At 43.9% G+C, this 69504-nt stretch overlaps 2 protein-coding genes across 3 annotated transcripts; both read left to right on the top strand.

Annotated features, from left to right (window-relative positions):
* The first annotated feature begins 23861 nt into the window (after nt 1-23861).
* Nucleotides 23862-29506, top strand: serpinh1a (serpin peptidase inhibitor, clade H (heat shock protein 47), member 1a). 2 transcript variants are annotated; one of them, XM_083660432.1, is made up of 6 exons: nt 23863-23976; nt 24367-24514; nt 25478-26102; nt 26181-26279; nt 27016-27248; nt 28358-29506. In XM_083660432.1, exons 3-6 carry the CDS (start codon nt 25505-25507, stop codon nt 28658-28660), a joined length of 1233 nt encoding a protein of 410 aa, XP_083516558.1. In that variant the 5' UTR covers nt 23863-23976; nt 24367-24514; nt 25478-25504; the 3' UTR covers nt 28661-29506. The 2 variants fall into 2 exon arrangements, with proteins under 2 accessions (XP_083516557.1, XP_083516558.1); XM_083660431.1 differs by lacking the exon at nt 24367-24514 and having other exon boundaries at nt 23862-23976.
* Nucleotides 29507-33901: 4395 nt separating this feature from the next.
* On the top strand, nt 33902-57529 carry acer3 (alkaline ceramidase 3; the record flags this gene model as incomplete). The annotated part of the gene is made up of 11 exons (XM_083648097.1): nt 33902-34004; nt 39753-39863; nt 40451-40503; nt 43934-43986; nt 44299-44380; nt 44535-44570; nt 51611-51669; nt 51761-51862; nt 52303-52407; nt 53616-53661; nt 53773-57529. 11 exons carry the CDS (start codon nt 33902-33904, stop codon nt 53824-53826), a joined length of 804 nt encoding a protein of 267 aa, XP_083504223.1. The 3' UTR covers nt 53827-57529.
* Nucleotides 57530-69504: the final 11975 nt, after the last annotated feature.

Raw genomic sequence — 69504 nt, 5'->3', positions numbered from 1 at the left:
CCCTGGCACAGCTGTTAAACCTTGGCCCGTCCTGCACATCATCAGCCCAGCGGCATCTGCCAGTTCAGAGCCAATACACCCTTTTCACGGGGGCCATTTTGTGTCAAAAAGGCAGGGTAAACAGAGGTGCATGCAAAAAACTAATGAGGGTTTCCAACTTCCATGATTGCAAGTTGGAAACCCTCATTACGGGTCTATCACTCATTTAAAGATGTTTTATTTTCAGATTTTCTGCCCAATTGTACTTGGCCAATTCCCACTGCTGTCCCAGTCGTTGCTCCTCCCCCTCTGATCTGGGGAGAGCCGTAGACTAGTGTAACGGCGTTGTGTAGGTGGTACTTGCAGCATCTGACTCTGCGTTGTGTTTAAATGAAATAATGGACACAGTTCCCCGGAGCTGTTTGAACAATATTTCTGTATTGAGAATGAGAAAGCACATTCAGAGGTTCTCAGTCAGTCACAATAATGGTGTGCTCTCACAGCATCTTTCCCAGGAAAAGTCCAGGAACAAAGAGATACAACAGCATTTAACATAAAATAAAATAATAAAAAGAAATACATAAAGTGCAACTGTAGAAATAATTTGTACACTGTATTTTCCATCAAAATAATAAACTACATAAACCCACATACCTGTATTGAGAATGAGAAAGCACATTCAGAAGTTCTCAGTCAGTCACAATAATGGTGTGCTCTCACAGCATCTGTGTAACATAACAGTGAAATCACTATCTGTCTCATACTAGCGGCTAGCGCCATTCTCTCGAAAGTAACGTGACGCTCTAACATGACGAGATTCAGGCGTCCATGTGACACACAACAGCCTCAACACACTTCTCCTCTACTGTCATTTTACCCAAAGCACGAGCCTCACCCCCACAGACCACGGAAACACTTGAGATAGGCGGGAGCTGCCTCCCCACCTCTGGCTGCTCACAGGAGAGACCAAACATATCCTGCACATGGGGCACAGAGACACCATCTGCCTCCTTCAACAACACCTCATAGGGAGTTCTTGTCAACCTATGCATCACCCTGCGCCTCACAAAAGGCTCTCTGCTCAGGGCATCAGCCACGGCGTTCTTAGGTCCGGGAATATACTGGACGTCGAAGTCAAAAGGAGCCAGCCTGTACACCCACCGATGCTCACACGCGTCCAATTTCGGCTTAGTCAGAATGTACTTGAGTGGATTATTATCGGTCCACACGGTAAATTTGTGCCCCTGCAACCAGTGACTAAACTTATCGTGGATGGCCCATTTCATGGCGAAGAACTCAAGCCTATGAGCCGGGTACTTTGACTGAGCATGGTTCAGTGACTTGCTAGCGAATACAATAGGCCTAGCTGTGTCATAGCCATCCTGAACCTGTGAAAGCACAGCCCCTAATCTGCTGGTGGATGCATCGACAGACAGAATAAAGGGCTTTGCAAAATCCGGATGGGCTAGCAACACCTGGTCAACTAGAGCATGCTTCAAGTTCTCAAATGCTTGTTTACACTCCGAGCTCCAATCAGCAGGAGTCAGTCTACGTGCAGCTTTCGGACGCTTCTTACCACGGACGATGAAATGTGGCCATAGACCCACTGTCTAACATCCCCTGTATCCCGACTTTGTCCCCCGCTAACACAGTAGTGAAAAACAGACTATCACTTTCTCCTGTCCTCATCGTGTTCTGAAAAATCACTGTTTTACCTGGCGAATTTGATTCGCAGGCAGCAGAAGAAACAGATTGAACATCATCGTCAATGAAGGGAAAACTAATCAACTCCACATTGCCCTCCACCAAAGAGGAGCTACCTAGTTTCCCGGAGTGTGAGAGACCTGAAGCTGGTTTGGAGATGGAGTAGGAACTGACTAGCTACAATTCTTTACAGCGGGGAGAAGGGTTGAGGAAGCTCACTTGTGCTTGCCATGATGATGTCTGTCTGTGTCTGGCTGCGCTGCAGTCGTTCTCATACACTAACGTTAAACGTTAAATGAAATGAAGGGGGGGGGGGGGGACCATGGATGTTCAGAACCGCGTTCAGAACCGTGCGGGCTGATCCGTCCGTGCCAGCCCTACAAGTGTGTCTGTAGGAACCTCTGACCAAGCAGGAAGTACCGCTACCGGGAATTGAACCCAGGTCTCCGCGGTGGTATGCTTTTACCTCTACACTACCCAGACAGCCCTGTAAAGATGTTTTCAATGTGATGCTACTGTAGGCTAGCCTGGTAAACCGCCCGTCACGTGAACTCACATTTCATTTGGTTCTCCGTGACGGTCTGGACCCGCACAGGCAGTTTAAGATGATTGGTCGAGCCATGCCGGCCATTGCCGGGCCGACGAATCAGCGGCGGCCGTAGGCGGGCAGGCTCGTCTGGGCAAGTAGTGGGTACATGGTCTTTGTAGTTCTTTTCACTCGTCAACATCGCGGAAGTGACAGGCAGTCTGAATGAAATTGAATGTAATGTTCCCAATTCTATGTATTAAATTCTAAAAAACGACCCTCAACATTTGGGAAGGCTAAGCCACACAACTAGTTCGTTATAATCTAACTAAATGCTTCGAAGGTGACTTTACGACCGCGAGGACTCAATCAATGAATACCACGGAGATCATCCACAGGCACCTTCCGCGATCTGATTGGTTGAAGTTAACACCCACCAGCGGTGATAGACAGATGGGTCATCCAATCACCTGCCAAGTAGCTTGGACAAAGTGCCCGCCTCCGTCAAACCCAGATCGACTGGTTTAGTGAAACCTATGTGGAGCTATACCGTCCATCTGGCAGCGTCAGGTTAACTGTAGGCAGGCCAGGATGTCTGACAGATAGTTCAGGTAATACTACTGTAGGCAGGCCAGGATGTCTGACAGATAGTTCAGGTGATACTACTGTAGGCAGGCCAGGATGTCTGACAGATAGGTCAGGTCAGGGGTGGGCAACTGGCGGCCCGTGGGCCGCATGCGGCCCCCGACTTCACTCAGTGTGGCCTCTGGGTCAATTTCCTTTTTTCTTTTTTTCTTTTTTACAAGGCGGACGTTTTCGGTTCGGTTAGGTTAGACCACCAAAATCTGTGTTTTTATTACTCTACAACCCAGAACATGGCGCTAATGGTGTTAACATTGTCCATCCACATACTGTTTAACGTTAGCATTTGAGCTAACGCTATTGTAACAAACTATATCCAGGATGCACATTGCACATGCAACATTACTAATCTGATAAATATCACATATTTGGGTGATGTACCCCATCAAATTGCTGTAGCGGGCTGTTTTAAAGCTAGAGCAAAGTTTCTGGTGTCATCTGAATGGAAGCAGTACTAAATTTGAATATGACAAATATAAATGTTGGTATAATAAACTTGTATTACCAGTCCTTTTCATCAAATTAGTAGCTATAATTGGGAGTGATGGTGTTACAGTAGGCTACTGGTGGAAGTGCAGGGTCACAATCTGGCCCTCTGGTAGCGAGGACATTTTGTATGTGGCCCTCTCTATCATCAAAGTTGCCCATCCCTGCTTCAGGTGATGCTACTGTAGGCAGGGCAGGATGTGGATAGAGCTGAAAATCAGTGGTCAGAAATGTCTTCTACTAATCAGATTTGGAAGGACAAAAAGGACAAACAAATGTAATTAACGCTTGATTCATTTTCTTTGCAGAGATGGTGACATTGCCACTTGGTTGTCAGTGACTCCTCCCATGTTTGCACAACTGACTTGAGGTGTCTATGCAGTTTCAAAAGTGTACCTACCACTGTCATGGAAGTTTTATTAGTCCATAAGCTAGGACTGGGCAACAGCACGTATTTTCCCCGGGCCAGGGACAAAATGATCCCATACAGCCCCAACCCTCCTCCATCCAATTAGACAATTACAGTGCCTTCCCACCCCCCTCCCTCGGTCCCGGCCAGGGCCAGAGATAACTGACCCTGTCCTCCCCCCTGTCTGCTGCCCTGCTGGGTAATATATCATCAATATTATACTGATACATTGTGATATGAGACTAGATATTGTATTCGACTTTTTACATCAGAATATCGTGATATATAGCAAATGTTGTCTTTTCCTCTTTTAAAGGCTACAATGCATTACATTAAAATGATAGTAATCTGAATCTTTAGTAGACTGTTGTAGCTGTTCTATTATTTGCGTTGACCTCTGAGTCATTATATCCACATTATTGATTATCATTGGTCAAAAATCTCAATGTAAATACTTTGTGAAAGCACCAATAGTCATCCTTAGAATATTGTCACAATATTAATATTGAGGTATTTGGTCAAAAATATTGTGTTATTTGATTTTGCCCATACTGACATAAGACTGATGGAGATGGAGTCAGATCAAGATCAGTCAGTGTACATACCATTTCTTATTTATTGTGTACTTCCAACCTGACACCACTTTTCTTTGACTCCTATCTTTGATTTACAGAGATGCAGAAGTAGGCTAAGTGCTGGGATGCGCAGACACAGTTAACCTTATGCCAGCTACCTCTCCCTTCCTCACAAATCACACAATTCCACAGCTGTTAATGGAGTTCCTCAAGTGCTGAAATGAAATTGCATCATTGATTCTATAACTGCCAAACAACTATATCATCCAGGAGTAAAGATCACATGGGAAATAGACTGCAAAATCAGTGTATGTCCTTGATCCTCATGTCAGTTGACGTCCTCCACTGTAGTCTGCTATTGTTATGATGTGTGAATCAACGTTTATGGGCAGAATAGGGTGATATGAGGTGGTGGTGGTGGTGATGATGATGATGATGATGATGATAAACAGTGTGGAAAGTGGCCATAAGATAATTTAGCCTAAATCTATGAAAGTAGGCTAGTGCCTGATCCAAACTAATGCATTACTCTATCCACAAGACCCACCTACTCAGTCCACTGCCACCATCAAATTGATCGCAAAACACAACGGTGCAGGGCCAAGTGACAGCTACTCAGATTATAATGAGGATAATCCGCTGAGGTGCGCACTAACCACTCACCTCTCCTCCACGACAGCGTTTCTTCTGCACGATGTTAAAGACGCAAAAACTCTCGGCTTAATCGATCATATTCCCATGGCTGTAGAAGGAAAGTCGCCTCTTCAGCGTGGGACTTTCTATGCATTCATGTGATAAGTCTTGAAAGTTAGCTGCAGGAGCCGTGTGGGACAAACCACATTGGCACACATCAGCCTGCAGCATAGGCTACCATGAAAAGGCCCGGAGACTCAAAAAGCAACGCAACATGTACAAATGTATGTTTCGGTAAATTATGGGATAGTTACTCCTCGGATAAAGACGCACCTAGGCTTCATAGAAGAGTTAAAAAGCTGTAAGCCGTCCGACACAGTGTGGGTGGAGCTGTTGAGCACACTGCAAAAAAAATGTGTCCTGTGTGTCGGGGTCTTGGGTCTTCTGGCAAGCGAGATAGGGTCTTATTAAAACGAGAGAAACATTTAAACATTTAACATTTTTCAGAGGAGGGGTAGGCTTTACATTAGGTTACATTAGTTTCACCATAGGCTACTTACGATTTGATTGAAAGAAATAGTAAATTATAATGCGGCAGAAAAACAACAAATTGATTTGGAGAGTAGTTAATTTGCATATAAACAGATTAGATTATCTGACAGATATCTGGCAGATTTTTCCACACGCGTAAGAAAAGTTTGATTTTTGAGACTAATGAGCTGAGAGATATGCTGCGGAGCTCTTTACAGTCTAGTAGCCTATGGTAGATGGATATTTTTTGCAGTGTAGGTGATGTCTCTATCCCAGGTAGATGTAGAGGGCGTCTTGAGACAGTTTTAAAGCAAAGTGTATGGCCAGGCTTATAGGACGAATCAGCGTGACGTCACTTGCCACCCAGAAATGCGGAACCCCGCAGCAGTTAATAGTATGAGTTGTGCCAAACAAACGTTAATATCTCAAAAGGTAGCCTATAGGCTACATCACATCGCATTTTGACACTGAGTGAGAGCAGAAGTAGCTCATGAGTTTGATGTATAATGCATGTCGTGTTAAAGTTGTGTGAACTGTCGCAGTTTTTAAAATGTAAACAGAGTTAGACGGCTAGAGTCAGACACAAGCCTCGCACCACCACATGGGCTCCATAGGGTTCCATTGCCATTGCCACCTAGCGACGCGGTTTGTTCACCAAAATGCTGCTCGGCTGATCCCTACTACTACTACTACTACTACTACTACTACTACTATATATATTGTAGCGTTCCTGGTACTTATGAGTCGGAGGCTTCTTGCTGGTACAGGGTTCTTTATTCACAGTTAGTCATACAATACAACTCTTGGCGGTTGTCACGCACATAGCTAGCTAGCTGCTTCTCTCTTTGGCGGTATCTGGAGACTGCCCCGCGCATGCTCTGTCTCTCCGGAAGTCTCCCACAAGCATAGTGTTCCCCCCAGTAACACTCCCCCACATCAGTTCCTATCTGCAAGCGAGACACTTCTATTGCTCACCACATTATGTGTAACACTGGTTCGCTACATACTCCCCGCCCAACAATAAGGCCAGCTCCCACGCTGGCACCACAACCCACACATCCCCCTGTACCAAAACACACCCAACATCTTCTTCTTTTTTTAGCAACTTTCTTTTTTAAACACATTTTATATTTCATTCTCCAGCTTCTCCCACATCTTTCATCCCCCACAATATCTCATGCCATGTACATTATTTTCTTTTTTTACATCCATTTCCAACCACCATCATCCTCCTTTTTTTTTTTTTTTTTTTTTTTTAATAATAGCTCTCAAAGTCCCGGTATCGTCCCGGAGCCCGTGGCTCTCTACGCGGCCGTGTTACTCCCTGTGATTCTGTCTCTGAGACTTCAAGTCCCTGGGTGGTGGCCGTCCGGTCATAACCGGACGCCCCTCTCTGTGGAAACAGATTCCTTCTCCCAGCACGTCTAGGTGAGACCGCTGGGCGGCCGAGATCTAGGGGGAAGGGTGCACCTAGCCTAGGTAAACCCAGCCACCACGTGACCTGCTCTCTCAGTTCCCAGTCACTATCGTCTAGCGAACGGGCCATTCAAATCGATTTCTGCGGCGATTGAAAGACTCGCGCAGACCCGCAGCCACCCCGCAGCCAATGAGTGACGGCGTGACTGCCAACATCAGTCCTGCCGTGATCGGCCAATCAGAGAGTGCGTCTTTGTCAATGACGTATAACAGCTGCAGCGGCTAGCCATTAGCTTTTGGTCTTTCCAAAGCATAGCTCCCGAGCTAGCTACTAGCTATGGCTATGAACAGCTACAGCTACTGTATTGTTGTGTCGCCGTTAAATGCGCTAATGGAGGACCAGATACGCGAGGCTTCTAATCTGGGAATCAAGGCGTTGCAGATCGGTGGGGTGAATGATAAAGACAAGGACATGGACGCTGCAAGCTTGTGTATGCAAGTCCAGAGGCCTTGATGAAGAAAAAGTGGCGAAATATGCTGGCACCGGCTACACGAAAATTAACGTTATTAAATGCTGTAACGTTAACGGTAATTCTCATGTGTATGGTTTATTTAGCCTACTCAATCTCTTCTGAGATTATAACGTTAACCTGTTAGGACGCTGTGAGCTTGTGTATATAAGTCCAGAGAACTTGATGAAAACAAAGTGACAAAATATCCTGGCATCGGGTACACGAAAATTAACGTTATTAAATGCTGTAACGTTAACTGTAATTCTCATGTGTATTGTTTATTTAGCCTACTCAATCTCTCAGCCCATGTTGATGCTGAACCAAATGACCAGTCCGGCTGCAATGGTTGATTTGTGAGGTTAATGGCAGCCAACAGAACTTCATATTCTTTCCATACTGTACTGCATGTTGTACTGCATGTTGTACTGTTCATACTCAAATTGTACTTTTTTGAATGGAACTGAATAAAAATGTTTTTGTTTGATACTCTTCTGTTGTATTGTCATGTGAGAATGAAAACAGCTATAGTAATAGTACTTCAAAACAGTGGTTCTCAAAATGTTTCCACATAAGGATCCTTAAACTGAATGTGATGCTAGGTCTGTTGATCAAAATAACACCTATATCGAAATCGGATTTTAGCGGACCATACAAGCCGGGGCTTCAGAGCTGATCACCTGGACACATTTTACGGCGAAATTATCTGATAAACTTGTCTGTGCAGCTCTGTGGTGATCAGCTAATGTCTTCATAGCATTGTGATTATGATTTAATGCATTATGGAAGATAAATGCTGGAAGGCTGGGTAGCATTATCTAACGTCATCCAGGCTACTGTAACATTAGGCTATTATAGCTATGAAACGCTGATTCAAACGTTACAATAATAAGACACAATAGGAGCCAGTTACCCTACTGTAGATAGAGTAATTTCAGACCATCAGATATCACCATATTTATGTTATTAAATGCTGTAACGTTAACGGTAATTCTCATGTGTATGGTTTATTTATAAGCATTCATTGATTGAAGCAGAGTGCTGGTCGGTTAAGTTTCTCTGTAGTCATGTCCTCTGCTCCAATCTTCGGTTTCGTAGTTTCTTCTGTCTCTCGTCCAGCAGCTGCAGATGTCATCATTATCCACGTTATTAAAGATTATTTATAAAAAAATCTCATTGTGTAAATATTTTGTGAACGCACCAATAGTTAGAGAAGGAAACCTCTCTTTGCATTTTATTTTGTTTTTTAATAAAAGTAGGCTACTTAATATCTCACGTGGCTTTGATTCATCATTGCAAATTTAGCCCAATTTGTATAAAATGCAGATGTGAACAGCTAGGTTTAATGACAAATATGGAATATCACCCAAGGAAATACCACGGTTTAATGCCAACAGATAAACCATACAGATTTGTTGTAATTGTGAACACAAAGGGAGCAAAGACATGGTTTTCAAGTATAACAATGTACAACTTTTATTCAAAGACAGGATTGAAAAATATAGGTCACTTGTATTCACTTCAGACAAGACACTACGTTAAAGTCTGAAATTTACCTAGATTTGCTATACGAATTGACATTTCAGCTTGTCACCTGATGTCATTATTAATGGACAGTACAGTAGTAAAGATTTTGAAAATTTTGATTAATCAATCCAAGTCAGAAACACGTGTACAAATATTGAATGCAACAGTCTCGTTCTGGAGCGAACCCCTCAGCTGAATTCACGTTGGAATATGATATCAAGGCTTGATAGATTTGATTGTACTCATACAGCAGTGTGGAGCTTAACATCTAGCTAGGTTGCATCTGGAATATGATCTGGATTATGTATAATATACAGTATAACACTACGCTCACTATCATGACATTCACGTTAACGCTATAGCCTCCAAAAATCTACTGTAGCTAGCTAGCGTCAGCTACATCTGTAACCACGCTGAAATGCGAGTGCATTAACGTTATTTCTAGCTAGGTCAAACACACCTTACCGTTATGAGTGTGGCCGTTTTTGATTAACATTAAGTCCACGATCATTTCCGGGCTGCAGCAGAGTCGAGCCCCGGAGGCAGCCTGGAGCTCTGTGAGCTCCAGAGGGGGTGCGCGATACACTGCTGCCTGCCCGACATCCCTGCACCCGACCTCGGGCTGCAGCAGAGTCGAGCCCCGGAGGCAGCCTGGAGCTCTGCAAGCTCCAGAGGGGTGCGCGATGCACTGCTGCTGCCCGACACCCTGCATGAGCTTGATTTGTTTTGAAGGTTTTGTCTGGTACTATTCAATATGATTTATGCAGATAAGACAGCGTGTCCCTGATAACTGTATAGATGATGACTGTTCTTCACAGCCACAAATATCTCTCCAGATCTGCGGCCATCTGCAGCAGGGATCGAGGTTTGGGTCCGTGTAGACAGTTGTCCTGTTCATTCCCTGACCACCGTCACAGGAGTCATTGGCAGAGGCGATGTTCTCTCTTCTTGGAAGCTCTAATAATATCAAACGTAGCAGTTACTGTATGTTACACGTGGCTAACGTTAGCTAGCTTCTGACATGTTTTTCTAGAATTCATTAGATCGTTAAATGCTCCCGTAATCTAGCTAACCCCCACACAGCCGATGAGGAAAAGTCAGTCATTTATCGAATGTCTTTCTTACCAAACACAATTACGCTAGTTTCTGAGATAATATATAGTGTGGCATATACCTGTGAATAACATATTCTTACCTGGAAATCACACATCGATCCGTAGGCCAGCTCTGAGTCTGTTTACATTTCGGGCGGAGGGGGGCTTGGTTGGTTGTAGCTGGTTGTAACCATTTGCGTGTTAGCAGTACTGAAATGAAAAGTGTTAGCTAATGCGCTAACAACAAAGGTCGCAGAGTGATGACGCCATCTGCTGCACTGCGCATGTGCTCTGTGCACTAAACTGGTTGGATGATGGTTGCGTAATGGAGCGGTCTATCGGGGGGGGGGCAACAACCGCAGGAAATCGTTTAACAATGGTGGGAATCCAGACCATAGTGACTGAGAACAGGTCTGAGAGCAGGTCACGTGGGGGATGGGTTTACCCAGGCTAGGGTGCACCCCCCCTGGTACGGGGCCAACCTGTCTCGGTGGAGTACCTTCCTGCCACCAAGTGGCATCTGCACTCGGTACACCACCTCCCCCATTCTCTCCAGGACCCTGCATGGGCCTGTCCAGTGACAGTCCAGTTTAGGGCTTCGCCCTTTCTTCCTCCGGGGTGCATACACCCAGACCAACTCCCCCCCCTGGAAATGGTTTCCCTTCGCCCTCACGTCATAGTTCCTTTTTTGTCTCATGCCCGCTTTCTCTAGCTGGCCTCGAGCGAAGTTGTGAGCGGACTCTAATCGATCTTGCAGCCTCCTGGCGTACTCTTGCCCCGGGGGCGCATCCAGTGCGTCCGGTGGTTTGCCGAACGCCATTACTGCCGGTGTCCGCAGTTCTCGGCCTAACATGAGCAGAGCGGGTGTGCAGGAGGTGGACTCTTGAGGCAGCAGATCTGTAGGCCATGAGGATGAGAGGCAGGTGTGTGTCCCAGTCTTTCTGGTGCTCCTCGGTGAGGATGGCCAACTGCTTTTTCAGTGTCCGATTGAATCTCTCCACCAGGCCATCGCTCTGGGGGTGCAGTGCTGTGGTCCGTGTTTTTTTAATGTTTAGCTTCTCGCACATGGTGGCGAACACTCGTGACTCAAAGTTCCTCCCTTGGTCACTGTGGAGGGTCTCCGGTGCTCCGAACCTACTGAACATGCCCGTCACCAGTGCGTTGACCACCGTTCCCGCCTCCTGGTCGGGCAGCGCGTATGCTTCTGGCCATTTTGTGAAATAGTCCATGGCGGCCAGGACGTATCGATTTCCACTGTCTGTGCGCGGAAACGGTCCCATCACGTCCACCGCCACCCTCTCCATGGGAGCTCCTGCTGCTAGCTGCTGGAGCGGGGCGCGAGACTGGTCTAACGGACCCTTGTACGCTGCGCAGAGGTCGCAACGTCGACAAAAGTCCTGCACGTCTCTCCTCATCCTCCCCCAATAAAAACCCTGCCTAATGCGACGGAGGGTTTTGTTTACCCCAAAGTGCCCGGCCCCTGCAGTTCCATGGCAGCTCCTGCACACCTCCTCTCTCAACGTCGTCGGCACTACTTTCCGCCACTTGCTCTCTCCCGTCGCTGGCTCCTTCCAGGACTTCATCAGCACCCCGCTGCTCAATCTCAGGGTTTCGAACTCTGACCACAGCCCCTTGGTTGCGTCGGTGACCCCTGCCACCTCTTCCCACGGTGGCTTCTGGCCCTCTTCTACCCATTGCAGTACTGGCAACAGCTCCATGTCGTTTTCTTGATGAGCCCTCCAATCTGCCGCTTCTGCCATCCGCAGCGCCTTGCACACTGGTCCGTCCCCCGTATGGTTAGGGCATATCCTCGCTTCCTCTTGGAGCTCCCTCTCCCTTCCCTCTCTCTTCTCACAGTACACACACCCTCTCTCTGCGCAGGGTCGTCGTGACAGGGCGTCTGCGTTGACGTGGTGCGCCCCTGCTCTATGCTCTATGGTGAAGTTGTAGTCCGCCATCCTTTCTAACCAGCGGCACACCTGCCCCTCCGGCTCCCGGAAGGACCACAGCCACTGCAGCGCCGAGTGATCGGTCCGTATGGTGAACCGAGGCTGTCCCAGGAGGTAGTATCTAAAGTGCCGTAGTGCTTCTACGACGGCGAGGAGCTCCCGGCGTGTGACGCAGTAGTTTCGTTCTGTTTTATCAAACGTCTTGCTGAAGTACGCCACCACCCGCTCCCCGTCCGGCCCCGTCTGAGACAGCACGGCCCCCATACCCCCATTGCTGGCATCAGTGTCTAATAGGAACGGCAGTGTGGGGTCTGGTGCTCTAAGCACCGGAGACTCGGTCAGCGCTTTCTTGAGGGATTCGAAGGCTAGGTGGCATTCTGTCGTCCAGTGGAAGTCTGTGTTCTTTTCTTTTAGCCGGAACAGTGGCTCTGCGATTTTAGAAAACCCTTTTACGAATTTCCTATAGTATGAGGCTAACCCTACGAAGCTCTCGAGTTCTCCTTTGTCTCTGGGGGTGGGCCACTCTACGAGCGCCCGTGTCTTCTCTTCCAGGGTGCGAATGCCCCCGCGCCGATGCCATGCCCTAAGAACTCCACTCTCCACTTCAGGAAGTGGCACTTATCTGGGTGTAACTTCAGACCCGCCTCTGCTATCTTCTGCAGGACCTTTCGTAACGCCCCCACCGCTGCCTGAAACGAGCCCCCGTGTGTCAAGATGTCATCTAAGTACACGACGCATTCGGTTTGGGGAATGTCTCACAGCAGTTTCTCCATTAACCTCTCGAACGTTGCTGGTGCGTTGCACAGACCGAAACTGAGTACTCGAAACTGCCACAGCCCCCTCTCGGTGCGGAAGGCGGTCTTTGGCTTGGCATCGTCGCAGAGGGGCACCTGCCAGTACCCGCTGCAGAGGTCTAGGGATGAGAACCAGGATGACTCCCCCACCGCGTCTAACAGCTCCTCGATGATGGGCAGCGGGTACGCGCCTTTTTTAGTCACTTTGTTCAGCCCCCTATAGTCTACACAAAACCGCATCTTCGAGCTATTTTTCTTCTTCACCAACCCTACCCCCGACGCCCACGGGCTCTCTGACGGCTCAATGATCCCCGCCCGCAGCATGTTCTCTACAGCTTCGTTCGCTATGTCCCTCCTCGCTGCTGGGACTCGACGGGGATACGACCTGATGGGCCGCGCCCCCTCAGTGTCTATTTGGTGTTGCACCAGGTGGGTACAGCCTAGCTCATCATCAGACATCGCGAAAATGTCCTTATATTCCTCTAGTACTCACCACAGTTCATCGCTCTGTTGGGGTTCTAAACCCTCACTCTGGCGTTGGTGCAATCCCCTCAGCATCTGTAACCTCTCGGTCTCCCCCTCCGCCTGTAGCGGTGGCTGAGGGCAAGTGTTCGGAGGTGGGCCAGGGGCGTGGTTTTGGGGAGGGGTTTGGTGCAGGACAGGGGTCTGGGTTGGGGGAGGGGCTTGGTGCGGGGCAGGGGTCTGGGTTGGGGGAGGGGCTTGGGTTGCTGGGTGGGGCTCGTGCTCAACGGTGACGCGGTATACAGTGATGTTATTAACGTTAGGTCGCTCCCCTGGAGCGGTGGGAGGGTGACCCATCTGGACTACTGGCCCCCCTGCGAACGTCAGTGTGCTCTTCCCTAGGTCTACTGTGCATTGGTTTAGCGTCAAGTAGTCCTCCCCCAAGATACAGGGCCCCGCCATTTCTACTACCCATACGGGAAAGTTCACTGTCTGTCCCCCCACTGTTATCATCACATACCCCCTTCCCCTCATTGGCATCAACTCACCGGATACTGTCCTCAGCAGCTGTGCCGCTGGCTGCTCCAGAAGCGTCCCCTCGGGCATCATGTTGGCGTTCACCAGCGTTGCCGTACACCCCGTGTCCACCAGGGCGACACAGTATCTCCCCTGTAGGTAGACTGGAACATGGCAGCCGTTCATCGTGCGCGGCCTGCTCTGCATGCTGACAGCTCCGGCGATGTCGTCTACTTCGGGGGAAGGCGGAGCCCCACCTCCCCGTTGATGTCGGTGGGCTCCCTCCTGCGACGACGTGGCTACGGGGACTGTGACATCGGAGACCCGTCTCGCCCCATCTGGACGGGCCCCGTGCCGTTTCCCTGGTTCCACGTCCTCCGGCGGCACTCTGCTTCCCGATGTCCGGGGCGTCCACAGCCCCAACAGATCATGCTCCCTCTGCCCCAGCTATTGTTCCGCGGGGTGGGCTGCCGAGCGGGGGTGGGCTGCAGGGTCGCGCTTCGGAGCAGTTGTTCTTTTAACTGCTGCACTGACTCGGACAGTTCTTTCACCATGTTGCCTTGCTCCGCCAACGCCATCTTCCACGCTGGCTCTTCTTGTAACGGGCTCTCCGCCACCATTCTCACCACGGGGACAGCTCTCCCCGCGTCGCCGCCCATGGCCCAGCCCTCCACTGTCTCTCTTTCCAACGCCAACTCCAGCGCCACTTCCAGTGTCTTTGGCCGTTGTAGCATTACTTGATCTCTTAGACTTCGCGGCACGATTGCCTGGATAAAGTAATTTCTGGCTAACTCATCCAGTGACTCTGGCGGCAGCCAGCTGTATACGCACCGGCTGAGGATCTCAATGTCTGTTGCCAGTGCCCGCAGCGACTCCCCCGGTCGTCTACGCCTGTTACACAGTTCCGCGACCACGATGCCTTCTTCTTTGCATTGGCCGAAACGCCTCCTCAGGGCCGCCATCACTACATCTAAGTCTTTTGTATCGGCCATCACCGCCACACACGTTATAGCTTCGCCTTCGAGGGACATCACTAGATGGCTGGCTCTCTCTTCCCTCGACCAGCCATTCATGTCCGCTGCTACGTTAAACATTGTGGAATATGGCTTCCACTCGCCTTTGCCGTTGTATTTCGGCGGCATCACTTCCTTCTTGCCCCGGCGGGCGCCGTCCTGTGTCGCCTCGATCCGCGCCACTTCCCTGTCACTGGCCCGCAGGCTAGCCTCGCTGGGCCGCGGCATAGCCTCCATGGCTACGGCGACAACGTCGTCAGGCTCGGTCTTCACTCTCACCAGCCCCCGGCTTTCCGCTCCCTCTCCCACTTCACTGACCCGCGGGTTAGCTTCGCTGGGCCGTGGGATAGCTTCCGTGGCTACGGTGGCAGCGCTGTCTAGCTCGGGCTTCATCCCCACCAGCACCCGGCTTCCTACTGTCTGCTCCGCTTGGATCTCTGTAGTAGCAGCTGCGTCTGCCCAGTCTTCCTCTTCTTCGGACGCCTGGCTGTCTGCCCCGGCTCTTTCTCTTCCCGCCTCTCGTTTGATTCTTCTCCGCTCTCTCTTCAGGAACTTGTTCACCATCTCGCTGATTACGGAGTCAATAGTCACCGCTTAACTTCTGACGCCAATGTAGCGTTCCTGGTACTTATGAGTCGGAGGCTTCTTGCTGGTACAGGGTTCTTTATTCACAGTTAGTCATATTACAACTCTTGGCGGTTGTCACGCACATAGCTAGCTAGCTGCTTCTCTCTTTGGCGGTATCTGGAGACTGCCCCGCGCATGCTCTGTCTCTCCGGAAGTCTCCCACAAGCATAGTGTTCCCCCCAGTAACACTCCCCCACATCAGTTCCTATCTGCAAGCGAGACACTTCTATGGCCCAATTCCAATCCGCCCCCTTACTGCCTCAAGCCCTTAGAGGCGCGTTCACGTGAAGGGAGTGAGGGTTTAGGGATGTCCCACAGTGAAATCGCAAAGTGAATGAGGGCTCAGAGTGAGCCCTTTCTGCCCCCTTACCGTAAGGGAGCAGCTATGGCCACTTACGGAAAGGGACGTATAAAACGGGGAAGGCTGCAAATATCTGTCAAAAAAATAAAAGAACACGCGCGAAACGAATGCGGTGTTTGCGAGTGCGCTGGAATGCCTTAATTGACAATGAAACATTACATTAATAGGGATTTCAGATTAGACAAAAATATTATATCAGAGGAATGAAAGTAGTTATTTTACACAATCCTAGAATAATCATCGATCATTTCTATTACAATTGCAATCCACAACTTTTTTGATGAATGAGAAATAGTTTTACCGAATCTGTATTGTACAGTATTGACATTGTGTATAATGTTGGGTGACATGTCATTATTAAGCTTATTTTAATTAAAATTACACATGTTGCAGATTTTGCAGTAGGCTACATTTATTTTTAAATGACCTGATGATCCAGAGCCTGGATGAGAACAGACTCATCAGGGAGTCTATCCCTCAAAGCGTCTTGACAATAAACAATATATAGCGAGCCCCAAACCTGCCAGAGTCAACATCATCTTGTCAAGTGCAAAGGGCTCTGCTGTCCCAATCCTCCCATTTATCCAATGTGGATCCCTTCCACACTTGATGACTCAACCACTTTCAGATGGCGGCCATTAGAGGGACTGAGGGTTCAGGGCTTGAGTCTTTAGGGGGCGGATTGGAATTGGGCCTTTTGCTCACCACATTATGTGTAACACTGGTTCGCTACAATATATATATATTTAAACTGCCATTTAAAATAATGGCATTTTAAACATGCTACAAAGATGCGATTAATCGCGATTAACTATAGTTAATCGCAAGATTAATCGCGATTAAGAAAATTAATCGTTTGACAGCCCTAATATATATGTAAGGGATAATGTATATTGAGGCGGTGATTACGGGGGAAATAATGACCGACAGGTGATGATTGAGCCCGACGCGCAGCGGAGGGCTTATGATTCACCTGAAGGTCATTATTTCCCAGTAATCACCGCCTCAATATACATTATCCCGCTTAGAACACGGCCTACAACTAAATCATTCAATAATCTGACAAAAATAATTATTCAAATAGATTTTTTAATAGCGTTTTCAACGGCAAAGCGGTTTCATTCATAATTGGCACACAAGACACCACAGCTGCAACTGGTTGGCCTAATTAGTAGTGTTTGCTGACAAAAAGCTCTTATCAACTGATTAATCCAGGTGTGGCAGAGCAGCCACGGTTGCAGGTCGGTTGTCGAGAAATAATGACCGGTGAATATTGTTGATTGACCAATCAGAATCGAGTATTCGAGAGAGCCGTGTTCTAAAGCCTATATATATATATATATATATATATTAGGGCTATATATTAGGGCTGTCAAACGATTTTGGCCTGTCAGATGTGACTGGGGAGGGCATTCCAGAGGGAGGGGGCGGCTGCATTTTTATTTATTTTTACGACGGGGGGGCCAGGCCCCCCTGCCTGGCCCCCCCATTAACTCCGCCCATGGTGAGCAATGGCCCAATCTCCTGGAAATGTTGACAGTAGTTTCTACAAATTCAAGTGGACTGAGAGGCATTGATGTATTTTTTTTATTTTTATAGATGATCTTTTGGGCATTTTTGCCTTTATTTAGACAGGACAGTATAGGCAGACAGGAAAGGTGGGGAGAGAGAGATGAGTATGACACGCGGCAAGGACCTCGGGTCAGATTCGAAGGACTGAGAAGGACTGAGCCTCCATGGTGACCAGGTGAGCTACAGGACACACGCGTTGATGGAGTTCAACAGTATGAAGGAACGGGGAGAGCAGGGAAATGACCTGCATTTTCTCAACGAGTCTGAGACCCAAGAGATTAAGAGGCTACACTCATCTACAGTACAGGGGCGGGCAACTGGCAGCCGCATGCGGCCCCCAACCTCACTCAGTGTCAATTTCCCTTTTTGCTTAGGTTAGGTTAGACCACCACAATCTGTTTTTATTTTACTGTACAACCCAGAACATGACGCTAATAGTGTTAGCATAGTCCATCCACATACTGTTTAACATTAGCATTTGAGCTAACGCTATTGTAACAAACTATAGCCTATCCAGGATGCACATTGCACATGCAACATTACTAATCTGATTCATATGTTGGTTAATGTTGGTATAATAAACTTTGATTACCAGTCCTTTTCATCAAATTAGTAGCTATAATTGGGAGTGATGGTGTTACAGTAGGCTACTGGTAGCGAGGACATTTTTGTGTGTGGCCCTCTCTATCATTAAAGTTGCCCATCCCTGATCTACAGGTATCAATTTGAATCTCAAACAAATGATACAAATCACCAGAGTTTATGAGGAATTTCAAGGAGTTATGAAGTTTTCACATGACAACAGCACAACACATCATTGTATATCATCCAATGACTATTCAGGCTACAAAATTGATAGCCGTAATTATATCATGCTCACAGTTGTCAATTATGTAATTAGACTTGGGTCCATGAGGCCATGTATCCCCAACACATGTTACCTGCTAAAGAGATAGAGCAGATGAGTAACTTCTTGTGGGAGATCTATTCCAGGCCCAGCAGGCAGAGATTAACCCTGGCTTGGGATCATTACGTCAGGTTCCTTTAATCTTGTGCAGCATATATATACCAAGCAGTAACCAACAGTCACTTTCAATTGAGGTCCTCAGCATCATGTGACTTTCTCTGATGATCAGGGGACCTTTGTTATTTTGTTACCATTGTTATTTTGAGTGTTTGAGTTGAGGTGATCCTGCCAAATGTTTTCAAAAGTCAAAAGTCGAGTGATTTTATTGTGGCAGTCACTCAAAGAAAAGAAAAGTAGCCTGTGTGTGTGTGTGTGTGTGTGTGTGTGTGTGTGTGTGTGTGTGTGTGTGTGTGTGTGTGTGTGTGTGTGTGTGTGTGTGTGTGTGTGTGTGTGTGCGCATGCGCTCGCGCACATGCGTGTGTGTGTGTGTGTCAGAAGATGCTTTCTTTTATTATGGTAGCAGAAGCAGCAGTAATGGCACAGTGTTCCCTGACCCAGCTCTTGGTCAACCTCTAGTGGTCATGGGAATTACTTCTATTGCTAAAATGAGATTAACTTTTTCTCCCACCAGAGGGCTCCTTTTACTCTTGCTCACTTTTCAGAGGAGTACAGAACATATATCTATATCTATCATATATCTATGATATAGAATCCCAGCTGGACAAGTAATGGACTCTGTTTGGGGATATGAGCAGAACACGTTCAGGGGTACATGACGATATGTCTTCTGGAGTAGATAACTGGGTTTAAAGAGCAGTCTGTTGTAAGGAAACACTCGGCTATATAAACAGAGGGTGTGGCTGTGGCTGTGGCCATGGCTGCTATGGGAGTCCCAGGGGAATCTGGCTGAAATCAGTTGTGCATTTTGGGTGTGACGGGTAATCTAACCAGGTTAGATTCTGATATGACTCTTGGCCATGAAGACGTTTGTAAACCATTATGCACACAAAAATATAGCTTGAATTCTGCACCGGATTTACCAATACTTGTCACGCAAATAACTTCAGCTCAATGTTGTTGCAGCTTGGATTATTGATTGATTGATTGATTGATTATTAATTATATGTGTTGAACAGCAATGGAAGAAAATAAAAAACATAGTGAAGATATTTTTGCAGGAAAATTCAAAGTCTATGTGTTAAATAGCTTGGCTGATTTGTGAGGAGACCCAATGCTGTGATCTGGCCATTTTTACTCAGGCCTCGTTCACAGAGTCCATCTCTTTCTGTTCATAGTGCACTTCACTGATTACAACTCAGCTCCCCTGTGGGCTCCTCCACTCTGGAGCACTGTGGGCTCCTCCCATTTCTAGCTCTCCTGGTGCGGAACCTGTTTTGAGTCATTTTGGCCACTAATTAGCCGTTTTTGCTCATTTAGTCAGCCCTAATTAGCTAATTCAAAAAATCCGGCTCCGTTATGTTAACCCGCAGGGTGCTCTTTACACTTGCTGAAAGATTCAGAAAATGAAAAATGGCATAGTTGTGGCTGAACACAATTCTGCTCACTTACTGACAGACAGACAGACAGACAGACAGACAGACAGACAGACAGACAGGCAGACAGACAGACACAGACAGGCAGACATTGCAGACAGACAGACAGACACAGACAGACAGACAGACAGACACACACACACACACACAGACAGACACACACACAGACAGACATAAAGACAGACAGACAGACAGACAGACAGACACAGACAGACAGACAGACAGACAGACAGACAGACAGACAGACAGGCAGACAGACAGACCCAGACAGACAGACAGACAGACAGACAGACAGACAGACAGACAGACACTTTGCATTCTTACTTTAGGATGTATGATCAAATCTTCTATGCATCTACTAATGGCCGTTACATGAGCCCCAGTGTATAACAGCCGCATGGGAATAATAGCAAGCTAGAAACAGGAACAGTGGAACAGGACATGCATCCGTTTCTACTGTAACTTCCTGCTGCCTGATCTGCAGGCTGGGAGAGGAGTCAGAGGACACACGTATGACGGCAAAGAGAACATTCATGGGAAAAAGCCTCCAAAGCATCTAGTTTCAATTCCCCACGCACTTCAGACTGATGCATGCTGGAGGAAATGTAAACCTCTTTATGGTATTATGTCAATTAAATGATGTGGTAACTTCAGTTCATAGTACTCCAGTGGGTTATGGGGAGCATCAAATTAAAACTAGAGCATGTTTCAACGATAATAAAGATGATATTCTACCCTGTCATCATTGTCAGTGTATTGAATACATTTAAATATAATGTATAATGAAATTAAGATATTGCATGAGACCTGAGCTCAATATAAACATCTGAAGACAAAAAATGAACAACATGCCTTTGTTGCTCACACCATTATTGGGAGGAGCTTGAGTCCAACTCCCTTTACATCTAACAGCCATAACACAAGGAGGGCATTGAAATACAGATGATGAAGAATGTGAAGGAAACAGGGAGAAACATCATCACTCTCAAGTCTCTATAATGAGCTTCATGTGACCAGTTACAAGACGTCTCCATAGCTAACTGAGTTACAGACTTAAAGGATAAGTTCACTCAAAAATGAAAATTCAATCTATACTGGAAGGTTGGGTGACGTTTTTTAGTCCACAAAAGGTTTGATGCTTTTAGCTAAAATCTTCACTGTAGCAATGAGCTGAAAGTCCCGTTTTCACTTTCACTGTATTTAAAGGAACCCTCGCCGATTTTCAACCAGCTTTGTATCATTACAAAATTAGTGTCTGTACATCAGAAAACTGTAAACAGTTTTGCAGTCATTCATTTAGTTTGACAGTTAAAGTCTTTGCACACAGAGTCCGTTTTTTCGTCCGAAATTGATGCACGAAAAAAAAAGAATACGACCTCATTTGTGTCAATCATCATTGACACACCGAGTCCGACAATTACGTCCGTCATTTAAGTTTTCGGACGAGTGGGGCATGGTGGTGCAGTGGTAAGCGCTGTCGCCTCACAGCTGGAAGGTCCTGAGTTCGATTCCCACCTGGGACGCTGTGAGTGCTGAAGGAGTGCGTGCCCGTCCGCATGTCCTCTAGTGCCCACCGCCCGGGTGGGGTCGTCAAAAGGGCCTTTCTGTTTCTCCCGTGCCCCCTGAGGGTTTCCTTCATAATGTATAGGAACCCCAAACAAAAACATGCAATATCCTGGTCGCTGAAGTGGTGCCTCCTCTGGTCGTTAGGGGTGCCTGTTCGGAGGGAGGGGAACTCGTTGGTGCTATGTCCTGCCGGTGAAGCTTCCCCTGTCAGGTGAAAAGAAGCGGCTGGCTACTGCCCATGTCTCGGAGGAAGCATGGAGCCAGCTTTGGCTCTCCCCAGATCGGCAGAGGGTGGAGCAGCAACCAGGATAAATAAATTAAAATTAGCACTAATGGGGGATAAAAATGGGATACAAAAATCTGGAAAAAATAATAATGAAGTAATAAAGTTTTCGGACGAGGTTCGATTTTCTGCGTTTTTCGCATCAGTCAATAGCTTTTTGGGAGCTGGGACCCATCTGTGTTTTCAGATGAATTATTATTTTATTTTTCATTATTTCACATTTAGAAAACGCATTATGAAGAACAAGCGAACTGTGTGTGCAAAGACCTTTATTGAGAGTTGATTTGAGTTACATTGTGGTGTACCAGTGGTGTTATTTAGCATTAGGAAAATGCTGTAAATCTTCAAGATTCAAGATTCAAGATTTTTATTGTCACTCCGTAGTACAAGTATCACGTGTGAAATTCTTGTGCTGTAGGCTCCGTTACAACATAGTGCAAATAACAGTATAACAGTGCAAAAACAGGGCATATAGATGCAGTAAAACAAGAGAACAACAAGCAATAACAGTAAACTTTTCCTTTTCTTTTCTAGCGTAGACACCCTAAATCATAATTAAACATTCTGTTTGCACAGGTGCAAATAACATAGTTGTAATTATCATATGTAATGATAGCAGCTACTACATGATTGTTTATTTGTGTGTGTTAAGGAGTCTCGTGGCCTGCGGGAAGAAACTGTCCCTCAGGCGATTTGTTCGTGCTTTTGGGACCCTGTATCTCCTCCCTGAGGGTAACAGGGAGAACAGGCTGTTGTGGGGGTGGTATGTGTCCTTGATGATCTTCAGGGACCTCCTGAAGATCTATTTCCCTGGACAACTCCAGAAATGTTTTCTGGACTAAAAAACGTCACCCAACCTTCCACCGGCATGGGGGGGGGGGGGGGGGGGGGGGGGAGTAGATAATGACTGAATTTTCATTTTGGGGTGAACTTATCCTTTAAAGCTGCTTATTTGCATTTGTAGTTCAGCACGAGTGGTAAATCTGGCTACTCTGTTAATCCTGAGGTATAAAACATCTTGAGGTTATGTCTCCTTGATGTTTGGGTTAGATGGATTGATCATCCTGTTGACTCCTGCAGTTTACATTCCACTGGTGTCAGGGGCATGCACAGGCAGCCTATAATGTGACTTCTCAATTCAGGTCTCAAATGCCTCAAATTACATTAAACACTGTGGCCACTCACTATTCCCTTTAGAGTGTTTTCTGTTGTATGTTGAGCCAGTATCTGTTATACTGATTCAGATTTCAGAACGTCGCTATGGACACTTTAAAGTAATAGTCAGCAATCATTTTCAGATGAATAAATGTATGTTTTGTTATCGCCCTCCTTTTCTTTTGCTGTTCTAAACAGCCTGGTGTCTGCTCACTCTTTCCAGGAAAAATCCTCTAGTGCACATGTGCACACCACAGCAATGATGCTTACCACCAAAGATGTCTCCACCCTGGAAATAAATGCTGAAGAATAAGTGCACAGTATGTGAACTGAAACAGAGCATCCGTGCGGGTGACCTGACGGAGCCATATTTTTGTATTAGGCCAGATTAATTGCCCTAAGGCTGATTGCAGGCTGAGGCTATAGTTCAGTGATGATGTCATCAGTGATGTCATCAGTGATGATTTAATCAGTGATGATGTCATCAGTGATCTCTTCAGTGATGTCATACATAGGCGTTGTGACATCATTGTGACATCACTGATGATGTCATCAGTGACACACACACACACACACACGAGAGAGAGACTGAGGGAGAGGGAGATAGAGGAGATGGAGAGAGAGAGGGGGGAGAGATTGACGGAGAGGGAGAGAGAGGGGGAGAGAGACTGAGGGAGAGAGGGAGACATGTGCACAATAGGGCAGGCGAGGCCACGCAGCAGCCGAGCTGCGGGCAAGGGCGTGCAGCAGCCGTGCTGCGGGCAGCGGACGAGCTGCATATGTGAGGGGCAGCTTGGCAGGCTGCAGGGCGGGCAAGGCCGCTAGCATGCCGTGCAGTGGGCGAACCTAGGAATCGGGAGGGAGGGGTCACGAAAACCTACCCTCAAGGTTTTTGGGGGTCGCGGCTCAAAAAGGTTGAGAACCAGTATGGGACAAATCTCAGGCTTTAGGACCTGGAGGGGGAGCATTCTTCCGCCACATCCCAGGCTGTAACTGGATACCATGGGTGGGCCTAGCCAGCTCACTGTGACTGAAAATCTCTGCACATCTCTTGTACACTCCTTTTTCCTGTCCTCCAGGATAATCCAACATTATCTAGCACAGACTGCTGCTGAAGGATCTATCCATTTGTAAGCAAAGGGGTCAGACAACCACCCTGTGCTGATTTGCTGACAAAGCCTAATAAGGTAAGAGAGTTGGGAGTTGGGAGTTGGGGGGTGGGGGTGTGGGGGCAGTGGTCAACTGGTGGGGAATCTCTGCCCAGGCATGCGGAAAGAGTGAAAAGTGTTCAAATTCAATGTAGCATGGCACCTAGTAAAGCATTGCTTCACATTCCAGTGTGGATTTAGGAGTGTGGCTGAATCAAGTTGTTGGTAAAGTCTGAAAAGCAGGCCGAAAGTAGGAAAAGTTTGTAGCAAAAAATTTAAAATGTGTGCCTGTTGACACATTTCGAGACTTTTAGTGTGATTATTCAATGAGATGGCTATGCAAGTATGTGAAACATCTGATTAGAGTGCACTATTTGCATCTTTGGCAAGGAATTAACCCAACTTTTGTCCTTGTTTTGTCTGTGATAGGACATTTCTCTCTTTGCTTTGTCTATTTATTACATTGCCAATAATAATGCATAGAAACGAATACAAGATGCATTCGCAATAAAGTGCAAAAGATTGCCAACACATAAAACGGCAAAAGAGGAACAACGCCCATTCATACTGTGGCAATGTAAGTGTCATATCCGATGAGATGAACCATCTTTAAATTTGTACGTGATACCATACTTAAAAGCAATGACTAACAAGGGCTCTTAACCACATTGGTTAGAAATTGTGAAATTGGCCAGCGTAGAATATTCAGATGAATATGATCTTATTCGAAATGCTTTTGGTGAAATGAAGGGATGTTTTGCAGAAAGTGTGTCCAAACTCAATTTAACAATTGGCCAATGGGTCATTTGACATCTAAGGAGATAATAGTAAGGAGTCTAAATGTCAAACACTGTGTTGCTGTCCTAATAATATCCATGGTGTTCTAAAGACGCTATCAATAGGAAAAAACACAAAACATATTTATTCAGTAGTAAGTTGAATATACTGTTGCAAAGCTGAGAATAGTGTAGCCTTGTGTTAACTGTCAAAAAATACAAGGTTATACTTTAAAAAAAGTCATTTCTTTCAGGCTAATTGAGGTCATACCACTCTATCTTTCTGTAAAGATCTTGTGGCATAGCGGGCCTGTTGCTACTTGTCTGCGAAGCTCCTGAGTAGGGCAGAGTGCCTTAAGAGAGTGTTTGAATTCTTTATTCAGTTATAACATCTGTGTGTTGCCAAGAAATGAACCACTCAGACCTAGCTGCAGCTTGGCTACTTCCTGCAGCTGTCTACATGGCTGAGAGTGGCTTGAGGTCAAATACAGTAGGAGAAGTCTACTTTATGATCTATGTAAACTGCTGAGTAAAACCTAACCTAAAGCACCTATACCACAACATTCCATGGCATCCTGATCTGGGAGAAATCGAGGAGAATAAGCCATTTCAATTCAGTTTTAGCAACACAATTGAACGTAGTAAACTGAGACTATTACAACAACACACGTCAGGAGAAGATACCCTTCCAGACAAGATGTTCTCTTGTCAGGAACATGATTTTCCTCCAAGCGAGTGATCTTTGTATTTGTGTTTCCTCATAGGTCCTCCTCAGCCATTAGCATTATACCATGTGGGTGACAAACCTGGTAGGCCTGGCCCTGCTGGTCACTGCAGCCTCAGCTGCCAGCGCTGCCTCAGCAGACAAGGTCCTCAGTAACCATGCCAACATCCTGGCTGACAACAGTGCCAACCTGGCTTTCAGTCTCTATCAAAACATGGCCAAGGAGAAGGACATGGAGAACATCCTCTTCTCCCCTGTGGTGGTGGCCTCCTCTCTGGGTCTGGTGGCTCTGGGGGGCAAGGCCTCCACTGCCTCCCAGGTGAAGACCCTACTGAAGGCTGATAAAGTGAAAGACGAGCAGCTGCACTCTGGCTTGGCCGAGCTCCTGACTGAAGTGAGTGACCCGAAGACCCGCAACGTCACCTGGAAGATTAGCAACCGCCTGTACGGGCCCAGCTCGGTCAATTTTGTTGATGAATTTGTCAAGAGTAGCAAGAAGCACTATAACTGTGACCAATCCAAGATCAACTTAAAAGACAAGAAGAGTGCTGTGAACTCCATCAACGAGTGGGCGGCCAAGGCCACTGATGGCAAACTGCCTGAGGTCACCAAGGATGTGGAAAAGGCTGATGGGGCCATGATCATCAATGCTATGTTTTTCAAACGTGAGTCCATATGAAAACATATTTATAATGTTACTCCTTTCATTATGGCTAGAATTAATTTGAGTTTTTTTTAAACAGCTCACTGGGATGAGCAGTTCCATCATAAGATGGTGGACAACCGTGGCTTCCTGGTGTCCCGCGGCTACACTGTGTCAGTACAGATGATGCACCGCACAGGTAGGTATAGAGAGATAAATTATCTTCAGAAATAAATCTGGAACGCTTTACATTGCTTACTACGCATTCATAGTACCTGAAGGAAAGCTAATTCATAATAGCTATATGGCACATTCATGGATGCTGATTCAAGTCAAGTCAAGTCAAGTTTATTTGTATAGCCCTAATTCACAAGCATGTCTCAGAGGACGTCACAGAAAATATGTCTAGCTAAATCTAGCTGACACAACAGTAACAATTACAGTAGTAATAGTAACAAGATTGAACAATCATATGATAGGAAAAGGGGAGAAAAGGGGGGTGGAATGTGGTGGAGGAGAGAACATTGAAGGGAGGAGATGGGGAGGGGATGAGGATTAATTCCTTGCAACCTCAAAGAGGTTACTCAAAATACTGTAACAAAGAATGATGGATAATACAAAGGAGTAGCTAATAAAAGTGAGTTTCCAGGTTGGACTTTCATTTTGAAATAGTTGCTCTATAAGTTACGCAATTCTTTACGCATTAAACATGTAAACAAAAGTGACCTATGAGTTGACCCAGTATGAATCATGGATGTGTACATAGCTGATATACAAACCACTTGTCCTGGTGTTTTTGCTGTTATGTTTGTTCAGGTGTAAAGTGTTCCCACTAAATCATGGTATAAGATCTATGGGATTCCCAAAAAAGGGGGTTTTAAACAGACATGCCTCATACAACAAGCATTGCAGAACGACTCCTAATTCATTCACAGGTCTCTATGGCTTCTTTGAGGATACAACCAATAAGCTGACGATCCTGAGTATGCCTCTGGCCCATAAGAAGTCCAGCATGGTGTTCTTCATGCCCTTCCATGTGGAGCCTCTGGAGAGACTGGAGAAGATGCTGACCAAGAAGCAGTTGGCCACCTGGATGGGCCAGCTGCAGGAGAAGGCTGTAGCCGTGTCTCTGCCCAAAGTCAGCATGGAAGTCAGCCACAACCTGCAGGTAAAACATGCAAGAGACCAAGAGCATCAGTTAGTAATGGCTTCTGTTATCACTAGGGCACATGAGCAAAGTGCGGCGAATCTCGACCATCTCAATCCGGCCCCCAATGTCCTCAAAAGAAAAAAAAAGAAAAGAAAAGAAAAAAAAAAGAAAAGAAAACAACCCCCCAAAAACTCAATAAAATTCAGAATTATATATTGTATATTATTGTATATTCATATAATTATGTATATATTATAAATCTGATCTTTTACAGCCATTGGATTTGTATCACTATACAGTATGTGTATGTACAGTATATATGTGTGTGTGTGTGTGTGTGTGTGTGTGTGTGTGTGTGTGTGTGTGTGTGTGTGTGTGTGTGTGTGTGTGTGTGTGTGTGTGTGTGTATGTATATATATATATATATATATATATATATATATATATATATATATATATATATATATATATATATATATATATACAGTACACACACACACACACATATATGTATACACACACACACACACACACACACACACACACACACACACACACACACACACACACATCGGTATCGGTATCGGTATGGCCCTCTGGGGAAAACTTTTGCCCACCCCCGCACTAGTCGATTAATCACAGGAGATATATTGTATTTTTTTCACCCAGTAAAAATAATTAATTCTCATCAAAAAGGTCTCAAAAACATCCAGTAAAGGGTTAACTAATGTAGGCGGGATAAACCTGGGGGCATGTGAAATAGAGTGCCTCTGAGAGGCTGTTTACAAATGAGCCGCTAAAACCCAGCAGCTTTTCTGAGCTGGAGATACCGACTGTTTGCAGTAACAACATAGATCGAAGGCTTTCCGTCTCTGAATACCTTAAATTCTGTTTATTTAACGTGGCATAATGTAGAAAATTATTGTTCAAAGAAATTTGTTCAATTTATTTATTTATTTGTTTATTCCTAAAACCACAGATGAACGATGAGTCCACTATTATGCACAGTGTCGACCAGTAGTTTTGATAGTCGACTAGTCTGTGAAACCCGTCAGTCATATAGGACTTTACCTCCTGCCTCAGGACCGTCTCTCTCTCTCCCTCTCTCCTTCTCTCTTCGTGTTTAGAAACACTTTGGGGAGTTGGGCCTGACGGCGGCTGTGGATAAATCCAAAGCTGACCTGTCCAAAATCACTGGGAAGAAAGACCTCTACCTGGCCAATGTGTTCCACGCTTCTGCCATGGAGTGGGACACCGATGGAAACCCCATTGACACCAGCGTCTTTGGAACGGACAAGCTGAAAAACCCCAAGCTTTTCTACGCTGACCACCCTTTCATCTTCTTAGTGAAGGACCAGAAAACAAACTCCATCCTCTTCATTGGCAGGATGGTCAGGCCTAAGGGCGATAAGATGAGAGATGAATTGTAACCTCACCTTGACCCGAATGTCTAAGTTCAATGTGTGTGTATATTTTCTGCTGCAATATGAGAGAAGTGGGACATTAAATGTACATAACCCCACAAGTAGCTACATTCCGGAAATGCCAGCAGTATTTCCCAATACAAGACTGAAGAGATCTTTTTGTGTATTTTTGTCCTGTATATTAACGAGCAAAGCATTGCCCAAAAGCCTCAACTTTATGTAGGAGAATTGTTGGCATTAATACGTGGTATTTTTGTTCTGTAATATCAGATCACATTACGGGTTGGATACTTACATTAAGTATGATTTCCCTGATTATGCCCTTAAAAAACACTTCTTCGTCTTCTTTGCTGTATCTGTGTGGGTCACGGTTTTCTTGATGTAGCCTAACTGAGAGGAGACTGTGTGATACATTGTCTTCAAAATGTGCCAAAGCAAAAGTTGTTTCTGTGGTCTTAACAATCAATGTAAAAAGTGTACACTGTAGAATGTTGCGTTTTGGGAGGTTTTGCGATGCTTCATTTAACCTACATGACCCAAATATCTTAAGTTTGGCAAAAGTGTTTCAAATTTGGGAGACTTTGACAAACGTTTTGCACATTATTTTGTGACCAAGCTGTTGCATTGCTTTTTGAGTTGCAGTGATCTACCCTGAAAGCACTACAGTATAGTCTACTACACTGGCAAACTAACCACTGATCAATAACTGATTTGATATCAACTACAGGATCTCTAGAATGTGTCTGCTCATGGTTTGACACTGATAGTTTCAAACAATGCAATGGTATGAGACTGTTACAAGCTTCATCTTTTTTCTTTTCTTCTTCTTCTTTTTTTACAATAAAAATAACAAACCAAACCAAAAAGCGTCATAATTATTTTAGCTGTTTGGAGTTGGTATTTCCATTTTGTGTGATCAGAAGACACTTTTTTTTTTGCTGGGTGTTCTTCTGCAGTTGTGTTTGAAAATCATCTTGTCATAGCAGTTTGGCCTTGGGCAGCTTTGATTAAGTCTGATTAGCATGAGAAAATTACAGCTATGGGAATGTTGTCTACAGACAGCTGTACCTTTTATCAGCGAGGAATGTTATAGATTAGCATTAATGGTATATAAGGAATGTCATAGATTCGTATTAATGGTATATTAACAGAACACATTTTTTGTTTGTGCGAAGAGCCTTCCATCTGTGCTGTCCTTGTCTCTATCATCTGCACTTTTGTTGATATCTGTTGGTGAGTTAGTTTTTTGCCTTGCTTTTCCTGTCTTTTAAAGTGATACTGCTATATAGTTTTAGATACTGCTATATACTGTAGATACCAAGCTAATTGCGAGAGAGAGAGATGGAGAGAGTCAGAGAGAGAGAGGGGGGAGAGAACGAGAGAGGGAAGAGAGAATTGGAGGATGAACCAGTTCGGATTCGTAATGAAAATGTATGCTTTTGTAATTAGTAGCGTATTAATTAGTCGTTTCGCTCATATAGGCTATAACATACACATTTAAAAATATTTGTTTCTTTAATAGGGTAGGGATGTGTGAGATTTTAATTCTAGCCTATTTCAATAGCCTATACCAGAATTGTCCACTCGGCTTAAGCTATTGTTGCATGGTGCAATTGCAGGGAGAGAGGTTACTGTATAGCCTACTGGCCGGTGTTGTGTCAAAAAGTGATTTGCTGCCAGAAACTGATTTCGATCCGCGAGACCGCGCACTGTAGGCTACAGAGCTGCCTCAGTGCCTCTACCCACCCTGTGCACCGACGACCGACCCACCCAGCCTGCCTACCTGGCCCAGCTCACACCTTCTCCGGGGAGACCCCCCTCCAGGACATGGCACACTAGCCGAAGACTTAAAATCACCCCTCCCCGTGCTACACACAGACTTCCGCCCCGCCAGACCCTCGTTCCCCTGGTAATCCAATTCAAAACACAAATCACTTTTTCACACAAAACCATGACAAACGAATTCTCATTGTTAAATCAAGGTGTGTTTTTTTCTGCAATGTAGGTTAGTTGAAAATCAACATGGCATTCTGAGGGAAGTGTGTCCGCGCGCGAGCCGTGCGTAATGGGCCTATCCAAGCGAGGATTTCCTGCACTGCGCCGGAGAATACTGTCTGCGCTCAGGCGTACGCCTGGCGTAGAGTTTTTTTTCCCGCTAAGACCAGCTATTTGGTGGCGTTAAAATTGAGAGCACCCAAGGCTTTTTTTTCTAACACATTGCGCTGGGACGCCTATTTTGGAACGGGCAACGCCCAAACCTCTCGGAACATACCGACGGTATCTTCGCCAGAGCGCAAAATGACACTTGCAGGAGACAGATGATAGGCTAGAGGCCCACGGACACGCCTGGGCCACGCCTACACCTGCATCTGCGCAAAACTGGACGGTGGAGGCAGACGATAGCTTGACGCTGGGAAGATAGCAATAAGAGCCGCGCAAACGGCAGCGCAAACGATAGCGCCGTAAGACGATAGGGCCCTTAGTGATCCATAATAACAGATTAGTGCTGTAGCTGCTCTACTTGGATGAGAAAAACTCTTGCTGAAACCCATAACATTTCCAACATACCACATGAGTTTGCATTATTAGGATTGCTAACTGACTTGTTTAAAGACAAGATTAAAAAGTAACATTAGTAGGCTAATACTGATATATCTGTTATGTATTGAAAAAGAGACCACTGGCCAAGGGAAAGTTTTGTATTGCCACTGCTATGTTTTGGGACTTTTAATAATAAGTATCTTACGCCACCTAGAGGAAATATGATGTAACGTTGATGTGTTCAGCAGATTCATAGCTACAAAAAAACATTGTTTACATGCTTGATAAAGCACAACTAAAGACGATGTCTATGGGAAACTTTTCATAATATATGGCTATACAATCAACACACTAAACTAAAAACAATAAACTAGTATTGTTGTATTACTGTGTGTAACTTAGTACTGCTGTTTGCACCAGCAAATGATATTGACTATTGCAAGTGGTTTAACGTTCTTCTAATGATTGAATCATGTTGTATTGCACAAGCCAGTGAAAAAAAATCATTGTTCCTGATTCACTAAAAAACATTGATTTGAAAATAAACGTAAATCTTTTATGAATGAAAATGAATGATCTGAATGTTCTGCGTACAGGCAGGAGATTAACCACCTGGTGACCTGGTGCACTCAACACAATCGGGAGCTCAATGCTCAAAAGACAGTGGAGATGGTTGTGGACTACAGGAAGAACGCAGCCCCACCTTCCCCTGGGTGACTCCCCAGTCAACAATGTGGAATCCTTCCACTTCCTTGGTTCAATCATCAGCTGGGATCTGAAATGGGAGCCGAACATCAAGGGCTCTATCTTTCCCCTGGCCTTAGGCGCTAAACTGGCGTTAAACGAAAAAAAACACGCTTTGCGCGTGCCTACCCATGACTCGGGAAGATAGCATCATGTTTTTACGCCTCGAAATGCACTTTACGCTGAAGAGGAGTGGCGCAGTGCCAGAATAGGCCAGAATGGGCGTTTCGGCCTTAAATACCAGCCTAAAGCTATCTTCCCAAATGGCATTAATTTTGCGATTAGCGCTTTTCAAAACCAGGCCTTATTCAGTGCGTCGCCCCGGGGATGCACCCACGGCGTAATTCAATCCCTATTTCTGCCGCTATCTCACTCTCTCCCCCCCCCTCTCTCTCACTCACTCTCTCTCTCTCTCCTGCATCAATTTCTGCCCCTATAGCGCACTGCAAGCATCAGATCTGAAATGTAGGCTACACCACAGAATGACAGAACCATCACTATTTTGGAAGAAAGGCCACACTAATTTATATGTAGGCACTAGGCAGGCACAATGACCAATGAAAAAAAAGTTGTTATATCGTAGTTTTGAGCCCCTGTCATTCAGAGGCTGTTGCATCATCCTACCTGTCTAGCCGTGCAGAGGGGGAGAAGAAAAGGCAGCGAGAGAAAACGATGCGACATCATGCTGTCCAAACTTTCACCAATCTAATCTCATCATGACATCCAGGGATAAGCTATATTTTTCTAGCCGATGCGTTTAGCACATTATTCTCAGTTTGCTCTTGCTATAGTGTAGCGTATTTACATGCTTGCTGTATTTAAACTGCCGTGAGATTTGTTTGAGGAGCATTATGGAGACAGAGGGATGAAAGAGAGGAGGGGGGGGGGGGGGGCTCAGAGCGCTTTGGTCGGGCTTCTCTGACCGGACTGGATCGCTCCGTGGAATCGGAGCTTGAAAGTGAAGAGTGTGATTCGTTTACTGCAGATCGCCAATGGCCACAGTTGTGAATAAGTATACGCTTAAAAGGTGTGGTTAAATGGTTAGCGCCGAGGACAAATTAGGGAATGCGCCTGACCACGCCCACTAATAGCGCTGTGCCAGGCCTTAAATGCTAATTTAAGGCCAGGGTAAAGATAGAGCCCCAAACAGAGGATGCACTTTCTTCAGCGGTTGAGGAAGTTCAGGGAGCCAAAGGCAGCATTCGCACTTTTCCACACTTCCACCATCGAGTCCATCCTCACCTCCTCCATCACCGTATATGGTATGCTGCTGGCTGCTGCTGCCTGCAAGGACATTTCCAGACTGCAGCGCCTCATCCGTCATGCTGAAAAGGTGGTCGGGTGCAGCCTGCCATCCCTTCAGGACCTCGACACAGGGCCAGCTTCTACCCAACTTCATGAGACCTGAAAGCCCCCACAAATCAGGACTTTGTCATTTGCTCTGACCCCATCCCCCTCCTCCCACCCAATGCCCCCTGAGCACAACCACAACGCCCCCCCCCCCCCCCCCCCCACGGACACTATCCCCATATGTGTCACTTTAAAGGACTTTTTACTTTGCACGGACCGCTGTTGATCTGACTGCTGCACTTCATAAGTGCACTAAGTCAAATTCCTTGTTTGTAATCAAATTACTAACTATGGCTATTAAAATGAATCTTGAATCTTGATGCGCTACAATATCTATAAAAGGGAGCTAGGGCTCTGTCTGTTTGTTTGTCTGTCTGTCCCACTGATGACATCATCAGTGATGTCATAAATTCAGTCTATCACTAATGATAATTGTTTTACAGTAACGTTAATGTAGTTGCTGCATTGTAGGCTATATGGGAAGTAACGGGGGTACCAACATTCATTGGTCACGTTCCCCAGGCTCGTTGTTAGTGAGGGAGGAGTTCTGGCACTGACTGTATAAATCCGTTATAGCCTGACTCACCCTCCTCCTCCTCTGTCTGTTCCATCATGGCTCCCTCGATAGACAGGCACGGATACTGGGGGCGGCCGACTTCCACGCTGGACTGGTGCGAAGAAAACTATGTCGTCTCTTTCTACATCGCGGAATTTTGTGAGTAACAAACAGACAGATAGGCTACTGCAGGTAGCGTTACGTGAAAAGTGTGAATTGTTGTCGCTTGTATAGACGGAGTGAGAGGCAGGGAGCCGTGTGAGGTCGTCTCTGAATACTGTAAACATGAGCCGCGGCTGTATGTGTTAGCTCGGTTGATATGGATGTTCAGTGAGTTAGCATAACCAGTACGTTAACGTCAGTTACATAACGCCTAGTACTAGAGATTAGCTGCCTGTAAATCACTGTTGACGAGCTGTTTTTGCCCTGGACGCGACGCAACGTAATTTGCTCTTTTGGGTGCTTTACATGTTTCGTTATACTGGCTATCTGGCGATCTGCACAGTGTTATAGTATCATTGACACAACTCTCAAAAATACCGTTCATCTCAATTTGTATAACAGGTCTGAACGGGTCTGAACTCCCTAAAGGCGCTCTGGCTCTGCAAAGGTGCACGTACTGCACTCATTCACAGCTAGGCACCACGTTGAAACTTCATGATGTTATCATTCCTTTGTCCAACGATACAAACTGGTTTCTCAGTAACCACTGTGTTAGATTGAGACTTTATGGCAAATTGTTCAAAAATGTTTTAAAGTTGTATGCTAGTTATGTTAGCACAGTTGCACTGCTAGTGCTACAGCTACAGTATGAGGCAACATTTGTGCACCAATAAAGATTGATGATTCATTGATTATGCAGCCCTACAGGAGCAAACCATTGGAAAGAACTTAAAGTAGGCTATATTTTGGGACTGAACATAGTTAGACATTTTTTTGCATGTGTCAATTCAAAATACAAAAAGCTGAATTTCAAGTAAGTTAATTTCACATTCAGCTACAGATCCTGCCTTTCAGAAATGATGTCCAAAATGAATATAACATTACAGATGAATTAAGTAAGTGACTACACAATAGAGAAACTAGATCTATTGTCAGTCGTTTGTTGCCATGTTGTCCATGACACCCAGAGCACTTTGATGCAACAGTTAGTCCGCTGGACTCAAGCGAAGTAGGTCAGAGGTTAGTTAAACTACTGCTCTTTCATCCCAGATGCATTTTGCCTCAACTACAATAAGCCTGTATACTCTATGAAAAATGTTCTCCACTAAAAGTCACAAATTTGGTCATTTTCTATCATATTTACATGCAACATTAGTAAGCATTGCCATTGACCTAAGTGCAGAATATCTAGGACTTTAAAAATTAAAGACTCCCCTCCACACAAGTGACACACGCTGGCCTAGCTGGATAGTCTATTTGGCATCGAAATGGTGATTCAGGTTACAAAGGCTGGAATGTGGCATTGTTCAAGTGGAAGACACAGAGAGAGAGCCAAACACAATTGTAATCCTCATTTGGTGTGTGCTTTTGTGTATGTTATCTCCGTTTGCAAAACAGCAGCAGATCATATTGAGAACAATAGAAGGCTGACTTAGAGGGAGGCCAAAAAGACTGTCCCAACAGCAGACAGGACAGCAGTCTCTCTAAAGACTGTCCACCAGCAGACAGGACAGCAGTCTCTAAACAATATTGACATGGCATAGAATAGCTCACTCCGACATGCTACAGTATCCTTGACGTGTGCATTTCTATCAGAGCATAAAGTCCACACATTCTACAAATGTCAATCCAAGGCCTATTGTGGATAGTGGAGACGCCTTGACTTTTAACAGGCACCTGCAGATAGCCAATTATGAAAATAGCATCCGTTATCTGTTTTTCCTCTACTTTTTAACCTGGCAAGTGTGGGCTATACTAAGTACACAGTTTGTATTTACAGCAACAGCCTAGGGGATGGAGGTTTACATATACACACAGACACGCCTGGGAGCTACCCAGTTCAACCCTAGGTCACTGAGTAACTGCACTGGTGCAGATGAGGGTGCTTTGCTCAAGGGTACCTAAACGGTAGTTGTTGATGCCTTGTACGCTTCCCCTGACCAGATTTTCCTCGCTGGTTTTGTGTTTCAAACCGGTGACCTACATCGATCATACAGTATACTAAACTTCTCAGTTCAATTGGATTCAGTTTAACTGTCTTACACAAGTCCACAGTGAGGGGAAAAAAACAGTGTTGGGGTATGAACAAGACAAAACAAACTAGTGCAACAAATTATACAACATATAACAATATAGCAAGGCGGTAAATGGCAGTCAAATACATATTGAGAAATTCAGAACTGAAAATGGATTAATTGTAGAGATGTAACGGTATGACAATTTTACATCACGATTATCGTGACCAAAATGATCACGGTTGTCGTATTATCATGGTATTCGTAAACAAAATTGCTGAAAATGTACAAAAAGTACTGAGAGACTCACTGAAATCATTTTACAACGTTTTATATTGAAAACTCAGACCCAAAAAGGATTGATACACTCACTGAAATCATTTCTCCAAGGCTGCACGTTTGCATCTGGGAGACTGTATTTACCATGTTTTTCAAAGCACTGTAATCACGGTAATCACGGTACCACAGTTTTAATGATAATGAAAATTTGAAATGGTGCAGTTATCGACAACATCATTATACTACCGTCAAATACTGTTAAGAACCTTGGTGTAACTTTAGATAACCAGCTATCCAACTCAGCCTTCATCTCAGCAACCGCCCACTCCTGTAGGTTTTTACTGTATAATATTAGAATGATCCGTCCGTTCCTCACTAGGGAGGCAGCTCAACTCCTGATCCAGGCACTCGTCCTGTCCCGCCTTGACTACTGTAATGTCCTATTGGCGGGGCTACCTGCCTCGGCCATCCAACCCCTCCAACTCATTCTAAATTCTGCTGCCCGTCTGGTGTTCAACTTACCTAAATTCTCCCATGTCACTCCCCTTTTTCGTGACCTTCACTGGCTCCCCATCTTGGCCCGTATCAAATTCAAGACCATGGTACTGACCTACCGTGCAGTTCACCGGTCAGCCCCGCTCTACTTACAATCCCTGGTCAGCTTCCAAACATCTCACCGTTCCCTCCGCTCCTCCACCTGCACGGCTCGCCTCGCCCCTCCATCGCTACGTGGCCCCGGGGAACGCTTGTCTCGTTCAAGACTGTTCTCCTCCATGGCTCCGCAATGGTGGAATGAACTTCCCCCCTTCGTCATGCTGGCCGAGACACTGCCGATTTTTCGCCGGAGACTAAAAACTTACCTTTTCGGGCTACACCTGGGTCCCTCCGGAATCGGTTAACCCTTATTGATTATATATGGTTTTAGTTATGTTTTCATTGTTTGTATTTCTCTGAATGAATTGTATTGAAATGTGATGTAAGTCGCTTTGGATAAAAGCGTCTGCCAAATGAAATAAAGTAAAAAGTAAAGTAAAGAACGGTTATCACTAAAACCGGTTATCGTTACATCCCTAATTAATTGCAGTGTTAACAGTATTAGAATGGTGTAATACTTAAAGCAGGCATGTGCAAAGTCTGGCCCGTGGGCCAGATGCGGCCCTTTGACCGATTTTAAATGGCCCTCAGCTTGTCTCTCAAAATATACAGTACTGTGGCCCTCCAGGCCTCCACACAGTATGGTTTAATCAAGCAAGTTCACTTTGCATTTTTCCGTTCACCTAACGATGACAGTCACAGCACTATCATACAGTTTGTAGACAAGCACCAAGTAGGAACAACACACGCAGAACAGCATATTTTCAGATGGTAAACAAAATCCTTAGAGTACAATTGTATTGTATGTGATTTTTATTTGTATAACCCATATGATGATGCGAGAAGCACCCTCGGTAATTTCATATGATCTAATCTGGCCCCCATTCAAAAAAGTTTGGACACCCCTCACTTAAAGGATGGGTTTTCCGTGGGGAATATGAATATATATTAAATCTCACGCCCCTAAGGTTTTCGAATCCGTTGAAATTCTTGAAATTGGAGCTTCACTCCCAGAGATATCAAGCATCTCTCACATATTTTTTGGGCCAGCCGACGCGTTTCGCGTCATCTGGCCTAAGTCCGCCTTGCGGAAGTCGTGCACCTATGAACTACAACTGTTGTTGGCCATGGTCCCGCCTCTAGAGGTCCTCCACGCCCCTTCAGAGGCCTTGACAAAAACCAAAAGGCAGCCATCTTTTCAAACGCCTAGCCTGCTGTAGCTAATATTAGCTTCCCATAGTTCCTTGCAAAGAGACCATTATCTCGGGAACGGAAGCACTAATCGACACGGGACTGGCGGCATTGGAAAGCTCGTCAAATTTTAGATCTAGTAGTAGGTGGGTTGAAGTAACGAAATCAACGCTGAGCAATGTACCCGTTTTTACACATTTTTACAGAAAATAGTTACAACATCAGATGCGCGTAACTCCTACGAAAATGCCTTAAATTGCATGAATTTTTTTTTATGAAGACATCTCCCGACATATATACTACCGTTTACATTTGGTGCAATTTGGAGGCAATTTTATTTTCGATTTATTTCTTGTTCTTTGTATATTTTATTGTCGAAGCCTTCTTCTTCTTCTTCTTTGAGTTTATGGCGGTTGGCAAACATATATGTGCATTACCGCCACCTACTGGAGTTTGATATCAGCCAAATGCCTGAGGGGTGGGCATAAAAACGAAGGCCACGCGAGCCCAGTGCATTGTGGGAAATGTAGTATTTCGAGTCCCCGCACCCGCACCTCCCCCCCACCACCCCCCCCCCACACACAGAGTGGATTTCGGTTGATATCTCTGTGAGTAAACCTCCAATTTCAAAAATTTCAACGGATTCGAAAACCTTAGGGGCGTGAGATTTAATATATATTCATATTCCCCACGGAAAACCCATCCTTTAAAAGGGACTTATGCATGCATTATAGTTGAAGAATTTCAGAAATAAAATAAAAATACTTCTTTTGAAGGAATCCCAATAGGGAATTCAGGCATAGCAATGTTAATAGTAGCAGTACAAGTGCCTGTGATGATGTAAAGCAACTTGACATGTCGTTGTTAATGAAGTCTTGGCACAGAGGTCATGTTTCTGCAATAGGATAGCAGCCGTGCTGCTGAGTGATCACACAATGTAAAAGCACACCTCGGTCTCTGAAATCTCACTGCCATCATGTCACCCAATCACAGATGCAGGCAGGCCTGACCTACTAAGTGACTGAGGGTTCAGCCATGATGCAGGGTCATATTGTCTTCCTCTAACAACACCCAATCCAAATGTCCACCCTCCAGACTGAGCCCCCGCGGACTTCAGTCGTACCATGACGTGTTCAATGTCATCACGTAAAGTCTGCCAGGGCGAGAGATTGCAAGGCTGTAAATAAGCCGCTGATAGACAGGCCTAAAGCCAACAATAATAAAATGCATTGTGCTTACCTCTATGGCCTGTACTTCTCATGGACTGTAAATACTTGTACACATTTCTGTGTCAGGATGTGGTTGGATGGATATTATTTCTGGTCTGGCCTAGATGGTTCATGTAAGTAACGTTTTAATAAAGGCATTGCTTTACACATTCAAAATAAAAAGAAATTGTTCGGCAAGTGGAAACGCTACAACGCCATGTCTGTATTCCAATGAATTGTGGGCAATTGAATCAGTGAAGTCTGCAACCCAACAAACTCTCTAGAAGTCTGCAGACAGTCCTCTTGAGTCCCCTTGTGGACCGGATCAGCCATCGCAGCAGACCTCCCGGGAACGTGCCCGGCCCGCAAAGTCTGCAAGTGCGCTGATGTCCAGATGTTTGGATTGTTTGATTGGTGTGCCACGGACTTACGTGTCTCTCTGTTGTCTTGTTGAACAGGGAACACCGTCAGCAACCTGATCATGATCCTTCCTCCCATTTATGGAGCCATCCAGACGTTTCGAGATGGCCTCGAGTTCCGTTACATCTTCTCTTTCCTCGCACTGGCAGGTGAGTCTGTTGGCACCACACACTGCCTTTTGTTCATTTATTCATATACATGAGTTACAAACAACAGCCTTTTTAGTCGTACCGTATTGCTGCCTGACGCCATCATAACACAATCATACCCTCTATGAGGCCATTTACACCTGGCATTAACATGCGTTTTCTGCCATCAGATTGCAATCAGATTGTGCTTGACCACTTGAAAGTACAGGTGTAAACGCCCCCCCCCCCCCAAGACAGATTGAAGACGGATTGCAATCTGATCGGCCAAACCAGGTGGTCAGGGATGCATTGTGCACACATTGAACACAAGTGTAAATGCAATGTGTCCTCTCAATCTGGATACAGCGACTGTATGCATGCATGCTAACGCCAGGTGTAAATGAAAACAGGCTAATGTAGTCAAGCACTATCTGATTGCAATCTGATGACAGAAGACGCATGTTAATGCCAGGTGTAAATGGCCTCTATGTGTGAGAACGGAGTGTGAGTGTGTGTGTGTGTGTGTGTGTGTGTGTGTGTGCGCGTGCGCGACTGTGCGTGTACTTCCAGTGTTAACGTTATGCTGGGTTGTTTTTTGTGTCACCCAGCTATTGGCGTTGGTTCCTGGTGCTTCCACATGACGCTGCTATATGAGATGCAGGTGGGCAGACGCATACTGACTAAACATAAATCCTGCTTTGTCAGCAGAAAAGTGTGTACCGTAAATTCCGGACTATAAGGCGCACCGGTGTATAAGCCGCACCTTCAAAGTTGACTATTTTTTTCTTATATAAGCCGCACCGGACTATAAGCCGCGGGTGTTTTAACACATTGAATGCCAGCCATGTTTTCATTCCTGTAGGTAAGTTGTGCCAGGGGTGTTTTTGACGATTCTGGCTCATTTTAGAACAGCCGAGGATTCTTTTCTGTTAAGAATTCATGAACACCAATCATCTAAAAATAACTAATAGAATGTGTGCTTTCTCTGTCTAAAAGAGTTAGTTTGCAGAGTTAGTAGTTATGTAGATATTAGCCGTTGAGTACAGCATGGTTTCAGCGTCTGGAAATTTATTCAGAGATAAATGGCTTTTTGTGAAACAGTCACTTTAACCATTCATTTTTGGCATCAGTAAGACCGTCAGACATTCTAAACAATAGTTTTGAACAGTAATTTCCTCCATAACAACAGGAAACACCCCTCTCATTCAAACTCCTCCCTCCGTGTGTCTTCTCCTCCTTCCTCCTGGCTGTACAGCGGGCGTGTCAGAAGCGCTTTTGCTGCTGCCTGCCTGCGTGCCTGCCTGCCTGCTTGCCTGCGTGCGGACGCTCCTTGTGCGAGTCAAGATGGGCCGGGGAATGCGTGGGCGATGGGCAGATGTTGATTCTGGCCTTTCTGAGGTGTTTCAAAGTGTGTTTCACCTATGATCTATTTTGCAAATCGCTCTCCGCTCTCTGTGTGCTGCTGCCGGTGCGCGGCCGCTCTCAGGCAAGACAAGTCTTGAATGGATTACTGTAAAATCGCCACGGCATTTCCTTGAACGGCTTGGTCCCGCGGCAGTTTTTTCTTTGATTTCGGTCGTCTGGGGGAGCACTGTCAACACTTAGTGGGTCGGTAAAATAGATTATACACATTATCTTGCTCCAATAGTGATCTCGAAGATGTAAAAGTTGTTGATTGATGTCCCACCGTCAAAAAAAAAAAATGTTTATGTAAGACGAGTAAACTCGGCTCTGGCACTTAAGCGTTGGATTATGTAAGACGAATTATTTCGGCTATGGCACTTAACACTTTCAGTGCCACGGCCCTTGGGCAAAAGGTTGCTTGCTGTGCCACATAGGCCGCAATGCATTTTAAAACAGTCATATAATTTCTTTAATAATTACTATGTAAACACTGAACACGCACAAATAACGATGAGACTCTCTTCTATCACCTGCAAAAAAAAGTTTATTGATCCCATTTTCCGTTCTTTAGTTATGAGCCGGAGAAGATAGCTTGATTGAACGAAAAAAAGAGCTTTTTTTCTACGAGCTGAGATAATGAGCCTTTTGTGAAATTAAACATTTCAAGCACATCACTGACTCTGAAGCTAATTTTCTGATGTAGTCACACCTCAAAAATAATTTCCTTCAATAAAACAGTGAAGGCAAGGGAATTTTGTTTGGAAGAATAATATTTTTAGCTGAAACCAGCAGCGCTGGCGCCTGCATGCGCTGCTGGTTGCAGCTTCTTGCTGATCTTTTGCTGCTGGTGGGCATCGGATATTCTGGCTTGCGTTTGCCAACCCTGTCCTGCTGTCTGGGTCTGTGTTGTGTACTTGGCTCTGCGTGCCCACCTCCCCCCCTCCTCCTCCCCCCCCCCCCCCGTTGTGGGAGGAGTGTCTCTCTGCTCTGCTGTTTTCTCGTTTTCTCTGCCTGTGCTCAGCACTGAAAAAGTCCGCTAGATCCTGCTTTTTTACAGCCGCGTGTACCAGCTCCCATGCTTCGAGTTGAGAATAATAACAAATCCACGGCTGATCATGTGTTGCAGCGGACACGGAGGCTGTTGCAGCGGACATCGAGGTGCTCAATTGTGATAGCAGATTGGCTGCTGCAGGGGCACAGCTAAACGTTGCTTCAATGAAGCCGCTGCATACGGACGGATGCGATGCGATTTCCTTCCCCCCAATGACTTCTTCTGTGTGTTTCACTCCACGTTCTCTCATCTGGAGAGCGCTGTCGCCACCTAAGGGTTCTGTAAAATAGGTTAGACACATTCAATACCTCTGAATATTGTAAGAGGCGATGTAAGAGGCATAGATCGACACCCCCCCGTCAAAAAAAAAAATCGAGTTATGACGCCATTTGGCGTCGCTGGCACTGTACGGTAAATTTCTAATGACGCCATATGGCGTCGCTGGCACTGAATGTGTTAAGGTGTTAATGGTATTTTCTTTTTTTTTTTTTTTTTTTTTAATTGTGTTTTAATGTTTAATTACCATATGTAATGCTCCCATTTATTAACATTTCAACAAAACAACATAACACAACACCACCTGTGTTGTTATTTACAGTGCACACAGTGTCATACAGTGTCATACAGTGTCATACAGTGTCATACAGTGTGGTGAAAAGAGGGCAAGAGAGGAAATTAAAACAGAAGTGGATTTATAGTTAGAAAGAGTGCTAAAAAAGAGAGATTTTTTTTTATTTTTTTATTTTTTTGGAAAAAATCCATAGATAAGCCGCACCGTTATATAAGCCGCAGGGGCCAAAAAAGCCCAAAAAACGGGAAAAAAGGTGCGGCTTATAGTCCGGAATTTACGGTACTCAGTCACGAATGTGGGTGACTGTTGTGACAGTTAAATACATTTTTTCTTTATCTTCCCATTTCTTGCAGAAAGTGCATGAATCAGACTTATTGTTGCCTTGGGAAATATTTGTAATGCAAAGGACACAGATTTGTCACACAGGGTAGGAAATTAGCGGGGGCTCGGGCAAAATGCCCCTAAAAAAATCTAGAATTGCCCTTGGAATTGGGGTGACGGGGGCTTTTAAATGCCCCCATAAAATAAAGAGTTTAATACTTTCTGTATTTTAACATTTTTCTGCATTTGCAAAGCGTGACTCGAAAATGGACAACTAGGCATCCGTACAACCCCCACCCCTCCTCCTACTAGCATTATTGACCTCAGTGACAGGCAGCACAAGCTAGCTGGCCAGTTAGTTCACTCATGTTTTTGTCAAAGTACATTAATAACATGCCGGACAATCAACAGTGTTGTTGAGATAGGAAATGGGGATCTTTAACTGTGATTGTTTATGAACTTTTAGAAATAAAATATGCTTGGATAAGAGTCATTGATTGGTCTGTCATGCTACATACAGTAAGTGCAACTAAACATTTGATAAAATTGCCCTGGAAATGATCCAAAATGCCCCTGAAATATATTTCACAGGGGCAAAAATAGCCCTTGTTTAAAAAAGTTAATTTCCTACCCTATATTCCTATTGTGACTCACAATTCAAAGTTATACTGAGACACTAGCCTTATTGTGCTGTGTTGACTCACATAGCACATGGATCAATGCGTCTTTTTTTGTCTCTTGCAGTTGCTGGATGAGTTGCCAATGATTTACAGCACGTGTGTCTTCGTCTACTGTCTGTAAGTGGCCCAGCCCTTTGGATGTATTGCTATTGAACACCTCTCAAAACAACCGGTCAAGCCTGGTGCCCACTGAAAGCACATTTACTGTGATTATGGCAGTGAGATAAACCAGTGAATCCCTCAATTGATCCATTCCATGAAGTACAGTACAGCTTTAGAGTGTGTGTAATGGAGCTATTTATTCTTGGGCTGAACTGGGCTGGAGCATATTTCTCCGTTCTAGTCTCCTAGTTTGTCCTGTTATTTGCTCTCCTCTCTATCCTTTTGTAATTCATGCTGAATGTGTTTTTCGTCACTTTTCTGTTTCAGATTTGAGTGCTTCGAACAAGAGAATACCATCAGTTTATTTCGTATTACGTTATTATTACTCGTCAGTGTCTCAGTCACTGTGGTGAGTGTCTGCATTTGTTGAATTAGTTCTGTCGCTATGTAAGAAGGATGATCAAATGCCCTCCCGCCTTTTTTCCCTTCTTCTTTGAATGATGATAAATGAGGTCTAAAATCATTAACATGGCCTTGACTAGTCTTCTTATGGGTTTTGGCAGGTGTACTTACAGTGGAAGGAGCCAGTCTTTCACCAGGTAAGGGAGTGTGCTGCATTCAGCTGAGTCACCTTGCTCTTTGTTTGCTATTAGGGTTCAGCTTGTTGTAAGTCCATTTGTTTCTGTGTAAACACTGGGCAAGCCAACACTGCAGAACCCTCTATTTGGTGCATGCTGCTTGTTGAACACAATGTAGCATTCCATTTCATATTACAGCAGATCCGCACAATGCAACCTTTAGTGGCATTTTAGAGTTTGTTCATGGCCAGTTTGCTCCAGTCTGTCTGTTTGTTTTTCTGTCTGTCCCACTGATGACATCATCAGTGATGTCATAAATTCACTCTCTCTCTCACACACACACACATTCCCAGTGATGATGTCATCAGTGATGTCATAACTTGTGACATCATCAGTGATGTCAGAGGCATTGTGACATCACACATACAGCACCCCACACACACGAGACAGACACACACACACACACACACACAAAGTCCAGTGATGATGTCATCAGTGATGTCAAATTGTGACATCATCAGTGATGTCAGAGGCATTGTGACATCATCAGTGATGTCATAAGAGGTTGTGATGTCATCAGTGACATCATCACTGAATTATAGCCTCAGGCCATGTTTAGACGACAACCGTCTCTGCATAAAATGGCAAACTAGCGTTGCGTGCTCACCTTTTATTTTGCATTTATACACAGCTGTTGTGATATCTATCTATCTATCTATCTGATAACGATTTGCGTGCAGACTGAGGCCGACTGAAGCCGCAAAAGACTCAGAGCAGCATCAAGTGAGCCAGAATAACATTGAAACTTCTGGTTAAAACCTTCACAATAATGGTAATTAAATAAACTAGTAGTCTTAGGGGCCCTTTACACGAGGACAGCTTCTGAAAGAAACGACACAATAGCGTTTCCTTCACATCTTTTCCTTCACACCTTCTCCCTGTTTACATGAGCGCTGTTGAATTTTTAAAACGCTGTAATGTACATGCCAGGTCGCTAGGTGGCAGTGTGATCACCTTATTCTTTGCCCATACAAGGACGCTTCTGCATGACGTAATTTCGTAATCGTCTTTCCGGTTTTTAAACACGGAAGTAGAGTCCGCCTTCCGCAGTCATTTAGACTTTCCAAAAAGCTTTTTTTCAAGCTAAATAAAACCCCCAAACTGTTTTAAAGTTTTAATATTTGTCGGGTGAGAATGTAACATATATGTGACCAGTTTATCATAATAACGCCTATTGGAAATCTTTAACGAGCAGCGATGACTGTGATCTGTCAAACCCTACTGTTAGGCTACTGGCAGTGAGAAAACACTGTTGATGTGCTTTTGTAACTAACGTTAAATGCCGACCGGGTACAGCCATCGGCTCCTCGCAGCAGTAACGTTCTGAACATGTAACTGAAGTTGGCCGCGGTGTAGCTTAATTCTGAATGTTGCCAAACTTCATTCATACTGACGTTTTATTTGGTTGCCAACTCGCGCACGGCTATGGCGTAATCGCTTGTGTCGCTCGCGTGTGCAGGCACATCAGAGTTTCTGAAATGTGCCGTTCCAAAGCGATTACATGGAGCCCTCAGCCCCGCACAGCGGGAAGCGTCTTTAACAATTTCACTCTGGAGGGTGGTTCCAAAATGTGTCGTTTCCTAAGCGCAAATTCGCCGTCGCCGTCTAAAAGGGAGGCAATAACGATAAAATAATTCCCCGTTTCCATAGGAAACCGTCCTCGTGTAAAGTGCCCCTTATTGATGCATGTCGCAACGTTTTTTTGTGTGTGATCCGAAATACACAGAAGACATATACAGTAGAACACAGACAACTAAAGTCAATTTTAACACGACGACCCTGATTTTTATTTACCCAGTTATAAAATATGGCTTTTATTTTGAAGGTAAAAACGCCTAACTTCCCCTATTCTGTCTGTTTCTAACGGGCTTGATTTAGCTTTGTGATTAAAGTTTAAATACATTTTCCACGCGATAGAGTGACACAGAAGTCACAATGGTAGCCTAATAAACTGCTCCAGATTGGATTACTGAATAAAAACCCAGTAAAGCAACATAAAAAAGACCTGAGCACAATTGGGACTTCACTTGAGGAAATGCATCACAGACAGTGAGTTGTCTTCAATTATTCAATGCGGGAGACAGTAGCCCCTTCTAAACATGCAGTGAAATCCGGATTATAACCAGCTGCTAGCCGGTCGGCCTGTATGTTTAGAAACAATTATCCGCCTTATGCGCACTCCCGCGAGTGCGGATCATGACCATCTGAGACGCATTATATAGGATAGTATAGGATCCGTATTATTGGATAAATGGCTGTTGTTTAACTCCGGCAGCTCATGATCCGGATCATGTATGTCTGAGTGGGCGGGCGGGTGGTTAAATGGCACTTTACAAACCATTAATGTCCCGGTGATCATTATTTTCATGAATGGATGGAGCGTTAGTTACGTGGCTGGATTATTTGGAACAAATTAGGTGAGTAAACAAGTAAACGTTTAATCGTTTCTTTCTCCCCCATCTGCCAGTTTAAAAATGCAACAAGGAGATGATAGCCTACTGCATAGGCTAAAGTACCCGCTAACGTTCACGTAGCCTATTAATTAATTAATCGTTCGGGCAATCGCTTATATCAACGAATTAAAGGAGCAAACTCACGGTGAAAGTGTCTGAGGAAGAGCCTGTGTGGCTCGAAACGTCACGCTGAAATAAATCACTTCTTCTTTCACTGTCAGGTATTTTGATCCAGCACCCAACCCAGTGGGTTTTTTGGATGTGCGTGTGTTGTTTATCCTCTTCATTAGCCTACTACTATAGCCTACTGCATAGGCTAAAGTACCCGCTAACGTTCACGTAGCCTATTAATTAATAATTAATCGTTCGGGCAATCGCTTATATCTATGAATTAAACGAGCAAACTCACGGTTTCCTCAAGTGCTGCAAATGGCTTGAATGGTTTATTTTCCTCCCGACCTGTCTGTCTTGTAGGCTATGTAAAAATGCAAGAGTTGCATCAGCCTATAGACGGTTTTCACCAGAGCGCAACCCCACAGCACTTCCTTTTTCTTTTTTTTCCGCCGCTCAGCTGTATAGACGGTTTTCACGGAATGGTCAGTCCTGCACTTGAATGTTTTTTTTTCTTTTATGTCCATAGCAAACACTGCAACAGGAAGTGAGCGGGGGTTCAATTTAGAATGTTTTTGTTGTCAAGTTAAAACCGTCTAGAGTCCACATTGCCAAATGCATATATAATAATAATAGGCATCTCACACGCTATGCGCGCTCGATTCCTAGGCTCGCCTGCTACGCGGGCTCGCAGCCTCGCCCGCCCTGCAGCTCGCAAACACAGCTTGGCTGTTGCGTGGCTTCACCTGCTCTATTGGCGCACGCGCAATGTCTCCCTCTCTCTCTCTCCCTCAGTCTCCCTCTCTCTCTCCCTCAGTCTCTCCCCCTCTCTCTCTCCCTCACCTCTCTCTCCCTCTCCCTCAGTCTCCCTCTCTCTCTCCCTCACCTCTCTCTCCCAGTCCCTGAGTCTCTCTCCCTCACCTCTCTCTCCCTCAGTCTCTCTCCCTCACCTCTCTCTCCCTCAGTCTCTCTCCCTCTCCTCTCTCCCTCAGTCTCTCTCCCTCTCCTCTCTCCCTCAGATGCTCTCATCTCCCCCTCTTCCTCAGTCTCTCCCTCGCCTCTCTCTCTCCCTCTCCCTCAGTCTCTCTCCCTTTCCCTCAGTCGCTCTCGTGTGTGTGTGTGTGTGTGTGTGTGTCTGTAGCTGTGTTTCCATTACAGTTTTTCGCAAAATAATTGCGATATTTCTACAACTTCGACAATGTACAATTGCGACTTGTAGGCGTTTCCATTGAAGTTGAGTTTCGCAATTCCCGTTACCAGCAGCTGCCACAGTGATTACGCACGCGGATCTGCCCCATATCCCGTCCCCTGCATGCTCAAATCCAACCAATGGTCAATGCAAATCACAACATGAAGTTACAACGCATATAAACGAGCCTGATTATCAATTCAAAAGAACATGTTGCGGGCTGCGGTGAATGCAGTGAGCGCGACAGGCAGAGGAAAAAAGGTAGCCTACAACTTTTAGAGATGGAGGAGGGGGGGGAAGGCTGATATGGTGCAATAGTCAGAATATATCGTGTATTATAATTATAACATTGCACCTGAAACGTGTGTAATGTATTAATCACTTCAGTCAACAGCACCGCACCGGTGTGCTTTTCATCCCGCCGATCATCTCGCCGCTGTGCCAAATGCGCGCACACAGGCATGGAACGATTTCTCCCATTAAACATCTATCTATTTTCCGGCTCCGCTTTTGCACAACACGTCTTTCTGCTAGGTAGCGTTGCTTCAAAGTTTTCCACTTGCTGCGAAGGTTTTGCCACGGTTTATCAAACCCTTTCTCCCTCATTTCCTTTCATTTTCCAAAGGAGAAGATGGGTCACATGACGTGCAAATGCGGAAAATCTGTTTCCATTACACTTTTGCGATAAACTGCTATATCGACACGTCTGAAAAACCACCTCATGAGAGCGCAAAAACGTTTTGCGATATTTGGGAGCTTTTTCGAAATTTACGTGTTTCCATTACCCAATTTCTATTGCGATATTTAGATTTTGCGCATTTCTGACGGTAATGGAAACACGACTACTGATGACATCATCAGTGATGTCACAATGATATCACAATGCCTATGTATGACATCACTGATGACCAGTGTTGGGAAGTAACGAGTTACTAGTTACTCGTTACTGTAATAATATTACTTTTTCCAAGTAACGAGTAGTGTAACGAATTACTATAGAATATAAGTAATAATATTACAGTTACTTCAAGATAAACGAGCTCGTTACGTTAGTCGTTACATCTTTTGTTGAGTCCATTCTGTGATGCCGCTGCGCTGCAAAACGACACGCAGTCGGCATTCACTGATCACAAACAGCATGGCTTTAACGCTCCCAAAACAAGGTGACGTCACCGCAGAGCCCATTCAGAGCAGCAACAGGCAGGCAGGCAAGCACACCTGACACCTCCCTCTCTGTCCTGCTGAGCCGAGGAGGAAAATCCGTGGCTGCGGATATATTCCCATGACTTTGTTTTTGTCGGGAAGAAAGGTGACACGATTGAACATCAAAGTCAAATGTAAACGGTGTCCAGGACAGGTAGGCAACACTCTTTCCACTGTGAAAAACACGAGCTCAAACTTCCTAACGTTAACGTTACGAGACGAGAGGACAGCACAACAGAAACCGGAAAACTGTTCAAATACAGAGATAACGTAAAAACTCACAAGCTGGTGGACATCAAACATTGCTGTTATTATTGTCAGGTTAATGTTGCAGAGCTAACGTTATTTGTGACACAAATTTGTTAAGCAAAGATGTAGCCTATACGTATTGAGTTTGCATTGGCAGTGCATACTGCATTCTATAAAACAGAAGATAAAAGATTGCATCTTGTCAGTCATCACTTTGAGCCAGGTGTGCTCTTCATCAAGCATCTCTGTAGGAAGCTGTGCTCTGGCAAAGCGATTAGTTTAAATGGAACGGCACATAATAGTTCACACATTCGCACCGCAAAGTCTGCATTTTGATGAGAAAAACGCTATGGGCCTTTTTCACAACGGCCATTTGTGTCTAGAAGACAGAGTATACACAGGTGCAACCAACTAACTAATTAAGGCTCCAGCACTGGAACACCTAAATGGACTGGAAGTTGGAAGCCCTAATTAACATCTTGGTGCACCTGTGTTACCTCCTGCCTTTTAGATACAAAATCGCTGCAGTGAAAAAGGCCTATTGCCATTTGTGTGGAATGTAACGGAAAAGTAATATAACGAGTATCTAACGAATTACTTTTGGCATGGAGTAATAAGTAAAGTAATAATATTACTTTTGAAAATAGTAACGAGTAATATGTAATATATTACTTTTTTAGTAATGAGTGCCCAACACTGCTGATGACATCACTGAAGATATCATTGATGACATCATCACTGAACTATAGCCTTGTGTGTGTGTGTGTGTGTGTGTGTGTGTGTGTGTGTGAATTTATGACATGACTGATGATGTCATCAGTGGGACAGACAGAGTGTGACAGACAGAGACACAGAGCCCCAGCTCCCATTTATATACTGAATGAATGAATGAATAAATAATCACCATTAACTTTAAGATCAAAACACAGTAACCATTTGTTGGGATGCTAAGCTAAGAGGGGACAGTTCATAACCCATAAGACTGTAACCCTAAGCACTTACTTCTATTATACCATGTGTTTATTTGTAAACACCATCCCACATTGTGTCTGTGTTGCTTTGCAACAACAAGGGCAATGTGACAATGCTGCCTTTGTTGACCTTTTGGAGGCTTTGTTTACTGATCACACTGCTCTGTGCTGCTTACTAGACTGTGCTATTAGCCCTGGTGGACTACATGGAATGTAGAAGATAGACATTGGTTCAGAAGGCATCTTCTGTAGTGTTTCCACATAGCACTCAGTGGATTTGTGGATCATTCAAATGAGTCAAAGAAACAGATGTAAACTCATGTAAATGTGCCTTTACTGTAACCAGTAGTCTGTATTTGTAGATTAAATTATTTTAGTCTAATGCATTTAAAGTGTTAAGAGTCTTTTTGCCTGACCCGGAACGGGCCAACCAAGAAACGTCCCGGGGGCTTACTGACTGACTGACTAACTGACTGACTGACTGTGACTGACTGACTGACTGACCCCATTGTTGAAACACGCATGTGTGAGTGTTGAACAGCTCTGGATGCGTGGCAAGCCTAGTTAAGTTGAACCCAGACTGCTGCCACTGCTGCTCAACTTCATACATTTCAACAATGGGGAGTCAGTCAGTCAGTCAATCAGTTGGGCAGTCAGTCAGTCACAGTCAGTCAGTCAGTCAGTAAGCCCCTGAGACGTTTCCTGGCCGGCCTGTTCTGGGTGCTGCACCAGCAGCAGTCTGGGTCCATCTTGCCTGGGTTTGCCTAGTCTTGTTTTTTCTTATGCCGTTTCAAAGCCATATGCTTTCTCATGCTTCTAATGTAGGTGATGTACGGCGTTCTAGTAGCTTTCCTCGTGATGCGATCTGTCTACATAGTTACATGGTAAGTTTGCCAAGTGGATACAAGTCATTATAAAATGTTCAGTGAAGTAAGTAGTGAGATACTAAAGGTGAAGATTTTGTGTCATTTGCAGGAGGTACCCCTGGCAGAAACCTCTGTGCTACACCTCCTTAAGTGTCTTCATGTTAGGGTTCCTACTGTGGAATATTGACAATATCTTCTGTGACTCCTTAAGGTACGTGAGAGGCTAGACATTACACGTTTACTTTAATGTGTCCTCGCAAATTGAATTTAGAATGCAAAATTGTCAGAACTAAGTTAAACAGCAGTGGTGAAGACAAGTGAATGATTATTATTTATTTGATGGCGCAGCTTTATCTTCATCATTTTTTGCCATCTCAAGGACAAGACAGGCAAATTAAAAGTCATGTCTGTGCCTTGAAATTGATCTGCTCATTAACTGTAGAAAAAGCAATTTTTGAAAGCTATTTCAAGCTGATGTATTTTTAGTTTAGATGTGAACACAAACATTTATTTAAAAAAAAATGATGATTGATCTGTCAGTTTGATAACATCACCTTGAGGCAGAGCAATCCCAGACTGTACGTATAACAGTCCTTGTGTTGTGTTATTAATAGAAGCTGATGATAGGTAACACCCCTTTTTGATCCTCAGAGCCAGTAGGCAGACGCTGCCCTCTGGTGTTGGCACAGTAACACAGTTCCATGCCTGGTGGCACATCTTCACAGGCCTGGGGTCCTACCTACACATACTTCACAGGTAAGCCGTATGTCTTGTATTTGAATATAGGGCTGCCACAAACGATTATTTTGATGTCACCGATTATTTCAACGATTAGTCGACTAAATTTAGCTTTAAGTTGTTTTAAGCATGTGCCAACTAAAAATAAAGACAATTAAGATGATAATTCACTCAAAAATAATCTTTTCATGAACTTTAAAGTTTAGAGCATGTAGCAGCATATTTATTTCTGGCATCAATGTACTTGCATGTAATAAATGTAATATAGTGCAAATTGCAAAACTGCAAAATAGTACACATTAAAATTGAAAACATATAGTGCAATGAAATATGTACTATCCATTGAATGAATAATGCAACATAAAATTAGGGCACTACTACGTGGAATGAAAATGGAACCAAAAACTATTCACTATGTATGCAACCAAAATATCAACAAAAATAAATAGTTTCAGTCTTCTCAAGCATCAAACACATGTTTAAATGTAGTAAGTAGAGAGTGCAAACTGCGGAGTAGAATGAGGTTTCCAGTATTCCCGTCAGCAACACGAGCTTAACGTTGCTATGATGACAACGTTACAGCAAGGCTTTTAACGTTAATATCGTTAGCCAGTAGCTAACGTTAGCAGCTCAAACTTAACGTTGCGTTGGCAGTGAGCTAACAAGCTAATTAGCCTTTATCTCCATCATCTGCATTCGCCACAACGTGCTTCCCTTTGAGATGCTCGCGCATCATACTCGTGCTGCCATGATAAGCGAGTTCAGCTTATTTAGCAGATTTTGCATTTCACATTATTGTGGGTGAAATGCTCCCACACTTTGGATGTATGAGAACGGCTAGACATTTTTTCTGTGGAGAAAGCACTGGGAGCTGCTTGTTTTTCCGGTCACGGTGATGTCACGTTTTCCCCGGATGATCGGTACTGCGCATGTGCATCAAAGACAGGACGAAGACGCCTGGAGGCCAGGCCAGCCAGTGAGGCAATCGCAGGCAGCACCTTCGGGGAAACAAAACAAACGTTTTTTTCTTTTTTTCAGCAAAAAAAAAAACATGCGATGACGTCGATTACCAAATACGTCGGCGACGATTTTGGTCATCGACGTCATTGCGACTAGTGGACTAATCGTGGCAGCCCTATTTGAATAACAGGAGATGATAGCAGTGGGTTTTGTTGTGATCATCACTGCATTTTTATGCATGTAAAATGTTTATGTTACCCTCTTAGCCTCCAGATCAGGTCAACCCACCTCAAGCACAGACCAAAAATAAAGGTATGTCCAGTCCTTATCCTTTGCATATAACTCTTTCTTTCTTTCTTTCTTTCTTTCTTTCTTTCTTTCTTTCTCAAACATGAGCTAATGCTACATCCAAAATGTTTTCAGTTTCTATGTGGAGTGTGGCCCACATTGCACATTGAGCCTCAGAAGACAAGCTGAAGTGAATGGATGGGGACCATAAAACGATGGTGACTGCCATATCCAGACATCATCAGCAAATGCCCCTCCCCCTCTGCTGGGAAGCCAGCCCACAACCAGAGGGCAGGTGCACCCCAAGGCACCACCCCAGGACCCCTTCAGTTCTGCACTGTGGAGATTTGCTAAGTACAGTATACCACTGAGAAGTGTCAAGAAATGGACGATTATGTTCATCAATTATAATTTATTAGATCAAGCTTTTTTTCTGTAATGTTGTTCAAGTGTAATGTTTTTATTTGTTCATTAATTTTCGATGCAAATATGATGTGCAGGCTGCTGCTGATCCAGTGAAAGATGTTGAATGGGTTAAGGAAGGTTTCTTGATTATGGTTTGGGAAAAGGGAAAACAAGTGTCAATAAGTTCTAATTTACAATAGCATCTTTATCGTTGTATGTTAAAATCTATGGCTATTTACATCCCCTATATTGGGTAGAGATATACTGGTAACACTTTATAATAACGTTCAGTCGTAAGTCATTTATAAGCCTTTAGTTAATGATGAACTAACCATTTACAAAACATGAATATACATTTGTAGATGATTAATAAATGTTATGTTAACATATCACAAATGTGTTGTAAGTCATCTATAAACCTTTAGGAAATGAAGTGTTCCTCACCTGTTGTAAATGATGTGTAAATCATTTACAATTCATTTACAAGGCTTTCAGCATCCCCTAATCTAAAGTGTACACCATTCATCACACATAAATGTGTTACATCCAAGGGGGTAGCTCTGTTTGTTAAAATTGAAGCCAAGTGTCCTCTTTGCCTGCAGGGGGCGACGCATTGGTTTGTGGACTTCTGTTTTGAAGCATCAAGTATGGCCTCAGTAAACACTTTCCTAATGCGTGTATAGTCTCAATCGCTAGCTTCAGACTATGTTGTAGTTGCAGACTATGTTTTGGGGCATGATTGACACGTCGCTTGTCCACTGATCACACAGCTCGCAGATCACGGACCAATAGCAGGCCGTGCTCTCTGTGGGAAACCCCTGGACTTGTGTCAAGATCCAAGATGGCAATCGCCAAAATGCCATATGTGAGGCGTCAAAAAACAGAAGTCCACAGACCAATGGGTCGCCCCCTGCAGGCCATTCGAATGAATGCAGGTTTAAGTGCACTTCTGCATTGGCTTCAATGTTGACAGAGCTACCCCCTTGTATGTAACACATTTATGTGTGATGGATGCTTTACACTTTAGATTAGGGGATACAGAAAGCTTTGTAAATTAATCGTTGATTTCCACATAATTTATAACAGGTGAGGAACACTTCATTTACTAAAAGGTTATAGATGACATTATAGATGACATTTGTGATATGTTAACATAGCATTTATTAATCATCTACAAATGTATATTCATGTTTTGTAAGTGATTAGTTCATCATTAACTAAAGGCTTATAAATGACTTACGACTGAACGTTATTATAAAGTGTTACCGATATGGTATCTTTTGGCTATGCGTCCTGCGTCCGTTTGGAGTGTCCTATCTAAATTAACGCAACGTACACACGATCGCCTAGCAAGTATAGACGGTTTTCATGGAAATGACACCATTCCGAAAGGGGCTAGTCAGGCCTGTTCTATTGCACTAGCAAATGCTACAACAGGAAGTGAGCTGGGGTTCAATTTAGAATGTTTATGTTGTCAAGTTAATCCAATCTATATCTCCAGCCTAAGGTGTAACTAAGGGCCCTATCTTCCCAATGGCGGTTATTTTCATAATACGCGTTAGCGCCCGTTTTGTGCTGGAATAGCGCAAAACGGGGGGCAGGGGGCAAAGCCCTAATTGTGGCTCTGTCGGGCCGCTGCGCTTCATGTCATCTCAGCGCAAACCCCGATAGGCGTGTTTATGCCCATATTAACAGGATTGACCACAAGTTGAGATCACTCCCCTTAAAAGCCACAGCGTCACCGCCATCACGTCTGTGACAGGCAGCAGCTTCTTTCTTGCTCAGTGCAAGCAGAGTGACATAGAGAGAAAAGACAGAGGGAGAGAGTCAGAGAGAGAGAGGGGGGAGAGAACGGGAGAGGGAAGAGAGAATTGGAGGATGAACCAGTTCGGATTCGCAACGAAAATGTATGCTTTTGTAATTAGTAGCCTTTTAATTAGTCGTTTCGCTCATATAGGCTATAACATACACATTTAAAAATATTCGGTTCTTTAAAAGGGTAGGGATGTGTGAGATTTTAATTCTAGCCTATTTCAATAGCCTATACCAGAATTGTCCACTCGGGTTAAGCTATTGTTGCATCGTGCAGTGGTGCAGGGAGAGAGGTTACTGTATACTATCAATGGTTACTGTATAGCCTACTGGCCGATGTTGTGTCAGAAATTGATTTGCTGCCAGAAACTGATTTCGATCCGCAGGACCACGCACAGCGCTGCCTCGGTGCCTCGGCAGTGCCTCTACCCACCCTGTGCAGCGACCCCCCCCGGCCTGCCTACCCGGCCCAGCTCACACCTCCGGGGAGACCCCCCTTCAGGACACGGCACACTAGCCGAACACAAAGCACCCCTCCCCGCGCTACACACAGACTCCCGCCCCGCCAGACCCTCGTTCCCCTGGTAATCCAATTCAAAACGCAAATCACTTTTTCGCACAAAACCATGACAAACGAATTGTCATTGTTAAATCAAGGTGTGTTTTTTTCTGCAGTGTAGGTTAGTTGAAAATCAACGTGGCATTCTGTGGAGGGAAGTGTGTCCGCGCGCGAGCCGTGCGTAATGGGCCTATCCAAGCGAGGATTTCCTGAACTGCGCTGGAGAATGCTGTCTGTGCTCAGGCGTACGCCTGGCGTAGTGGGGTTGTTTGCGCTAAGACCAGCTATTTGCTGCTGTTAAAATTGAGAGCACCCAAGGCCTTTTTTCCTAACACATTGCGCTGGAACGCCTATTTTGGAATGGGCAATGCCCAAACCTCTCCGACGGTATCTTCCCCAGAGCGCTAATGATGACATGATAGGCTAGAGGCCCACGGACACGCCTGGGCCACGCCTACACCTATGTCATCCCAGCGCAAAACTGGGCGGTGGAGGCAGACGATAGCTTAAGACGCTGGGAAGATAGCAATAAGAGGCGCACAAACGCAGCGCAAACGATACCGCCGTACGAAGATAGGGCCCTAAGACTGTATTGGTTAGGTGTTTTAAGTGTAGTTGAGGGAGCTCTACATATAACACAGTATTTTCATATCCCTTTCTAGGAGTTTCAGGTATTGTTTTGGATGTGCCCAATACACATGGGATTTTAACTGCCAGCTAGAAATTGATACTGTGTTATTGTAGCTCAGCTGGCTTGACTAGAAGGTCCCCTTGAATTTCTTCTATCAAAGCATGGCAAGACTGGAATTATAATATTGTTCTTTCCAATGCTGAATTAGCTCTTAGATTTAGAACATATTGATTGAGACATGTGAATGTTTTACTTGACTATTAATAAGGACGGAGACAAGGAGATGCCATGCATACATATAGTTTTGGTTCACAGCTCCACAACGCTGACTTTTAGTTTTGATCAGAAATTGCGATACAACAGGGTAATTCTTTCCATGCAATTATTTGAATTACTTTTTTTCCATGTGGCAAGTCATTCCTGCATGAGGTGTTTGGCCAAAATCTGGAGGGTAAATATATCAGGCACAGTGAAAATTGGCTCAACTTGCCCAAAGCAAGACAGTAGTCTTTATTTATATATATATATATATATATATATATATATATATATATATATATATATATATATATATATATATACATATACATATACATAAAGACTACTGTCTTGCTTATATACAGTTTGGGTCTATATGTTTATATACGGTATATAGACCCAAACTGTGCAAGCATGAGACAAACATTTATGAAATTGTAAACTCTTATACACCTACCCATCTTTCATTTGCTAATCACTGGTTAAGACAGAACTTGCATAGCACATAGCTTCAGCTACATGGCACTGTCATGTATGCGCATGCTTTTAGACAGCTGTAATAAGGACTTCATGCAACAATTGTCATTTGTGCCATGTATTTTTGCATAGCCAGACCTTTCTCCACAAATTGTTTTATTGCTGTTCTGGGGAGAAAGTCTATCTCAAGCCATTGTCCGGGATAAATGAATGGGAAAAATAATCAGACCGATACTGGTATGTACATGTTCTTCTCAATAGAGCAGCAGGCCTGAGATTGAGTGAGACTGCCCTTTCAAAATACTTATGGAAGAAATAACATTTTAGCCATTTTGCAGTTACACTAAATCCCCCTTATCAATTCTACTCTTATGCTATAAAAATAGCATAGTGGTGTGTGCCCTCTCCACTTAGAAAAAGATTGCTTAAATCAAGACTAGTTTGAAGGTACAACTTTTGTACAGGTACTTCAATGTCTTAGAGCTAAGCAACCCACATAATACTCAGTCAACCACCTCATCACTGGTGTCAAATTTTGGCAACGTCTTATTTCTTACGCTTTTATTTACCCCCCCCCCCCCCCCCCCATTTATAATAATACCATGTTATCAAAGTAAAGATTCAAATGGCACACAATAACACCTAGTGGACAAGGCTCATGAAACATGGATGCTACCACCACTAGATGGCATACATGTCTTTGTCTTTTTAGACAATTGTGCCCAAGGATGCCATAGTAACTGCTTTGAGTAACTGTCTACCTACAGTATGCAGCACCCTTGGAGTCTGCTCCTTGGTTCTCATATACTGGATTTGTATTGTCACATGAAGGGGTTTACATTTGTACAATGTTTGCTTTGCTACTGTGAAATTGTGTGTCTGTACTCCAAATGAAAAGAGCTCATATGAATAACTTGGGTGCAGCTTGAGACTGTAAAATCCGTTACAGGCGTGCGTATCTCCTGATGACACATTAGACATCCTTATCTCTAACACTTTACAAAGGATACATCAATTAACGGTTAGGTAATGCTTAATAAGCATGAACTGATTGACTTAATGCTTATTACCCTTAACTAACCCTTAATTAAGGTACCCTTATTGTAAGTGTTACCCATTATCTTATTTATTAGGTTAACCATGCATTTCAAACCTCATATACTCAGTTATAGTCGCATGAACCCAGTGTTACAAACATTCATAAGCACAATGTATGAAGGACAAGTACTGACATGGTTCCAAAGTTCACGTGGAATCTCTCACTATATGTTATTCTCTTAAAATCACTGCTTGTGAGAGGGGGTGAGCAGTTGTCAATGAGGGTGCCTTATTTCTATCCTTGCAGTCTAATCCAAGTTGCCTTGATGCTCGTGATAAACAACCCGTCTTTTACGATGCCCCCTTCCCCCTTAATTGGCCCAGATGTACAGAGAACACTTAATGCAAACCGTCAAAGCATCGGGGCAAAAAAACAATTACAGCTTCTAATGCAAAGTGTGTGCCTGATTCTTTAGCCTTCCATTTGTTTCAAGGGTTAGGGTTTTCTAACTTAGCTACATAATGCTAATGATGTTTATGAGCTATTATGGTAAGACCTCTGTGGTGAGGCCAGAAGAGCCAAACTCTGCCAACATTTTTTGTAGAATATTGGTCATGTAACAGTCTTTCATAAGATGCCCTGTATTGTCAAATTAAAGATGTATCAATGTTAACATGAAGTTGATTTTGCCTTATTTTCTCTCTCTTAAAGGAGAACTTCACAGAAAAAGACAATGCTGATATATTTTGCACATGAACTCACACAGTCATTCATAGAGCTGAACAGTCACGTGACATCTCGTCAAGTGAGTTTCCCCATTCATCCCCGCCCCCCCCCCCCCCACACACACACACACACACACACTTATTATTTTTTGTTCAGCTCTATTTCGTTGTTTAGAGTTGATTTGAGGACCAGTGATGTCATGCATGCACTGGTCTCAAATCAGCTCTCAAATTCTCAAACTAAATGAATGCCTGCAAAACTGGTTACAGTTTTTGGATGTGTGAGATCATGTGCAAAATAAATCAGAATTGTTTTTCGGCGAAGCTCTACTTTAAGCCATAATTGCCAATATGTTTATAGCGTGCTCATTATGGTGAACGACTGTTCAAAACTCAGATGGGCGATGTATAGTGCATGCATGCTTGGATATGGCACTAGAACAGGGGTGGGCAACATTTTTTTTCCAGAGGGCCATACTGACTTACATCAAGTAAGCGAAGGGCCACACATTGGAGATCATACCTGCCAACACTCCTGATTTTCGCAGGAGTCTCCCTATTTTTAACCCTCTCTCCCGTTGTGATTGGTAATTTCTTGTCAATCTCCTGATATAATAGTGATACAAATCCAATGGCTGTAGCAGATGAGATTTATTAACATAATTCTGCCTTTTAGTGAGTTTTGGGGGGTCATTTTGTTTTTCCCTGAGGACCTGGATTGAGATGGTCCAGGGGCCAGGTCCGGCCCCGGGGCCGCATTTTGCCTATGTATGCACTAGAATGATGGATGATGCAGCGACAATGACCATCAAAACACTCTTTGCATGACTCATATCTTTCACAGTATTTACTGTAGTTGACTGTGCCTTATCATAGCAGATAATGACGGATGCTATTGTTACAAGTTGAGTCAAGTCGGAGGTGTGTCACTCATATACTACGTGCTCTAAGGGCCCTACGGGCATATTTCCATAATTCCCCACTGACGCCGATGCTTAGGGAGCGGTTTGTTGACGTCCTGCATTTGACCTGCATGTCAACAGTTGTAGAGTTAACTCAGAACTAAGGTTCACCTCGATAAGAAGAGAGAGATCGTAACTGCTGTGCCAGAGAAAAGACACAAGAGACGAGATCTGAGAGCTTCCTCAAATGACATGGTTGCTATCAGTTGTCTCACTTTTGTATATCCCTCTTGCAGAAACAGGTAGCTATCACTGTCATACACATATTTAGATATGGCCCAACTAGACCATTGCGACGTGGCTGTTTTGTTATGTAGGAGCTGTTTGAGGAAACTGTCTGGGCCTTGAGAAAAGCTGTCTCGATCTGTCATTTCCTCGAACCATACAAATTTCACACAGAGAAGACAGCGTTTCCCACAAGTGACTTGACTTGGTGACTGTGACTCTACGTAAGAGCCATCTTTCAAAATCACTATACTCCTGCTCCTTTAGTCAGGGAGGCCTTTGTGAATCCCTCAATTTATTTCGTTCTTTTTGTTTGTACAAATTGTACAGATGTATCATCTACATGTGTCATATAGATAGTTGGTCTGTGTGGTAACGCCATGCCACTTCCGTTGAAAGCCGTGGGGGAAAAGAGGTGTCGTGACTGGTGGTTGTCCTACCACCCCCAAACCCCCATCAACGCGTCTATGATGAATGCAAGTCTGGACAAAGAAACACTTTCAGAGAATGATAGTTCACCTGACCATCTCACAAGGAAGGACTAAGCATAATGATTTTTGTTAGGTTCCAGAGTGGGATTGCTTGTTTCAGTTTTGTTTTTATTATCTAAAATGTTTAGTTTTAGTTTAGTTTTTATTAGTTTGATCATTAGTTTTATTTATTTATTTTTTATTATAATATGGGAGGGGGGGGGGGGGGGTGGTATTTGTCAATGTCAGGGGCAAGATTGAAGAAGTTCGGAGGTATTCCAATACAAACACATGGTCCAAGCTCTTTGAATTCTTTATAGATTGTTGATTGAAGATCATTAACTCTTAAAGTTGTGGAGGGGTGGCCTATGCGCATAAAACAGTGGTTCTGAAACTTTCATGTCAAGGACCCCTAAACTGACACAAATTAGACCACGGACCACCATTTGATAAGATCTTGTCCCGAGGGTCCCCTATCTGATAAGACTGTAGCTCTCCTGGCCCTCTCTCCCTCCTCACTGATGCACTTTTTGGGGATCCCCTCAAGGACTCCTGGGAGTCCCCGGACCATCATGATATGCAACTTGAATTGAGTCCATGAATAACAGTCTAACTGATAAGCTGTTAGCTGTTAGGTCATGTGATATAGCCTACTGATGGGTCAGTATTGTCACTGGCAGTTTGTATCACTTCAGCCTTGTATCACTTACTGCAATTTCAACAGACTTCAATGGTTGTCAATTTTCTTTATTTTTCAACTTCTCATTCAGTATATCTTATTTTGGTATAGTTATGAGGACTTGTAGGGTACTTGTGTTTATAATAGCCAAAAGTAGGCCGCAAACAACTTATTTTTAGACATTTTTATTGCTGAAACCAAGGCATCTTTTTCATGTAAAAAGTATTTTTGAAATGAGAACTTTTATTTTGAAATTTGATTAAACTGAATTGATCAGGTATTTAACAGTATATTATTAATTGGATTTCATGTTGGGTGTTGCAGTTATCCTGACATTGAATATTGGGAATGGGGGGGGATGTATATATATATATATATATATATATACACACACACACACACACACACACACACACAGTATATATGATGGGTAAGCTACTTGGAAAATGTAGTAAGCTAAGCTATCAGTTACTCTCGATTAAATATAGCTAAACTACATTGAAGCTATCCCCAGAGAAATGTAGCAAGCTAAGCTACGAGCAACATGGGAAAAGCAGGTTGCTACATCAAAGCTACTTTTTTTCTCACATTGAATCAACTTCATGTCAAAGAACAACTTTCCACCAAACAAATAGGCAGACAAAAAAAAATCTCAACGTCTTCTTCATCACTGCCAGTGGCTCGCTCCCTCTGGCTCTGCCATCTTTCAAAGTTCGTTGCTGATGTGACTTCGCCAGCACATGACATATTTTGCCCTACCCTTAACCAATCGTCAGTCTTCATTGCCTAAACCCAACCCAATCAGAGGCTGAGTAGTGCCAGGTCTTGCTGCAAGAGGCAAGGATGCTAAAAAGCAAGGATGAGACAACAACACTTGTCCGTCATAATGGAACTGGAAGACAATGCTTTATTAGTCTCGCTGGCCAGCCTCCTCTCCCGTCCGAGGAGTCTGGCGCCACAGGTCTCCATAACTGGGATAAACCCTCCCCTGCTCTACTCTGCTCTCCCATTGGAGGCGTCGGTTTCAGTGGCAGCCGGATGTCCGCTCCCCGCTTAAGACGCTCCCTCATTGGCTCCGACCATGTCAATCACGGCTCGTGCACATCTACAATGGCAAAATCGCTTTTCCGCCTCGTCGCAGCATTTTGTGGGCGTGGAAACCAGCTTCCAGCTTGGAGCTGTAGCCTGTAGAAACGTTTTCAGGTCGAGGTACACAGGAGGGTGGGGGGACAAAATGTGTAGGAAGAGCTGTCATTGGGTAGTCATTGGGTAGCTTTAACCAGAGCCGTATAATAGAAGAGTTCCGACATCTCCATTCACTCCAATGGACCAGTTTTTTTCCAGGAAGTAGAAAGTGGAACTCTTCAGTAAAAAAAGCAGCACTGTCGAGTTGCATCAAAATAGACAGTGTTGTACTTTGAAAGGGTTTTTCATCCCTTGAAATGAATCAAATTGTACATTATCGGCTTTATTTTAGCATGCAAAAGTAGCGCGAGACCCATTCCTGGCTGTTCATTGGTTAATGATTCTTGCATTTTGGTCCTCCGCTGACGCCACTCTCTTACTAGAGGACACTAGCTTTAACGAAAGGTCCCGCCCTAGTCCCGCCCCGCGAGCGTGAAGCCGCTCGGAGACAAGCCGCCTCTAGTCTGCGACAGCAAAATGCTGGGCGGTTCCAGCGGCAGGGGGCGCGAGGTTGAAATGGACCAATCAGATGCGGAAATAGAGCAAGACAGCCTATCAAGATGCAGCGTCAAAGAGGCTTTCACAGGAGGCATGCCGCCGAGCGTTTCATGGTGTGTACGAGCCGTCAGAGTGGCTTCCGCTCCCTCCCTGTGTGTTGCTGTAAATAGTCCCCTGCCGCCTCAACTAACTAGCTAGCAAGCTAAGGCAGAAACCTACACGCTAGCTCGTTGCTACACCCTGAAAATGGCAAGTTGGATTGTTTGAAACTATTTTCCAAGGGCACTGCCGCTAAGCGCCGCCCATCGCAATCCCACTATGGAGACCTGCGGTGCCAGACTCCTTGGACGGAAGGGAGAGGAGGCTGGCCAGCGAGACTAGTGCTTTATTGGCTACACAGGCACACTTGACATATGCAATGTCTCCTCCTGTTTAATCCAAACCGCAGCAGAAATCTCCACTGTGCTTTGCTCATAGATTTTCTCTGGCGAGTAGCTTGTAGCTTTTGTGGGAAGCTACAAGCTACTTGGGTCTATAAATAGCTTAGCTACTGAAAAAGCTACTTGGTTCAAAAGTAGTGAAGCTACCACAAAGCTACTGAGAAATGTTAAGCTATGTAGCTTTGCTACTTGTAGCAAGCTACTGCCCAACACTATATATATATATATATATATATATATATATATATATATATATATATATATATATACTACTATGGAGGTTCTTTTGCAAATTTCTTGTCTGATTTTTGTCATCAGTCGTCATATCATGAATTACCAAAAATATTCAAGATCCACAAGCAGAATCTTCAGCATAAAGACCTAAAAATGTTGCTACAGTTTATGAGCTTTAAGTATGTATTGATAATATCAATTTTAATATTATGATTATTATCATCATCATCATCTCTCTTCTTTTTTCCAAATAATAATAATAATAGATCAGACTTATATAGTGCTTTTCTAAATACTCAAAGACGCTTGTATTTAAAGACGTCATGTATTTTATTTCCCAGAAGAAGTCAAACAGTGTTATGAATAAGAACAATATTTTTGTTTAATTTTGATGTGTGGTGCAGACATCTTTATGGTGTAACAGTCTGTGAGAACAAATCTGGACAAAGCCTAATCCTAACATACTGTAGCGAACCTGGGTTTGACGTGTATTGTGGGGTTTCCGTGTGTAGCTAGGAACTAATGTGTGTGGGTGTGTTCCTAGGGGGAAGGGGGTATATGGGACCAGCGGCCGCGTGGCGGAAGTCAGTCAGGCTATGTGAGCGAGCTGACCGGGTGGTTGCATGAAGAGCTAGCAGCGAAGCTAGCGGCTAGGAGCTGTTGTGAAGCCAAGAATAAAAGCCTGTACCAACTTCAAGTCTCCGGTTCCTTGGACGAATGCCTGATTCGTTACAATACTGTACATACACACACACACACACACTGCATTCCTCTTTGGATCCACGTCAGAGATTATTTGGTGAAGTCAATCAATGCTGAATGTGTGATCTGTGCTGCTGACTGACAGCCTCTCAGAGGTGGGGATTCACACAGGACCTTTCACTGTCAACTCATTTTCAACGGGACTTTGATGTAGTATTGATCGTATACCGGCTCTATTTGTAAAGTGCCTTGAGATAACTCGGTAACACTTTATAATAACGTTCAGTAGTAAATCATTTATAAGCTATTAATTAATGATGAACTAATCATTTACAAAACATTTGTAAATGATTAATAAGTGCTATGTAAACATATTAAAAACGTGTTGTAAGTCATCTATAAACTTTCAGTAAATCATGAAATTATCATAAATAAAACGTTAGTAAATTGTTAATAATTAATCAATATTCTATCCAAAGTTTTTATATTCCAACTATTATCTCTATAAACATTTATTAATTATGAACAAATGATGAGCAAATCATTAGTAAATTATTTAAAAGTAATTAGTTGATACATTATAAATCACTTCTAAGTCAGTTTTTATATTGCAACTTCTGTTTATCAGTATCTCGCCACTTACACATTTGTTAATCATGAACAAATGATGAACAAATCAGTAAATGATCTGCATATAATTTCTGGATGTCTCATTAATTACTTGTAAGGTAGCCTGTTAAAAGCCTCAAAACAATGATACTGTACCGGTTATGACCTGTTAATGAAGCTTCTCCCATGCGGGTGAACAGGGACTGACTCCATGTATCCCCAGACCGACCGAAGCAGTCAGCACTTAGAAGCACTGCAGCACAAACTACAAAGTTTTGCCCAACTGTAATAAATGATGTGTAAATAATTTACAACTCACTTATAATGCTTCCTCAACGGTTACAAATGATTTGTACATGTATACAAATCATTTATAAAGCTTTCTGTATCCCCTAATCTAAAGTGTAAACAATTCATCACTCATAAATGTGTTACATCTGTAGATCTTCCTCAACATGTTACAAATGATTTGTACATGTATACAAATCATTTGTAAAGCTTTATTTATCCCCTAATCTAAAGTGTAAACAATTCATCACTCATAAATGTGTTACATATAATCTGTAGATCTTCCTCAACATGTTACAAATGATTTGTACATGTACAAATCATTTGTAAAGCTTTATTTATCCCCTAATCTAAAGTGTAAACAATTCATCACTCATAAATGTGTTACATATCATCTGTAGTTCTTCCTCAACGGTTACAAATGATTTGTACATGTATACAAATCATTTATAAAGCTTTCTTTATCCCCTAATCTAAAGTGTAAACAATTCATCACTCATAAATGTGTTACATATAATCTGTAGATCTTCCTCACCTGTTACAAATGATTAATGGACCCCAGGCCCCAGCAGAATACATCTATATTGTGCAGCTTTTACTAAATGTTTTTTTTATTGGATCATTAAAATACAGCATTCCAATTACAAAAAGGGGTAATATACCAAAAAATCAAGGTCTGGGGGGAAATAAATACTTTTTTCAATCGAAAATGTGTGGAACCATGATTTACAAATTGAAAACACAATAATTACAACAATAAAACAGTGTCAGTGTCTCTAAACCTTAGGAGAAAGCCTACATATTCTCCATATAGCTTTGTTGTCAAATTATAGGACACCATACTGTACGGATATATTTACAGATGATGACTTATAAACTAGAAGTGCACAAATGGAAAATAAGCAAAGAAAAAGGTGTTCATTTAGTATCTCAGCAACATGTACAATACATATTGTATCGATGAAACTGGTTGTTGAAATCATCCAAAGTCCACTCCACAGGCAGGCAGATCTTGAGACGGACGTCCCTGTGTTTGTTTCCCCTGCCACCACAGCCAGCGGTTCATCTGCCTGATAAAGAAAATTATGTTACAATGGTCATGGCAGATGGAGGAGACTACCGTCTCACTGTAGCAAGGCACACAAGCAAGCATTTATTTCTGAAACAAAATATTTTCGCGGCCACAAGATTGAGCGAAAAAAGGTGCGTTTGTGTAAACTATTCAGATTTCTCTGAATGGCGAGGGACACTAACTGCTGCTTTCTGCCATTTTAGCGAGTCCCATTCTAATAACTTGCTCGCAATAAATAACTAATTGGCTTTGCTCTAGACATGTTTGCAAAAACTGCTGTAATACTAGCTTGGTTTGACAGTGGTGTTTATCTACTCCTCCTGATGGCTAGCTCGGCTAACGCTAACCTAGCTACGCTAGCCGTGGCCAGCTATCGATCTAAGTTAGCCATTAGGACACATTTTTATTAGCAAACACCATAATCATACTAAAGTTACCATGCGGGTGTTAGCAACCCCCGTCAGAGTCAAGGAGGCAGGAGACTTACTTTGGTACAGGCTTAATAATTCACAGCTTCCCAGCAACTCTCAGCATGGACGTCAGTCATGAGCACAACAACACAGTTCCGGCTGGAAACATGCATGCACTTCAGTTCCTAGTGATATTGTACTTACATTGCTGCTGTGTTTACAGTTTGCAGACCGCTGCCATGTTGGATCTGCGCTGCAGAGGCAGCTTGCGTGTGTGCGTTCCCGTGAACGTTGTAGGGAGGGGAGGGGGGACTCCTCCAAACGGAACATCACTGAATGCAGCTTCAATGAGACATCCACAACTTATGGAGATCATTTACTAATGATTTGTTCATCATTTGTTCATGATTAATAAATGTTTATAGAGATAATGGTTGGAATATAAAAACTTCATAGTATATTGATTAATTATGAACAATTTACAATTTACGTTTTATTTATGATCATTTCATGATTTACTGAAAGTTTATAGATGACTTACAACACGTTTTTAATATGTTTACATAGCACTTATTAATCATCTACAAATGTTTTGTAAATGATTAGTTCATCATTAATTAATAGCTTATAAATGATTTACTACTGAACGTTATTATAAAGTGTTACCGATAACTCTTATGATCTGGCACTATACAGTATAAATACAATTGTTTGAAAATTGATTGATTGATATGCTATAGAAACATTCCACCATATATTTCTGACAAATAACTTATTTTTTTTCTGCACTTTGATTGTAAAACGTTAATTTGCACAAAAGTGAGAGCTTTGGCTGAATCTATTCTTTCTGTTTTCTTTTCAAAACACTCACAGTGCACATCTGGCACAGCTGTGTATCTGTTTTTACGGTTCCTTCCTGCAGCTCTTGGAGAAAAGTAGGAAAACACCCAGTTAAAAATCCCCCTTTAGCCCTGAGTCTGCTGGCACATTGTAACAATTCCTTTGGCTCAATTTGACTAAAAGGCATAATATAAAATCCATGTTTTACTAATTAGTTGTGAAAAATGGATCTTTTACTTTGAAGGACAAACAATTGACGAGGAAATTATTTGCACAAATCTTTCCATGACTTGTGACATTACCGTGAACCTAAAGGGCACATTTATTGGAGTCGATATGCAAGGAGTTTGCATGTTGCCACATGGCAACACCATGCAATAGAGGGTTAACATATGCCAGCAGACACAGGGCCAAAGGGCTCCTTTTAAAGTCAAATCACATCCGATGTATGCCATGCTGCAGAAGTCATCACTCCATCTTCCCGGAAAGGTCCAGATTTTTGCTCAGTTTTATGGTCATACATAAGTTCCTCCCAAACTTCCAGATTATTGCAGTAGGTCATACATACCCTGTAATAATAGAAGAGGTACCTGGTAGTTGGGAGGCAGGGTCGGAGGAAGGGGAGGGGGGGGGGGGGGGGGGTGGACACTAAAGCAGGGATACTCAATTCTGCCCGGAGACCACTTTTGCAAAATGACAGGAGGCCACGGGCCAGTTAATATACGACCGTTAATATACATTTATCTAGTGGATTGTAGGTTTTTGGGTGCCAGTTAGACTTTAGATGTTTACACTGTGCCATGAACCCACACAACATCAATCTGAACCACCAGGCAGAATGCAGACAAATAATCAAGGCAATAATCAGAGCCATAATGCAAACACAGGGAAGTTCAATATAAAGCAGTGTATTGGAGGTACAGAAATTCAGTTTGTTCACTTCAATTCAGTTCTCAAATCTGTTCAGATTAAACCCTCTTCTCAAATAAGGCTCCATGGGGATTTTGTTGAGATAATGAGAGAAAAGATCAATGATTGTAGGGTTAGGGTTATGATTGATGGTTAATGATTTTTGGTTGCAGGTCAGTCGGATCCGTAGGTAATGTGATTTGCCCCATGTTGAAAACTGAATATTGTGTGGGAGAGAGGACTTATGAATCCAAAGCATCACCTGGTTATTGCCACACAACACTTTATGCACAGCAGTGCAAATCAGGGGAAGATCAGCGAGAAGATACATGAGTCAGTGTCAAGACTTTATTGTGTGTCATAAAGTCAGAATTTCCACCACTCCGTTGAGTCAGTATCTAGGGCCGTCGCACTGATTGAAACTGGTGATTAGATTGT

This window comes from Poromitra crassiceps (genome assembly GCF_964638095.1).
Source record: "Poromitra crassiceps genome assembly, chromosome: 1".
NCBI lineage: Eukaryota > Metazoa > Chordata > Actinopteri > Beryciformes > Melamphaidae > Poromitra > Poromitra crassiceps.
Note: the sequence above shows the minus strand (reverse complement) of the source record. Positions and strands in the feature narration are given on the sequence as shown.

Coding starts and splice junctions, on each gene's coding strand:
- serpinh1a (XM_083660431.1), top strand. CDS start 25,505: ATGTGGGTGACAAACCTGGTAGGCCTGGCCCTGCTGGTCACTGCAGCC. Junction 26,280..27,015: donor ACAGATGATGCACCGCACAG/GTAGGTATAGAG, acceptor ATTCATTCACAG/GTCTCTATGGCTTCTTTGAG. Junction 27,249..28,357: donor AAGTCAGCCACAACCTGCAG/GTAAAACATGCA, acceptor CTTCGTGTTTAG/AAACACTTTGGGGAGTTGGG.